This window comes from Lactuca virosa, chromosome 9 (genome assembly GCF_052849685.1).
Source record: "Lactuca virosa cultivar CGN04683 chromosome 9, Lactuca_virosa_CGN04683_v6, whole genome shotgun sequence".
Taxonomy (NCBI): Eukaryota; Viridiplantae; Streptophyta; class Magnoliopsida; order Asterales; family Asteraceae; genus Lactuca; species Lactuca virosa.
This window is the reverse complement of record NC_136434.1, coordinates 171373255-171445343: the sequence shown is the minus strand read 5'-3', so window position 1 is coordinate 171445343 and position 72089 is coordinate 171373255. Positions and strand designations below refer to the sequence as shown.

General features: G+C 35.8%; 2 protein-coding genes across 2 annotated transcripts; both read left to right on the top strand.

The window, feature by feature from the left end:
- Window positions 1-24131: 24131 nt before the first annotated feature.
- Window positions 24132-27543, top strand: LOC145137921 (purple acid phosphatase 2-like). Its single transcript, XM_079072061.1, has 8 exons — window positions 24132-24494; window positions 25018-25218; window positions 25414-25525; window positions 25609-25838; window positions 26216-26354; window positions 26445-26665; window positions 26953-27074; window positions 27168-27543. The coding sequence occupies exons 1-8, from the start codon at window positions 24315-24317 to the stop codon at window positions 27361-27363; spliced, it is 1401 nt and encodes a 466-aa protein (XP_078928187.1). The 5' UTR covers window positions 24132-24314; the 3' UTR covers window positions 27364-27543.
- A 26429-nt stretch (window positions 27544-53972) lies between these two features.
- LOC145135661 (uncharacterized) lies at window positions 53973-58231 on the top strand. The gene is made up of 12 exons (XM_079069915.1): window positions 53973-54400; window positions 54689-54798; window positions 55079-55148; window positions 55224-55365; window positions 55455-55592; window positions 55705-55844; window positions 56203-56250; window positions 56576-56686; window positions 56784-56965; window positions 57131-57252; window positions 57359-57435; window positions 57834-58231. Exons 1-12 carry the CDS (start codon window positions 54200-54202, stop codon window positions 57951-57953), a joined length of 1461 nt encoding a protein of 486 aa, XP_078926041.1. The 5' UTR covers window positions 53973-54199; the 3' UTR covers window positions 57954-58231.
- The last annotated feature ends 13858 nt before the right edge of the window (window positions 58232-72089 follow it).

Here is a 72089-nt window from a genome sequence, read left to right as displayed (position 1 = left end):
TAACTATATTTGGTATATACTTGACCCGACCCGGCATGGTCCATTTGGGTTGCACTTCACCCGAACAATTTACGGATAATCTTTTGAGAATAGTATAAGTTATGATTTATTAATATATTATAAGTTCTAATATATTAATATAAAATCATATTATTTAATTAGTGTTGATCTATAATTAATTTAGAATTAATTTAGAGATCAAAAGAATGACTAATTAAATATGGGCTCTTGTATTTATATAGTGTGGGCTAATGCTTATTTGGAATGGGCTAGGCTTGCATGGAAAGTCCATGGATACTCCATGGAGCTTTAACCCATGGATCTCATGGAAATGAAAAGAAATGGGTATTAGGGTTTACATGAATGTAACCCTAATCCACCACACTATATAAAGGAGGCTTTGGTTCTTGAAATTGCACTAGTTGATGTGTGTAAACTAAGAGGGCCGATTTCAAGAAGGTTGTGACTATTCTCTCAAGTTTCCAAGTTTGTGGTGATTTGTGACTTCCATTTGAGGCATCCACATTATTGGTGCTAGGCTCTCAAACTCCAAGCAATCAACTACTACTACAAGGTAAGTAATTCTACTAGTTTTATTTGATTCAAGTACCCCATGCCATGCTAGTTAGGATAAGAACCTTGGAAAAATAATTATTTGCATGTATCTTAGTCAAACATAGATCCAAGGTTTCTAGGGTTGCATGTACACCATAGGAGTGTTAGAATGCTCTAAACCCTTCAGTGGTATCAGAGCCTAGGCTTGTTTACTTGATACTTGATGCAAATAGCTTGAAAATCGAATTTTTTGTTCACTGCACGTATGAACTCGCCGAGTCCAAGGGGAGACTCGACGAGTCCATGAAGAAATGCATGCTACTCGTCGAGTCTGTTCATGCACTCGACGAGTAGAGGCTGCAGTGTCCAGATTTTCGAGTTTTGCTGCTGGAAATGGACTAGAAACATTACCCTAAACTGTTTTGGTGTTATAAAACTTGTTTTAGATGGTGTAATGTTTATGCTAATCCATTTACAATGGCTATTATCAAAAATTACAAGTTTTATATAAGTTATTTATGATTCTTGAAATTATTGATAATCATGTTCTTGAACTTATGAGATTATATGATCATAGGAATTATTTGTAACCTCCTTGGTAGTTTAATTCTTGATCACTATGTGTTTTAATGGAGTCCATAACTTGTCCTCGGTTATGGAAAACCAAAGGTCACACTTTAATTAAAAACCATTATAAGAACACATGAGTTATAAAAATGAAGAGTCTTCATTTTAATACTCAATTAACTCATAAGTTATGAGAAATGTAAAGTTTTGAAAGTTTACAAAACTTGCCCTCAAGTTTTGGAACAAGTAAAGTCATATTAAAACTTTAGTTCCAACCCTTAGAATTTTAATTATTAAAATTCAACCCTTATACTTTATAATATTATAAGTTAATAATATGTGTGTGTATATATATATATATATATATATATATATATATATATATATATATATGTATGTATGTATAAGAACAAAGTCTTCTTACCATTAGTAGGCCTCATTCACGAAGCTGGTCAATAAGGGGGTATAAGGTTGTTGCCTATAAAATGACAACTTAATGGGTGTCCATTCTCACCCACCGCTTCCTTGATTGGTGGAGGGTCGTTAGCCGAAAAGGTAGGACAAGGACTATAATTCTCATTAAAGTATGATGAATATACTAAAGTAACTAAACCCTTATTAAATTCCCAATCTTAGTTACTTTAGGAAAATGTGAATAAGGTGCTAATCCATGAAATTACACTTTGCACTTTGATTAAGTCGTTAGTGGAGCGTGTGTGGTTAACCGGCACACTAACCTGGACTTATCAAGGTAGGCAAAGGGTGACTTAATGTTTATCATAGTATCGATGGAGCGTGTGTGGTTAACCGGCACATCGATTGAGGGGTAGTACATTAAGGGTACCAAGTAATTTGCATGGTTACTTCACACCTTGTTTTGTGATCCTCGGCATCCCAGTCACAAAACTTGAAGGGCACACTCGAGATTGAAACATGCCATTGAAAAGTTCAATGAATCTCAAAGAATCTAGGAGTTTCTAAACCAATTAAAACCTTATTTCGTTTTTCATGGTGGAAATTGGTGAATCGTCATTCACCTACCTTCAAATATCTTATAACTTAGATTACGACATCCCTCTTCTAAGTTATAAAATATTGTGTTGGGTCCTAGCCTTAATATTACATTTGGGTGTATTATTAAGGACTATCTTTACATCTAATCTAATCTATTCTTTCTTCTTTTCAGATGTCTTCCAATAACAATGCTTCTGGCTCAAACCCTACTGGCTCCTTCTCTCTCATGAATCTTTGTGGGAGAGTCATCTTTGATGGATCCAACTTTGTGGATTGGATCAGAAACATCAGGATGGTCACTCGTTATGAGGACAAAGAATATGTCCTTGATAAGGAGCTAAAGGAGATTGATGAGTCAACTGCTACTCCAGAGGAGATTGCTGCATTTCAGGCACATGAAAGGGATGCTACTAAGGTAGCATGCATCATGATGGCCACTATGACAGCTGAGCTCCAAAAGTCCTATGAGGACCACTACCCTTTTGAGATGTACATAGATTTGATGGACCGCTACCATCAAAGTGCTCGTCAAGAAAGGTATGAAATTATCTCCTCCATGATAACTACCCGAATGAAGGATGGTGAGACCATCACGGCCCACATGCAGAAAATGCAAAGGTTTGTGGATCGTTTGAAGAAACTAAATGTTGACTTTCCTGAGGAGATGGCAATAGATATCATTTTGCACTCCTTACCTTCATGTTATGATCAATTTAGAATGACATACCACATGAACAAGGAAGAAGTTACACTTAGTAAACTTCAAGGGCTTTTAAAGACTGCAGAAAGTAGTCTTAAAGGCAAGTCGGGTGTTCCTACTCCTCCTACTCCAACTGTGGCCAATGTCTTGGCAATCGGGCATGGCAAAGCGAAGAAGAGAAAGAACCCTTCTAAGGGTACCAAGGGTAAGACCCTTGAAGGCTCCTCTTCAAGCAAAACCAAGAAAGGTTTTGTCACTCCTTCTGCTAACCCTAATGAGGCTGAATACTTCTATTGCCCTGAAAAGTCGCACTGGAAGCGAAACTGCCCAAAGTACCAGCAAGATGTGAAGGATGGGAAAGTAAAACCCAACCATACAGGTATATACACTATATTGTCTAATAACTCTCCTCATTCTAAGTCTTGGGTCCTTGATACAGGTTGTGGAATTCACACATGTTCTGATTTGCAGGGACTAAAAAGAAGTGAGAATGTGGAGCATGGAAAGATAAACTTGATCATGGGGAACAGGAAAGCTTCACCTGTCACCAAGATAGGAGTTTATTCCTTATTGCTAAATAGTGGGTTTACATTAGATTTGAATAAATGTTATTATTCTCCAGAAATGGCAAGAAATGTTATTTCCTTTCATGCATTGTATAAACAAGGTTTTACCTTTTATTTTGATAATAATAATGGTGGTTGATATTTGTATTTTTATATATATTTTTATGCATTATATCTTAATATTTTGGCCTTTATTATTCTCTTTTAGAACTAAAAAGTACTTATAATGCTTTGAATTATGATTTGCAGCTATTCGTTGTCGTTAGAGCGGAAAAGAAAAGACTGAAGTGGAAATCGGGCTTAGAAGCTAAAAGAAATGAAAAAATTGCTGGAGGAGCCATTTACGCCCCGCGTAATGAACTTGTACGCCAAGTGTAATGGCTAAATTAGATTTACGCCCAGCGTAGTTATTGGTTACGCCCAGCGTACTGGGTGTTTATCCAGACTTCCCAATCGCGATACAACTCTTGCTACGCCCAGCGTAAACCAAGTTACGCCCATCGTACGTAAGTCGGTCCCAAGGGTTATAAAAGTCGATTATCAGCTAACCAGAAGGGGGGATTCGACTTCCAACTTAATTTAGTCGATAATTAACTTCTGTTAAGCCGTTTTGAGGGTCTAGAAGGCGGCCGGAAGGCCGTTAAGCTAACAGGAGCGGAGATCGGAAGGATTGGAGAGCGGATACATGTTGGTAATCATATGGGTTGTTAACGTGACCATGTTTAGCATTCCATTGTGTTACTATTATGTGTTTAGTTTCTGATTTAGGTGTAAAAACCTTTTACTTTGCGTTTATGATTGAATGAAGCTTTGATTATTAGACTAATTGCTATATTGAATTGTTTATTTATGTTTAATTTATCTTGCCAAGCTTGTTAAAAGATCTTTACGTGTTAATGATAATTATTTGCTGTTAATTATTAAGTAAATTGAGTTGTATGAACATCTGCTTGATTGCTTGTCTCTTATGATTTTGATGACCATCGAGATTATAAGCCTAGGAATAACGAATGTGAAACTAGGATTAACTTGATAATAAGTAAGTTAATGTGTAAGCCTTGTTTGATGACCATCAACAAGAGGTTAATTGAACGACCAATTTGATTAACTATATTTACAAGTCTTGCTTGATACGAACTGAACACTAGGAAGCATGTTAGTTTAACCAACTGATCACTGTTTGAATTGACTTGTTTGCTAAAGGATTAGTTATAGTGAACGCGAATCTAATCATCTTAGGAATCGGTGAACATGAATAAATGAATTTGTGTATGCAATTGTCTATGTTTTTAAGGTGTAATTTATCTAAACCAAAGTACCTGAAGAGATTTGCTTTCCTGTTAGTTTATCGAGAGTTGTTAATTAATTATTCGTTTGAGAATAATTAAATTACTTCTTTATTCTTTTCATGTGACCTGTAACCTATAATCAAATATTTTAAATTAATTCACCACCGTTCCCTGTGATCGACACCCGACTTACCTAAGCTATACTGTAATCTAACTAGGTACACTGCCTATAAGTGCATAGTTAGTCTAAGTTTGTTAGGTTATAAATATTAAAATTAGTGGGTACTTTTGTGCACATCAAGTTTTTGGCGCCGTTGCCGGGGAACGGCGTTTAATTAATTTAATTTATTTGATTATTCGTTTTTTTTTTTTTTTTTAGTTAGTTTTTATTTTTAGTTTTATTTTCGTTGATATCATTTCACTTGTCGGGAAGGTTTTTGTTGTTATTTGCAGGAATTTGTGATCATACACATTGATTGATTTTACCTTTTGCATGGGTTTCGAGATTGCAAGCGATTAGGGAATTCTTGACCTGCTTAGCCTACTACTTTGGTGATTTGTCCAACTCAATCCACGAGGCGTAGTATAGCAAGGCGTATTGTGGTGGTTAAGTGGAAGACCGAGCTCTTGCTAATCTTGACTAGTTAGGTCAACTCTTGTTCTACTTTTAGTTAATGGTGCAAAGAAAACAAAGGAAATAGCCTAACAGGTCCCGAAAGTTATTGTTTTCACAAACCATTTCTTGCATGCAAGGGATTTTAATCAACCATTGTTGTTTGATCTCGACAAAGACAAATGATCACGATATCCCATTTATTTTTTTTATGATAACGTGTCACTTGTCGGAAGATTGTGGCTGTTGTTGCAGAAATTAAAATATTAAGAGTCTCCAATTGAATTAGATGGAATAAAGAGGAAATTAAAATAGGCAAAAAGGAAAATATTGCAGTAAAATTTCGCCCAACGTAAATTGAGTTACGCCAAGCGTACTCAAATGATGATCGCGACTGGGTATTTCTTGAATTTGGTATTACGCCCAGCGTACTTGTGTAATACGCTTAGCGTAAGGGCGCAGAACAGGTACGCCCCGCGTACCACTTAATTACGCCCAGCGTAAGTCGGCGTCAGGTAATCTTTTAAACCCTTTGACTTTTTGTTCTTCCCTCTTTCAACTTCTTTCACTCCTACGCTGTGACGGCCGTGTTCTTCACAAAGGCTTCGAATTTTCTTCTTTTCTTGTAGAAATCAAGACAAAGGTATGTTATTCGGTTACCCTATTGTTTTAATTTATGCTTAATTTCTAGAAATAGGTTAGATTGAACTTTATAGAAATCTAGGGTTTATACACTTCTTAATTTGAAGCCGATTTCACATGACTATATGTTTGATTATGGCTTAAATAGATCGATTCGGACCAATAGACTAAACCCTTGGACTTAATTCGGCCTTAATCCCGTGCAATAACCATCGATTCAAGCACAGGACGTACGCCTAGCGTTCGCTGGACATACGCCCTGTGTATAACCCCATATTTTGACTACCCCTACGTACTTCCCCTGCGTATACTTGTTGAATACTGATATGGCTAAACCTAGGAGGTACAGGGAACATATTCGAGTTCCTGGACGTACGCCCAGCGTACAGCCCAGACCAGCACCCTTATTTTTTCATTTAAATCTGTTAATGCTATGGGTATTTTGTTTTGGTTTTGTGTTGTTTGTATTTTTGCAGATTATGGCCCGTAGAATTCAAAGAACCAACCCACCCGAGGACGTGACCGATCACCAGTTCTTGCAATTCCCGCAAACTCTAAACAATGAAACCCGAGCCAAATATGTGAGAAATCTGAGTCTTCTGCTTACTAAGGAGATTGACATAGCACCTTCATTTGATTGGGAATTGGCGGCCCAGACTGGACTTGATGCGCTGATCCAGAATTTTTTGCAATACACCCACTCGGACGCGAGTGGCGTGCCTTTGTTCGTATGTCAGGGTTGGGCAAGATTGTTCAGGATCCAGGAGCCTGTGTATCGGGAATTTTTGCTGGAATTTTATGCTACAGTTTCCTATGACCCTAGGAAGACACCCGATGATAGGACAACCTTTTCTTTTAGATTGGGTGGTGTGAGTCGGGAGTGCAGTGTGATTGAGCTTGCCACTCGAGTTGGGATATATACAGTAGACGAGACGAGGAATGTCCACTTCCCGGCATTCCTTGCTGATTGCCTCACGGACCGGCCAGATGACTACAATGAAAACACTTTCTGGGCAGAGATTACTGGGGGAGTGTACACACCATCTACTGCACGGGGGAGGATGATTCGGTCTACCACATATAGAATGCTCCACCGTCTGATTTCCATGTCTCTCACGCACCATAAGAATAGTGAGAGAGTGCCTTCTACAGACTTGTATTTCTTATGGGTGCTTGTTACTCCAGGGAAGCACCTAAACCTTCCAATTGCTTTAGCTGCTTATTTGGGTAGGAGGGCCAGGGGACTTCGGGAGGATAGCCCGATTTGCGGGGGGCATTTTATCACACGATTAGCTCGATCCTATCAGTTGTTGACGCGCGAGATTACGAGATCGATGGTGTTTCATGATATAAGGCCGATGAGCCTTCAGTTGTTGGAGTCGATGCGTGTATTTGAGCGGGGCGAGGATGGTGTCTTACGGGTACAACCAGATGACGTGGCCGACGAGGAGGGTGCAGTCGAGCCACAGCCGCGACGAGCCCAGCGGCGTAGACCTGTTCCTCGAGGAGCGCAGCAAGGACCTGAACCAGAGATTGATATACGTTACCTGGCCCAACGCGTGGACGAGGGATTTCAACGCATTGACGAGGGATTTCAGAGTCTGGGTGAGCGTGTTGCACACGTAGAGAGACGGCAGCAGTGGTATGGGGATGCGCTGACCGCATTTTTTGCCCACCAGGGATTTCAGTACCCGGTTCCTTTTCCTCCGCCATTCCAGTCACGCTCTGATGGAGCCGGTACATCTGGGACACAGCAGCATGATGACGGAGATGATGAGTGATTTAGTTATCCTTTTTTTTTTTGTGTTATTTTTAGTTTAGTATTAGTATTTTTATTTGGTATGTAATTAGTTTAATTTAGGTTGTTTTACTTTTGTTTTCCATGTTGATGCTCCTTGGTTGTTTAGATCTTTGCAGAATTTTCGCCCTTAGAAAGCTGGCAGTAAGTTCAGCAGCTAGGTCCGACTGTTGCTAGAGAGAGTCGTGTGAGAGTTCGAAGATTATGGTCAAGACCCACGATTTTACATAAGTGTGGGAAGTATCATCCCGGCTGCCACGATATGGTTGACACTTTCCTATGTCGTGGGGGAGTTTTCATCGCAAGAAGAGGCTGCCATTCTTGATATGACAATGTGACCAACGATTTTCACATTGTGGCCATGTTTAGATTTCACATCTCTCGACGAGATGACGTGGTTGACACTTTCCCACGTCATGGTTACTACATTGCATTTATTTGCAATCTTTGCACCACATCTTAGAAGTCGGCGTTCTTGAAAATTCAAAAGTAGCAGTTCCAGTTTCCAGTCTTTCAGCAATGTTTGGAGCAACTTGTAGCAGCCCCATTCGATCTTGCCACAACTACCCAGGGGAGTCTGTTCCTTTTTCTCCCTTTTTATGTGCTTAATTCGTTTTAGCATACAATGAGGGCATTGTATGAAATAAGTGTGGGGTAGGGGGTCGAAAAAGGAATTTAAATTGGAAAATTAAAAATTGCTAGATTAGGTAAATTTGAAAATTTAAACACTTGAAATAATAGTTTAATTTAGAAAAATCTAGTGATAATTTAAAATTTTTGCTAATATTGTATGAGATGATCCGATGAGAACTCAAATGTTTAGTTGAGCCAATAAAGGTATAGTGCATTTGTGGCCTCCCTTATTTTAGTGAAATCATGGAACAAAAACATAACCCCGCTTGGTTTGAGGGATGCAATATGTTTAGCAGCCTAAACCTGAAATGTATCCAGGAAAATTATTATCATTAACCAATAAAGGTTGAGGTTGAGCGCCTCTGCTTAAGCATGTAGGTTTTGAGTGAAAAAAGCGAGGTACATGTAATAAAAAAAAAGAGAGAGAGAATTGCAAGAAAAGTTTGAAGAATTTTGGAGCAAATAAAGTGAAGATCAAAAGATCAAAATTCCAAGAAATTCAAAAAGTTGAAGATACTAAGAAATCAAATTAAATAAGGTGGTGAATTCAAAGAAATCAAAGATCAAATTATCAAGAAAGTGAAGAATTCCAAAAGAGCTCCATAGTGGTATCATAAATTGTAATTCTAGATTATGTATGCTTAGGTTGCTCAACTAAAAATACCTTGAGGTTAGGAGGTTTTCTGCGGATGGATTCGGAGGGTTGCATAAAATGAGCATTGTTCGGAAAAAGTGGGCAAGTGTTTATGAAGATTGTGAGTATTTAAAGTATGGGGGGGTACTTTAGGAAAATTTTAGACACAAATGCATGCGTTGAGGTCTTGACATAATGGCTGAGTTTTAAATGGATTGTTTAGTACGATATTGGTAAAATAAAAGTAAAATTTGCTTGGGGGCAAGCAAAGGCTAAGTGTGGGGTATTTTGATATGTGTATTTTTATATATATTTTTATGCATTATATCTTAATATTTTGGCCTTTATTATTCTCTTTTAGAACTAAAAAGTACTTATAATGCTTTGAATTATGATTTGCAGCTATTCGTTATCGTTAGAGCGGAAAAGAAAAGACTGAAGTGGAAATCGGGCTTAGAAGCTAAAAGAAATGAAAAAAATGCTGGAGGAGCCATTTACGCCCCGCGAAATGAACTTGTACGCCAAGTGTAATGGCTAAATTAGATTTACGCCCAGCGTAGTTATTGGTTATGCCCAGCGTACTGGGTGTTTATCCAGACTTCCCAATCGCGATACAACTCTTGCTACGCCCAGCGTAAACCAAGTTACGCCCAGCGTACGTAAGTCGGTCCCAAGGGTTATAAAAGTCGATTATCAGCTAACCAGAAGGGGGGATTCGACTTCCAACTTAATTTAGTCGATAATTAACTTCTGTTAAGCCGTTTTGAGGGTCTAGAAGGCGGCCGGAAGGCCGTTAAGCTAACAGGAGCGGAGATCGGAAGGATTGGAGAGCGGATACATGTTGGTAATCATATGGGTTGTTAACGTGACCATGTTTAGCATTCCATTGTGTTACTATTATGTGTTTAGTTTCTGATTTAGGTGTAAAAACCTTTTACTTTGCGTTTATGATTGAATGAAGCTTTGATTATTAGACTAATTGCTATATTGAATTGTTTATTTATGTTTAATTTATCTTGCCAAGCTTGTTAAAAGATCTTTACGTGTTAATGATAATTATTTGCTGTTAATTATTAAGTAAATTGAGTTGTATGAACATCTGCTTGATTGCTTGTCTCTTATGATTTTGATGACCATCGAGATTATAAGCCTAGGAATAACGAATGTGAAACTAGGATTAACTTGATAATAAGTAAGTTAATGTGTAAGCCTTGTTTGATGACCATCAACAAGAGGTTAATTGAACGACCAATTTGATTAACTATATTTACAAGTCTTGCTTGATACGAACTGAACACTAGGAAGCATGTTAGTTTAACCAACTGATCACTGTTTGAATTGACTTGTTTGCTAAAGGATTAGTTATAGTGAACGCGAATCTAATCATCTTAGGAATCGGTGAACATGAATAAATGAATTTGTGTATGCAATTGTCTATGTTTTTAAGGTGTAATTTATCTAAACCAAAGTACCTGAAGAGATTTGCTTTCCTGTTAGTTTATCGAGAGTTGTTAATTAATTATTCGTTTGAGAATAATTAAATCACTTCTTTATTCTTTTCATGTGACCTGTAACCTATAATCAAATATTTTAAATTAATTCACCACCGTTCCCTGTGATCGACACCCGACTTACCTAAGCTATACTGTAATCTGACTAGGTACACTGCCTATAAGTGCATAGTTAGTCTAAGTTTGTTAGGTTATAAATATTAAAATTAGTGGGTACTTTTGTGCACATCAGTGGTATTGATGCTTTATTTAATAATGTTCTTTATTTTAAAGCATTACCTTGTGATGGTGTGTATGAAACTGTATCTGTTGTAGATAACCTAGGAAATAATGTATTGTGTATTGACTCTTCCACTAGCTTAGATAAAGCATCTTTATGACATTGTCGTCTTGGACATGTAAGCAAGAAACGCATAGGCCAACTCCAAAAGGATGGAGTCTTGGAGTCATTTGACCTAAAGTCGGATGATAGTTGTGAATTTTGTTTGCTTGGTAAAATGACAAAGTCACCTTTTAATGGCACTTGTGCTAGGGGTGAAGGTTTGTTGGACCTCATACACACGGATGTGTGTGGACCCTTCAGAACCGCCACAAGAGATGCTAATCGCTTCTATGTGACTTTTACTGATGATTTTAGTAGATATGGATATGTCTACTTAATCAAGCATAAGTCAGAAACCTTTGAAAAATTCAAAGAGTTTAAACAAGAAGTGGAGAATCAGTTGGGTAGGAACATTAAGATGCTTCGATCCGATCGAGGTGATGAGTATCTTAGTACTGAGTTCCTTGACTATCTTAAGGAATGTGGGATTGTCTCCCAATTGACACCTCCTAGGACACCACAGTTGAATGGTGTAGCTGAGAGGCACAATCGGACCTTGTTGGACATGGTTCGTTCCATGATGAGTCGAGCTTCGCTACCAATCTCATTTTGGGGGTATGCCTTAGAGACTGCCGCCCATATCCTTAACCTAGTCCCTACAAAGAAGGTTGCCAAAACACCTCACGAGATATGGACTGGAAAAGTTCCCAATCTAGACCACATCAAGATTTGGGGTTGTGAGGCTTTCGTGAGACGCGAGACTCACGATAAGCTCGAACCTCGAAGTGAGAGGTGTATTTTCATCGGCTACCCACAGAAATCCTTTGGTTACATCTTCTACAGACCCAGTGATAATGTGGTCTTTGTAGCAAGAAGAGGAGTCTTTCGAGAGAGAGAATTCATAACCCAAGGAGACAGTGGGAGGCAAATTGACCTTGAGAAAATTCAAGAGTCAAGTGGTGAAGGAACCTCAACCCCTAGCCCTCAACCTGAGGAGGAAACTCCTGTTGAGCCAATTGACAAGTCTGAACCTCTGAGGCGTTCCACAAGGGTTAGGAATGCACCTGAGCATTATTATGGCTTCCATATTACTGCAGAAGGTGAGACACTTATCATTGATGAGACATTGGTAAGTCTGGATGAACCTAACAGCTATGCGGAAGCCATGGCAGGCCCCAAGTTTTCCAAATGGAAAGAGGCAATGGACAGCGAGATACAGTCCATGTATGACAATCAAGTTTGGAACTTGGTTGACAATGTACCAGGTCGTAAGACAGTTGGGTGCAAATGAATTTTCAAGAAGAAAACCGACATGGATGGTAATATACACACTTACAAGGCACGACTGGTTGCAAAGGGTTATTCTCAAACTCTGGGAGTTGATTATGATGAGTCCTTTTCACCAGTGGCCAAGATTAAGTCTATTAGGGTTCTGTTAGCCATTGCTGCATTTCATGACTATGAAATATGGCAAATGGATGTCAAAACCGCTTTCCTTAATGGAAAGTTGGTTGAAGATGTTTACATGGTTCAGCCAGAGGGTTTTGTCAGTACAGAGTATCCTAATAGAGTGTGTAAGCTTGATAAATCCATTTATGGATTGAAACAAGCACCTCGCAGATGGAATCTTTGTTTCGATGAGAAAGTCAAAGAGTTTGGATTTTCGAGATGCGAAGATGAATCTTGTGTATATGTCAAGGCTAGTGGGAGTATAGTCAGCTTTTTGGTATTGTATGTGGATGACATACTACTCATAGGAAATGACATCCCAACCTTGCAGGAAGTAAAGTCTTGGCTTGGGAAGTGTTTCGCTATGAAGGACCTTGGAGAAGCTGCCTATATCCTAGGGATAAGGATTTTGAGAAACAGGAGTAAAAGACTAATTGGACTTAGTCAAAGCACCTATGTGGACAAAGTATTGAAAAGGTTCAACATGCATAATTCCAAGAAAGGTGAGTTACCTATCCAGTGTAATGCCAGACTGAGTAAAACTCAGAGTCCGAGTACAGAGGCTGAGATAGCTGAGATGAGTCGAGTACCATATGCTTCCGCTGTAGGCTCGATCATGTATGTTATGACTTGTACTCGTCCTGATGTTGCCTTTGCTTTGAGCATGGTCAGCAGATATCAGGGGAATCCTGGCAAGGCTCACTGGACATCGGTAAAGAATATTCTCAAGTACCTGCGAAGGACTAAGGACAGGGTCCTTACCCTTGGTGGGAGTGATGACTTGAAAGTAGCAGGGTATAGTGATGCTAGCTTTCAGACTGACAGGGATAATTTCCGCTCTCAGTCGGGCTGGGTCTTTACCCTAAATGGAGGGGCAATTACTTGGAAAAGTTCCAAGCAAGATACAGTGGCTGATTCCACTTGTGACTCAGAGTATATAGCAGCAAGCGAGCCAGCAAAGGAGGCTATATGGTTAAAGAACTTCATCGGAGACCTTGGAGTTGTACCAGCTATAAAGGAGCCAATGGAGATTTTCTGTGACAGCAATAGTGCGGTTGCCTTAGCCAAGGAACCAAGAGATCATGGGAGATCCAGACACATTGACAGAAAATATCACTTCATCAGACATCGAATAGAAGAAGGAATCCTCATGGAAAAGAGGGTATCATCGGATGAGAACCCAGCAGATCCCCTCACGAAGGGACTGACTCGGGTTAAGCATCTCCAGCATGCTCGGAGCATAGGGCTGAAGGATGATATTAGTTTTAGTAGTTAGATAATTTTGAAATTTGTAAAGTGTAATTGACATTTGATGATAAATAAAAGCTGTTATTTATGGGTAAAGTGTTGCTATCTCTTGTCAATCGTTTACTATTATTTCTTTTTGCATGTTTTGACTTCCAGAATAATTATGTTATGGTATATATCATATTATTCAAACTCTCCATAGTCGATCATATGTTGGAAGTAGATATGAATCAAGACTGTCATGGGTTGGCTTGTAGAGGTCTAAGATGTTAGACAAAGCGGGGCTACGACACTCATGAGTGCTCATAAGTTCTGAGTATTGGATTCAACCTACGCTCACTGGTATCACTTCATGGAATTTATCTCGAGTGATCGTGAGATGGTAATATCATATAAGTCTTCAAACCTAGAGATATGATTTGTTGCCTATGAGTTGGTTATGCATTGATTGCACGAAAACGCATTGGTAACTCGATGTTATAAACTGTGCCTTTGTGTGTAATTCAACAAGTAGTAGAGCAAACATATGAGTCAAAGTTTATCTGTTCCTTCTAGGATTAGAAGCGATATCTGGGCCCCTCGATGATTTTGTTTTGACCTATGTATCGGGCCCGGTCAGAACTAAATTGATGTGTTCAGTTAAGTTCTATGTCAAACAAATCAGAAATCGGGAAACAAATGTTGGACAATAAGCAAGACCATGTTCCATGTATTTGTCTGGCTGATATCTAGAACAGAGGATTATATGATCACTTATCTAAAATGGCGCTTCATAGTTCAACAGAGTTTTAAGAGCTACGATTGTTGATCGGTTCCTGAAGTCATACTTGCAACTATAGTTATTAGACTTATCCAAGTGCGAGACTGTTGAAGATAGTGTCTAAGTCCATAACTATATTTGGTATGTACTTGACCCGACCCGGCATGGTCCATTTGGGTTGCACTTCACCCGAACAATTTACGGATAATCTTTTGAGAATAGTATAAGTTATGATTTATTAATATATTATAAGTTCTAATATATTAATATAAAATCATATTATTTAATTAGTGTTGATCTATAATTAATTTAGAATTAATTTAGAGATCAAAAGAATGACTAATTAAATATGGGCTCTTGTATTTATATAGTGTGGGCTAATGCTTATTTGGAATGGGCTAGGCTTGCATGGAAAGTCCATGGATACTCCATGGAGCTTTAACCCATGGATCTCATGGAAATGAAAAAGACATGGGTATTAGGGTTTACATGGATGTAACCCTAATCCACCACACTATATAAAGGAGGCTTTGGTTCTTGAAATTGCACTAGTTGATGTGTGTAAACTAAGAGGGCCGATTTCAAGAAGGTTGTGACTATTCTCTCAAGTTTCCAAGTTTGTGGTGATTTGTGACTTCCATTTGAGGCATCCACATTATTGGTGCTAGGCTCTCAAACTCCAAGCAATCAACTACTACTACAAGGTAAGTAATTCTACTAGTTTTATTTGATTCAAGTACCCCATGCCATGCTAGTTAGGATAAGAACCTTGGAAAAATAATTATTTGCATGTATCTTATTCAAAAATAGATCCAAGGTTTCTAGGGTTACATGTACACCATAGGAGTGTTAGAATGCTCTAAACCCTTCAGCATATGCAATCACGTGTCCCCTCTACATCAACATCGCTCCCATCCCTGATATAGATGCATCACAGTAAACCACGAAATCCTCCACTCCCTTGGGAAGGGCTAACACCGGGGCTTCGCACAATCTCTAGCGAAGAGTCTCAAATGAGGCCTGCTGCTTGGGCCCCCAAGTAAAGGTAACACCCTTCCGGGTCAATCTGGTGAGAGGAACACCAATCTTGGAGAAGTCTCTGATAAATCTCCGATAGTAACCGGCCAAACCCATAAAACTCCTGATCTCGGATGGGGATCTCGGCACCTCCCATCTCATAACTGCCTCAATCTTGGCCAGGTCGACCAATATCCCATTCTAATTAACGACATGTCCCAGGAAATGGACCTCTCGTAACCAAAAATCGCACTTGGAGAATTTGGCCTAAAGCCTCTCCGAACTCAATACTCCAAGAATCTCTCTAAGATGCTCCTCGTGCTGCTCTCTGGACCTCGAGTACACTAGAATATTGTCGATGAACACGATCACCGATCGATCCAACATGGGCATGCACACCCGGTTCATGAGGTCCATGAACGCTACCGGTGCATTGGTGAGCCTGAAAGGCATCACCACAAACTCATAATGCCGATAACGAGTTCTAAAGGCCGTCTTCTAGATATCCTCCTCGCAAACTCTCATTTGATGATATCCATATCTCAAATCAATCTTGGAAAACCAAGACGCCCCCTGCAACTGATCGAACAAATCGTCGATCCTCGGAAGTGGATAACGATTCTTGACCGTCAGCTTGTTCAACTTCCGGTAATCAATACACATCCGGTGTGAACCGTCCTTTTTCTTGACAAAAAGGATCGGTGCTCCCCACGGTGAACTACTCGATATGATGAAACCTTTCCCTAGCAGCTCCTGGAACAGTAAGGATAACTCCTGCATCTCTGGTGACACAAGGCGGTAAGGTGCCTTGGCAATAGGTGCCGCGCCCGAACTCTACTTGCCTCTCGGGAGGCACACCCGACAAATCTTCGGGAAAAACATCTGGGAATTCACACACTATCGGGACCTCGGAGATAGAACTTGGTCACTCTGTAGCAACCCGCGTATCCATCACATACGCCAAAAAGCCCATACAACCCTGTTGTAGACTCTGTCGCGCTCTGGCAGCAGAGCATAAAGCTGATCTAGATCTAGTACCCTCACCATAAACCGTAAGCACTCCCCCATTAGGGTCTCATATGGTCACTATCTGTCGCTCACAGTCGATCACAATTCCAAACCGACTCAACCAGTCCATGCCCACTATGACATAGACATCACCCATGGCTATCGGCACCATATCTATTGGGAAATCAACACCAAAAATCTCCAGTACACATCCTCGGAATACATCAGTAGCGAAAACCGCATGCTCGTCGGCTATAGAAACCCTCAGAGGTCGACTCAACACCTCACGTCGGATACTAATGTGATGACTAAAAGCTAAAGATACGAAGGATCGACTCGCACCCGATTCAAATAACACCAAATCAGGTACATAACTCACAAGAAAAGTATCTATATACAGCACAGAATAATCACAACAAATCTCAAAATAATATAAATAAGGAAATACGTACCAACCACGACATCAAGTGTCGCGGACCTCCTCCGTTGTCAGCTTAAAAGCTCTCCCACAAGCCTTCGACGCCTCGACCTTTGCTGGTCGACTGTCAGTAAATCGCAAAGCAGTAGAAGCAGAACCCTGGGCTGATCCATGAATGAGCTGAGGGCACTCGGCCTTCCGATGGCCGGTCTGGTCGCATTGAAAGCAAACTGCAAACCCCTTGGGGCAATCCCTCGCCAGGTGCCCCTCCTTGCCACATTTGTAACAAATCCCTGCCTGACACGGTCCCTCATGACTCTTTCCGCACTTGCCACAAGTGCGGCCCTTCTGGCCCCCAACCCTCGTATCAGCGGGCTTTGCCCACTTCGTCGTCGGTTGCGACTGCACTTGTCTCCGATCTCTCCCCTGAGACTCCCCCTCCTCCCTAGCCTGTAACTATAGCTCAATCTCCCTGCACCTGGCATTGGTCTGAAGCTCAGCCAATGTCCGGTATGACGAGTTCGCCACGAACTCTCGTATATCCCTCCTCAGTATACTCAAATATTGGCTCACACGTGCCTGCTCGGTAGACACGTGCTCAGGGTAAAACAGTGCCCTCTCATGGAACATCCTCGAAATCTCGGTCACAGTCTTTGTCTTCTGCTTGAGAGACAGAAACTCCTGGGCTAACTGTTCCCTCTCCACCTAGGGAACATATCCATCTCAAAACAGCTGTGTAAACCTCTCCCATGTCACTGCAGCATGCTTTGCGGGAGTAAAGCTGGCAGTCACAAACTTCCACTAGTCCTTCGCTCCTAAGCGAATTTGGTTCAGTGCAAACCGAACTCTCAAGTGCTCAGGGCATGAACACGTGTAAAAACATCCCTCAATGTCGGAGATCCATCTCATAGTAGTAATCGGATCCTGTGTCCCATTAAACTCTGGTGGCTTCGTGTTGCTGAACTCCCGGAACAACAATGAGTCACCTCCCTATGGTCTCAAAGCAGCTAGGGCTGCGGTGGCTGCGGCAGCAGCAGCCTTAGTAATAGCAACATAGTGCTCATCGAAGGTCTCAATCAACGTGGTCTTAATAGACCCAAACATCTCTGGTATCACCTCTCGGATAGCTGCGCCCACCTCAGCATGGATGATCCTGCGGATCTCCTCGTCACCCACCATAATGTCTCTGAAACACAACACAAAAATAAATCAGAAACAAATTCGAGCATACTCACACTCGATTTCCCGCCCCTACACTGTAACACCCGGTTTTGAAAGTGTTCGATTGTGTCTTCGGAGGCCAAGTGTATAAGCGTAATCTGACGATTCGGTCTTTTATGTGTCTCGGGTTTTATTCGAAAGGTTTTAAGGCTTGGGGTGTAGCTAGGAGCGTAGGGTTTCATGCCACCTTTTCGTAGATATAAAGTTCGTCGGAAACAGACTTAGAACGAAGAAGTTATAGTACTTTGAGGGTATTGACATTATTGGTCCTTAGTGGAGAAAAGTGGCAAGGAAGGTGGCCAGCACAAGAGTACACCCAGCGTAAGCTGGGGTACGCCCATCGTAGAGGGAATGAGGAGTCCCGGGTGTTGGAGACGTACGCCCAACGTACGCTCAGAGTCCCTAAACCCTAATTTTTAGGGTTGGCTCACTATTTAAAGCACCTTAAGTCTGAGGGGGTGCGCCTCCCTTTCATTCTCAGAGCCTTAAACCCTAATTTCGAGTGGTAGCTTCATCCAAGAGTGTTGTGAGCTTGGTGGGTGCATTTTGGGTGGTTTGTGGTGCATTTAAAGAAGTTGGAACTTGTTGCAAAGATGAGAGTCAAGGAGGAGCTTGTGGATCTGGCATTTGGGACTCATTCTCAGTTTGATGAAGGTATAAAGCTTTGATCTTGATCTTTCATCTCTTAGATCTACCATTGTGAGTTTTAGTTCATTTTGGTCCCAAGGATGGAACTTTATGGTTGAAATCCGATTCTTAGGCTTTGAGTTGCCACTCTCAGTAATAGATGAGTCCCTAAGGCAGAAAGTTGCCATCTTGGAGGTCTTTATGGGTTCATGCATGAGTTAAGACCATTTCCATGGAAGCAGTTTATCATTTTTTGAGTTTGAGCTTGTGTGGGTCATGCAAAGCCATCAAGTAAGCAACTTTATGGTTTTAGACGTTGAAGAGGACTTGGATCTGTAATTATAGCTTCTGGAGTAGAGTATTAAGCACTTAATGGAAAAGTGGCTTAACAGAGGAGTATGATGGGCGTACATGCAGGTACGCACATCGTACACCACTTTCAGCCAGTACACTTAGCGTACAAGGGAGTACGCCCCGCGTACTCATCAGTTATGGGCTTGGAGTGTTTCGGGCCTCGGGTTGGGCCAGGCAGTGGACTTTGGGCCTTTAGGCCTTAGTTGACCATCAGAAGTCAGATGTTTTGGGCCAGGAATATGTTTGGGCTTAAGGTAAGGCCCATTAGAGGGGTTGGGCCCAATTTGGCAAATTGGGCCATTAGTGGGCCACTATTGGGCTTGGAAAGCCTACCTAGTGTTGGGCTTTTGTTTTGGGATTGGGCCTAAGTTTGGATCGTACTGGTCCAGGGGTAGAATGGTCATTTTACCCCCATGCATGGATTAAGGATTATGGTATGGGACCCAATTGCTAATTGGTTATATTGATTGGTAGTGGCAGCTCGGGAAGCTGGCAGGCCAGCAACTAAGGAATTCATGCGGGAAGCTTCTGCAGTGCGAGGTGAGTCTTCTCACCATACCAATGGGTCTAAAGCACCAAGGCCGACCCATCTTATGATAGTTGGTATACTTGTTGTGTAGAGATGTGTGGGATATTTATGCAGTGATACATGGTAGAGATAGCCTTTGTGGCTAACGGTAGAGATAGCCTTTGGGGCTAACGGTAGAGATAGCCTTTGCGGCTAACGGTAGAGATAGCCTTTGCGGCTAACAGTAGAGATAGCCTTTGTGGCTAATGGTAGAGATAACTTGATAGCTAATTGATATGTGATATGTGGTAGAGATAGCTTTTATAGCTAATATGATATGTGATTTGTGGATTGTGTGTAGAGTATGCTCTGGGGGACTCACTAAGCTTTGTGCTTACGGTTTACAGTTTTTGTTTTAGGTTTCATCGGATGGAAAAGAAGGGCTCGGAAGGATTGCAACGCACACACCTATGACTTCCGCAATGAATGATTTTGGGATGAACTCTGATAGATGTTATACTTAATGATGATTTGAAATGTTTGAAATAAATGGTATCAGTGTTTCATTATATTAAATATGAAAATTTTTACCCTTGATTTTTTGGTCGTTACATACACGCTCCTTAGTATCCTAAGGATTCTTACTTGGGTTGCATACAGATTCGGTGCTTTCAGTAGTACGGGCCCAATACTACCTTCCACACCAATCTGTAGTCATCCCAAGTCCTCCTCCTAGGATCCTAATTCACAGTACTTTATCCCTCATGAATATCAACTACTCTCTCGGTAGATTCCTCTATGCTTATCTAGGTATCTCTCCTATATCACTCATCTCTCTCTAAAAGATTCCTGTTATGTCTCTCCTACTCAGTTCACACAGAGCAAATAACAGATAAGATCACTCAGTAGCATACCCTAGGCTAAGGCATCATGAATCAGGCAACTCTAGCCCTAAATATGAAATACCTAGCCTATCCTCTAGCATGCATCCCTAACATATCATAAATATCTCATAACACAAATAAATAAGGGTATTTTGGGAAATCACCGTTCGGGCTCTAGCTGATTGTACACACTACTCCAACTCGTTTTCTCTTAAAACTCTTGCTCGTTTTTTTTAAAAATCATTTATTTTGAAAAATTTATTCAAATCCTCAGTTTGAGTCCAGACATACCCGAAGGTATATCTGAATCCCTCAAACCAAGGCTCTGATACCAACTTGTAACACCGTAAATTTTCAAACAAATTTTTCATTTTTAAAAACACATAATTCTCATTATCACATTCCAAAACCACAAGTATCAAATTTCCAAAACACAAATGTCAGTGATCGTTTGATAAAATCCAGGATCCACAAAACATAGACTTCAGCTCAAGTGTGTGTACAATCAAGCTGGCGCCTTCCCGCGATCCTGAGAAGTACCTGAAACACATATCATATAACACGGTAAGCACGAAGCTTAGTGTGTTCCCCAAAATACCACACATATCTCATTAGCCTCTCATGGCTATAACTCAAATAAGACCCTCCAGTCAATGTGTCTCATTGGGACCCTCCAGTCCCACAACTCGAGTGGACCCTCCGGTCCTAACTAGGTAAGATCAGAGTAATACACAACATAAATCACAAAGAAATAATTCAGGATATCACAGTACTCAATATAAGCACATAAGACCCTCCGGTCACACAAAGATTACCACTCTAGGTAAGTATAGTGAGAAGACTCACCTCACAAGAAATCGGATAACCTCGAACTCAAATCACCGGTCTAGCCTCTGCCTAACACATACGATAATTATTTCTAATTAATAACGGCTCTCAAAGAAACTAGACTAAACCCTACTACAAACTCACAGAAGGATAAAAGACCATTTTACCCTTCCATGGCCTTAATAGTTCACAAATTGACCAAACCCTAAAAGTCAACGGCAGCGCGTACGCTGCGTGTACAAGCCCTCTACGTTGGGCGTACTCCTTCGCCATGCATGCATCGGGGTTTCTCGACCCTACGCTGCGGGTACTGGGATTACGCTTAGCGTACGCCCCAGTTTTTCTCTTCCTACTCATTTGGTCTTAATCCGTTAAGACCTTAGCTCAAATCTCAGATCTGGACTCCCTAAAGGCTCATACTCCATAAAGTCTGTGACTTTAAGCCTTTGCATGGCTGAAAAAGTCACATACACCAAAACTCTCACTCTCTATTCTCAAGAATGCTCATATCTCATGCATGGGGTGGTTTTGACGTCCAAGACTCCATTTTTATGAATCCACTCTATTAAAATCACTTAAAGGGACATATATTAGGCTTTGGAGTTCAACAATCTCATAAAGCTTTAAGCTTGGGACCAAAAACCCTAAAATGGACCATATTATGCATAAATCAAAAAGGATGAGAAAGCTTTGAGCTTTATACCTTCAAATGATGCTCTAACCACAGAAAAGCTTAGATCCAAAGCCTGGACTCCAACTCTATTCTCTTCATTGCTCCTTCTTCACTCAAAGGACACCACAAGAACACTTAGAAGCTCACAAATGGACACTCAAGCTCAAGGGACGAAAATTAGGGTTTTGAGAGGGTTGAGGTCTGGAAATGGTGGCCAGAAATGAGGCCATCATGTTCTTTAAATATGGACACACCCCACAATTAGGGTTTCCATTATGTGCCTAGTACGCCCAGCGTACCCTCTGGCACGCCCAGTGTACTAGGTGGCCTTCGCGTCCAAATCATGAACATGAGTACGCTGAGCGTACACTCGCATACGCCTCGCGTACTCACTTACCACCTTTTCTCGGTTGAAGGGCCAAACTTGACATCTATAATAAAGCAAGGGTTTAATGAGATATACCTGTCTCGGGATGTTACACCTTATATTTTGTATGCATGGCTTATGTAATATGTGTAGCTCTATAGCTAATATGATATGTATTATGTGGATTATGTGTGGGGTATGCTTTGGGGGACTCACTAAGCATTAGCGTACAGTTTGTGGATTTGTTTCAGGTATATCTGAGCCCAAAGGCAAGGGCAAGGCTTGATGGCGCGGCGTGCACTCTCACTCGGGCATTTTATGGGACACTCTGATATTTTGAAATAAAGTTGTATTTGATATGGTTTTGAAAATAATTGTAACTGGTTTTTGTGGATGATGGAAATGTGATTTGGATAATTAAAAATGAAAATTTTCTTTTGAAAAGTTGGGTCGTTACAAGTTTCAATACATAGATTAATTTCAGTTGGTTACCAATATAAAAGTTACTAGAAGTCTTAGTTCGATCTCCTAACGTTTCACCAATTTATGAACTATTATGAAATGGTCTTGCACAAGTAAGACACTTAATTGATTATTAATATTATTGGGCTATGAATGACAAATCTAAGATTAATTATCTATGATCTAGACAAATAACCATAACACAAATTATTATATAATTATGCTCTCTAGCACAGTTAAAGCAACTATCTTTATTACCTACTCTAGGATTTGGTCAATCACTAGCTCCAGAAATTTAGAATTCATAAACAACAAGGTAAACAAGTTTATTACAATTAAAGTGATCATCTAACTACACTAAACTTGAAATCTAAGCAACAAAGATTGAAACTTTTAACATACTAGGTATTCATCTATCAAACACAAGTTAAACCAACTTTAATAAATCTACGAAAAGAGAAACTAACACATAATATTAGGGTTCATCATCACTAAACTAAAGTATATGGTTTTATCTCATGATTACAGAAGAAAAACACACAAAATCTGATTTAACTAGATAAGACATGGTAAAAACTAGCAAACTGAATGATTTATGTGAAAATCTTGCTCCAATCTCTTAATCTCTTAATCTATAATCTTCTTCTGCCTTCCAAGGGTTCTTAGAATGTATTTTTTTTATTTCGCTTTTCAATCGCAGCTATTTGTTCCCGCTCTTCTGATTTTGATTAAAAGATCGATATTTATACTTTCCAAAATTCAACTCTCACGTCATGACAATAAGAGTATCATGTCGTGAGAAACATAATAATCCCCGTATACACCAAGGAATCTATGCAAGTCTGTAGATGATTCTTTTGTTGACACGTGGTCACGTCGTGACTAAGAGATGGTCACGTCGTGAAAAGGGTTTAATGCAAGGATCGAGAAGATTCTTTATGCCACGCCGTGGGAATCAAATGTCCACAAGGTGGGAACTTCCATTTTCTTGATTTATTCTTCCTTCTTCTCCTAATTTCAGCTCCATTTCTCCAAGTATCCAACTTTCTTCAATTTCAATCATTTTTCTTGAGAATGTCATTTTTGGCTGCAAAATAGAATTCAAACATTATAAATACCAAATATCTTTGCATTTCACCAAAATATAGCTCAAATGTATTAAAATAGTATATATATATATATATATATATATATATATATATATATATATATATATATATATATATATATATATATATATATATATATATGGAGTATGGACAAAATCATTAAAAACTTCAAAAGAAATACCAAAATTTCAATATGATTCCTTTAGGAACCAAAATAAAAAAATGTACTAACTGATGGATCAAAGTTGTAAAACTTAAATTGATTTGCTTTTAAACGTGTTTCAAGATTATACACTGTCTAGATTTAAAAAAAAAAATACAAAATTCTAAGTGTCTGATCCTCCTTAAAGTTAGCTAGTTAGTACCTATCGAGATCCCGGCTTAATAGAAAAAATCGGGGGTTTTAGTTGCAATCTAGAACTCGTTGACAAATAATGGAATATCTTGTTTGCATATTCCTATTCGTTTTCTAATTCTCACTCTATAAATATATATCTTGGTTAATCTCTAAAGAAAGAGTGTGGTGCGTAGGGTAAAATGGGTGTCTACCGGTGCTCTGTTTTTGCATATGTTCTTGGTGTTTTGGTGTTCGCATGTACTCTGTATGTTGATGGTGGATCAACCAGCAGTTTTGTAAGAAAAGTTGAAAAAACTATTGATATGCCTCTCGATGCCGATGTCTTCATCACGCCTCCTGGCTATAATGCGCCTCAACAGGTCTGGTTTTTATATCATATTTTCTTTCTTCTTCTTTCTCATTTGCCATCTTCATAGGTTTCACCGTTTTAGAATCTGGTTTTTTTTTCTTTATTTTTTTTTGTAAAAGATTTCTGTGATTAATATCGATGGGTTTTTATCAATTTTCAAAACCCATTTTGTAAAAACAATATTTCTTTGTTATTTTGTATTGATTTAAGGAATCCATTTGTAATTTTCTCAGATTTTGCGATACATCTTGATAACCCTTTCTGCAAATTTTCTTTTATTTTTAATTTTTGAAATAAGTCTTGATGGGTTTTAGACTTTTAATAATCCACATGCAGTTTTCATTGATGGGTTTTGTTCTTTTGTGGTTTCTATTAATTTTGGGTTTGAAAAATTAGGAGCCAACTCGGCCGGCATGAATCTTGTGAACCGGTTGAATAATTATGTATACCCAAAAAAAAAAAAAAAAAAAACTATCTTTATAATTATCTTTTTCTTGCTTTTTTTTTAATATAATTTTTTTTTGTCTTTTTAGGTTCATATTACACAAGGCGATCATGTTGGAAAAGCGATGCTTGTAACATGGGTGACAATGGATGAACCCGGTTCAAATACTGTTATCTATTGGCCTCAAAACAGCAAAAAAAAGAGAAAAGCCGAAGGCATGCTTACTAAATACTCATTCTTCAATTACACTTCTGGTTTCATCCACCATTGCAATCTCACTCATTTGAGGGTAATTTTTTCAACAAAATTCTAAACTTTTATAATGATTTTTATGGCAAATATCACAAAAAAAAACATTATATTTTTAGTTTTATTTGAATAATTAATTATTATTATATTATTAAATAAAAGACTGAAAATATAATAGTAAAAACTTTGAAATCCAGTCAAAATTTGACCAACTGTTTTCGGATGAATATGGCAGCATGATACGAAATACTTCTACTCTGTTGGGCTAGACCACACAAAACGGACTTTCTGGTTCACCACTCCACCCGAAGTTGGACCCGATGTTCCTTACACTTTCGGCCTAATTGGTATTGTGTTTCTTTACAGAATTTCTACGATGAAACTTGAAAAAGATGGAATTTGATTCGTGTTTTTGTGTTATAATTTGCAGGGGATTTGGGGCAGAGTTATGATTCGAACATTACACTTACGCATTATGAGATGAATCCAACGAAAGGTGAAACTGTGTTGTTTGTCGGAGACCTTTCGTACGCTGATAACTATCCGAATCACGATAACCGGAGATGGGATTCGTGGGGAAGGTTTACGGAGAGAAGTACGGCGTATCAACCGTGGATTTGGACTGCCGGAAATCATGAAATCGATTTTGTTCCTGAAATCGTAAGTTTTTTTCCCCCTTTATGTGAAAGATCGCGTTATTAATTTATGAAATTGATGTTGATTAAATTGTGCATTTGAAATTAAAAAAAAAAAAAAATTTAACTAGTTTGGTGTAATATTATCCACTACCTTCTTTCTCATCTCAATTTGACTTCTAAGGTCATTAAAAGATTTTCAAAATTCGAAATTGAGATTTGATTTTATCCCAAATTCCAAACAAAATTCTGTCCTATGAGTATTATTTCAGTACATTGCACTTATTTGTCAAATTATTTCCAAAATTGTACACAAGACAAATTCATTTGACTCCAAAAGTCAAAGTCCACATTGTTGACCTTTTTAAAATCTCAATTCCATGTTTGATAAATATTTTGTAGGGAGAGGATGAACCTTTCAAGCCTTACACTCACCGGTATCCTGTCCCTTATAAATCATCACAAAGCACCGCTCCTTTTTGGTACTCCATCAAGAGAGCTTCATCTTACATCATTATTTTGGCTTCATATTCCGCATATGGTAACACCCCAAAATTCCATATTTACTTTCATCAATTATATTAAATCATAAAAATGCAATATATTTGAAATTCAACATATTTTGATGTAGGTAAATACACCCCTCAATACAAATGGCTCGAACAAGAACTACCAAAAGTCAACCGAACCGAGACTCCATGGTTGATTGTTGTAATGCACTCTCCATGGTATAATAGCTACAATTATCACTACATGGAAGGTGAAACCATGAGGGTTATGTATGAACCATGGTTTATTAAATATAAAGTTGATGTTGTGTTTGCGGGCCATGTTCATGCCTATGAACGCTCGGTAAGTCATCTTTTATATCTGTATTATAGCATCATACTTTCATTTCTTTGTATTACAACATTGTACTTATTAAAACATTCTACTTTGAAAAATCTACCCAATTATTAACAAGACGTTATGTTTTAATTCGGTAGATTTTTTGAAGTACAATGGTAATGTAACATGAAAAAAAAAGTAGGGTGTTATAATAAAAAAAATCAATGAAAATATGTTGCTCTTTTTTGCATATAATAAACAAATAGATGACATTGCTATATATAATAACATTTGTTTTTGCATTTGTGTAGGAACGTATATCGAACGTTGCTTACAACATTGTCAATGGTATCTGCAAACCTATAAAAGACCAATCCGCCCCCGTGTACATAACCATTGGAGATGGAGGAAACCTCGAGGGTTTAGCAACCAAGTAATGTTTTTCTAAAGTTTATATAATACATATAAATATTTGATACTTTTATTAAAAAAATATAACTTATGATTTTATTTTATTGTGATGTAGCATGACTGAGCCACAACCAGATTATTCAGCATTTAGGGAAGCTAGTTTTGGGCATGCTACTTTTGACATCAAGAACAGAACGCATGCATACTATGCTTGGCATAGGAATCAAGATGGATATTCAGTGACGGCTGATACGATGTGGTTTTTCAACAGATATTGGAATGCGAAAGATGAATCGATAACTAGTGCTTAAATGCCAAAAAGATTTTTTGTTTATGCAAAAACAAAACTCTATTTATTATGCATTCGTAGGTGAGATTTAGATTTTTTTTTTTCTTTTTGTTGGTAATTTAGATCGTGTTCTTTTTTTATATGTGTGAAAAAAATAATGAAAACATTGATTAGGTTTTCAAGTTTCATTTTATTTGAGCAATTGTGGTAGGTGGACTAAAAAGTTTTCGTTGTTTACTTTAAGAAATGTATACTCTAATATCTATATTTGACAACTAGCTTTTACAAACTTATATTTTAGCATTTAAAAAAAAAATGAATTAAAGAAAAAGGTCCGTTCGAAAGTATGAATTTAAAACTTTTATTTTAAACAAAAAAGTTTAGGAATTTTGGGTTTTATGTTTTATGTAAATATTTCGTTGTTTTTGTTGAAAGTATAGAGTTTAGTTTTTTTTTTTTTTTTTTTTTTTTATCTACATAAACTTTTGATAATAGAAGACTTCTTTTTAGAGAGAAAAGTAGGTTATTTTTTTATTCTATGAAAACGTTTATTAACAATTGATTTAATTTCGAGCCATTTTAATTTTTTTGAGATACAATATTGTCGAAGTGATAATTATGTCGGTTAATTTTACAGAAAATTACAAAATTAGTCCTAGAGGTTTGTTGTTTTCTTTGGCTTTTGTCAGGATAATCTAAAAGTTGTAAATTTTGTCTTTTGAGTAGTGTGTGGATTTGATTCCCATCAAACTTGAAATGACTATAATCCATAATATATATTTTTCAATTCTTAATTAATTGTAATGTTTTATTACTAATAAAAGAGAAACAGTCCCACATACATAATAAATTAAATTCCACAAACTTTATTTACTAGTATTTACACCATCAAATTCAAATTTCAAGCTTTAACGTTGTACTCTGAGCATGAATTCCATCACAACATGTTTAATGGAGGTCTTTTCCAAGTTTCTCATTCTTCCTGCATTCTTCTTCTTCTTCATCAGCATGTAAATCATCATCAATTGTAATTGCAACTAACTTCATGCCATTTGGACCTTGCAAAACATTCTCAGTCACCTTCAAATGCTCATCGAGATGCACAATTTCACCTTTTTCAGCCATCTTGCTGCATTTAGACTTTTTTAGGATGTAACATAAAGCAAATAAGGGGAGTGCTAAGAAGAAAACACAGCCAAACGACACAAAAACAACGAATATGACTGTCATTGTTGAATTTCTCAATTTCTTTGATGAGATTGATTAAAATTTGTGGGTTTTTGAGAAGAGTTTGATGTGAAAAAAAGAAGATTGAAGGTTGATTATTTGTAGTAGAGAAGGGTGTGGGTATTGTTTTGGAAGAGCACATGACTTCAAAGTTTCAAGAAACTTGACTTGACTCTAATATTAAGCAAGTTGGTTTGTTGTATTGTAAAACACTTCTGAAGATCTGGATGTGGATTCACTTATTTTTTTTTATTATTTATTGTCACCATGGACATTACAAGGATAATGTTCTAATTATAGCATCCATAAGACATAGCTTAATAGAATATAGAATGGTTTAAAAAGTATGTTCTATTGAGAGGCTAATATATCAAGATAACCAAATTTTTAACTCATATTACAAAATATCAAGGCTAATATATCAAGATTACCACATTTTCAACTCATACTACAAAGTATCCATTGCACACAAGATTAAAGAATCCGTGATCTCAATAATTGTTTCAACTCATATTACAAAATATCCATTGCACACAAGATTAAAGAATCCGTGATTTCAATAAATGTTTCCACTCATATTACAAAATATCCATGCACACAAGATTAAAGCATTCGTGATCTCAATTGATAGTCCCACTTTATAAATAAAATAACTTGAGCTCATTAGAACAATCATACGGTTTCACACATTCCATTTAAGACTCTAAAAAATTTCAATATTCCAATAAGGTGTTCGAGTTTAACAACAAAATAACATCACTAACAACTAAGTGTTCACTTCTTCACTCAAATTTTACCAACTTGTGAACCGTCATGTTAAAATATGCAATCCACGAAGATAAAATTGTTTTGCGAAGTGCTGTTTTCCATATTATCTCATCACATTCTTTTAATTTTCACGGTTACATCACGAAGTAAGTTTGTGTTCCTACTTTTCTTAATTAGACTTTACTTTATATTTTCCTAATTATACATCACAAAGTTTAATCGAACTAGTATTTTGTATTTATCTTTGATTTTTACACTACAAGAAATACACTCATTACCTGCGACACCTTTAGCGGCGACACTTTCGAGTGTCGCTGCTAAAGGTGTCCAGTAACACTGGTAACCACGATCATTGTGAGTGTTTTTGGACGAACCCCAACCGTTGATTAATGTCGTCGATCTAATGGTTGGAAATCAATTGATCATCGCAAAAAGGCAATAGCAGCGACGAGTGTCGATGTGTACATTTTCCCCTGATTAATTCAGTTGTTACCACTAATACTTGTGTGTCGCTGCTAAAGGTGTTTGCAGTAGTGAGGGAGCGTGAAGACTTCCAAGAAATGGGATTAGAACCCAAATCGATAATATATGTAGTGGTTGAAGGGCTATTATAACGATTTCCTCACAAATATGAGTCACTAAAGGCATTTATTCTAAATGTAGCAACTTTATAAAGAAAAAGACCATTATGGATTATACTCATTAAATAACATATAACACATTTGAGTGAAGTCCAATATAATTCGGTTGGGGAATGTATTAACTAGGAGATGTGGTTTACTACAAGTGAGACATCATGGCGCACCAAGGAGAGATAATGGAGACTTCCAACAATTTTTTTGTAAGGATTGTATCAATAGGATTAGATCCATCTTTAAGAAGTAACGAAGTCATATAACACATTAGCTTTGGTCATAGAGAAAGTGTCTAGGAGATCATTGATGTGATGATGTTGAGAGAGAAAAAGACCAGAAGTGGTGTGAATAACTTCAATACCCAAAATTGATGCAACTCCACAAGATCCTTCAATGAAAACAAACGACCATTCGACCAAGTTGGAGTATGAAAGAGTTTAGGAACTAGTTGTCATTTCAGGTAATGACAATGTCATCGACATAGATAAGAAAATAGACAAACTCCACTTTTGTTGTAAATAAAGAATGAAGAACCAGCCATGGAGTTTGTAAACCCACAACGAAGAAGGAAGCTTTTAAGTTATTGATAACATGTTTTAGGACATGAAGTGCTTTCTTTAACTTATAGTAATGATTATGTAACATCTTAAAAATAACTATACTTGAGTTAATTGATTTATGGCCTAAAAAAATTTGTAACATTTTTAAGAGACATAATTGGGCTTTGTCATGAAATAAAGAAAACACTATTGGGCTTTCGTGATAAAGAAACTAGTTTATATATTTTCTAGTTTATAAAACGAAAATAAACATATATTTTGTTAATTGTAGTTTTTATTATATATAAAAAAAGATTTATGATATGTTTGTATTTGTAATAAAAACCATTATCTAAAAAAAATGGGGTTTATGTCAAATTAATTAATACATATGTATCAATCAAAATATGATATAAAATATAATAATGAAAAAAAAAAGGACGTGCATTGTATGTGAGGTGGTATGAACTTGGTCTACAAGTAAAATAACAACGTTGATCAAAGAAAAGCTTTCCATACATTTACATTGGTGTAAAAAATTATGAAGGTTACGTGTTAATATTAAGGTTATGTGTCAATAATCAAGGACCGACTAACGTTTTTCTAATGTACGGTATCATTATCATGATTCACAAATTTATCTATAATTATCGACATTTCCATAAATTTTTATTTATTCATTTCTGTTAGTATATTCGTATATTTATGTATATTGTTGTAAGCCCATTATTATGGGCCATAGTCTTTTGTATTTTGTATACTCTTTATATTTTGGTTTATTGGGCATTATTCTAGAAATGAAAATTATGTTTCATAATATGGTATCAAAGCCTGTATCTTATTTCTCTCTAAAAATCCTTGCTGTCTGCTTCTTTTTCCGGCGCTTTCTTCCCAATTTTTTTCTTCTTCCACCTTTCTCTTCTAATGGCTACCGACAAACCTTACGGGATCACCAACATCCGTTCGTCTGTCTCGTTGATCCTTGGACAACCTCAACTATAACGCATGGAGAGAACTATTCTCCACTCACTATGCCGGTTATGGAGTCTCCAAGCACTTGACGTCTCCGGTCAAAACCCCCACCATCGTGACAGATGTCGAATGTTCTCGCATGGACAACATTGTTAAATCTTGGATTTATGGCACGTTGTCTCAAAACCTTCTCAATACGATCCTCAAACCGAATGCTTACGCTCACAATGTTTGAACTACTCTCGAGCAGTTGTTCCGTGATAATAAAGACTCCAAGGCATTCCAACTCGATAGTGAACTTCGTACTATCACCTTGGGAGACTCCTCTGCCACCGCCTATTGCACTCGAATCAAAACTCTAGCCGACTTGTTGGAGAATCTTGATGCCAAAGTTCCAGACATGAACCTGGTCATGTATACGGTAAACGGATTGTCTTCAAAGTTTGATTATGTCGCAACTTTTATACGCTACAAAACCCCGACACCCACGTTTATTGAAACTCACTCCATGTTACTTGTTGAGGAGCAAACAATGAAGTCGTTTCATCCAGTTCCATCATCTCACTCGGATCACTCCTCCTCACCAACTCTACTTTTTCACCGACTCTCGAGGAAACTCCGGTAACAATCGTGGTGGCCATTCTAGTTGTGGTGGAGGAAACAAGCAACAATATCGACCACCTGTTGATAACTGTAGTGGTGAAGTCCGACATCACCCAGCCTCCGATCCTTGGGCTCCTCTTGTAGGCTACACTTGGGCTTTAGTCCCTTCTGGATCTGCATCCTACCCTAACGAAATGCTACCTACTCCTCAGTCAGCCCAACACATCAATTCTACCCAACAATAGCAACAGTGGAGATTAATCTCCTAGTCGGCCCAACATCATCAGGCCCATATGACTGTTTAGCCCAACTCACAGCCACATGCCCAATCTTGGTCTGATTCTTCTTCCAACGCTCCTGTCGATCAAGCTACATAAATACCTCAGTTTTTTAGTGTCATGAGCATGAGTGATCCGGCTAATGGTGGTTGGTTCATGGACATGGGTGCCACAACGCATATCCATGCAAACGAAGGTATATTAAATTCTTCTACTTCAAAATGCAATACATGTTTTGTCATAGTTCGTAACAGATCATCTATAAATGTTACTAAGACCGGGTCCTCTAGTATTTGCACTATTGATCCATACCGTACTCTTCATGTAACATCCCAATTTTCAAGGCCAAAAATTTTGTTTTTAAATTAAGTCACTTATAAATAGTTTACTGAAAAACATCATCGATATCATATCAACTCATAATCTCATAAGTCAAATGTCATAAAACATGTCGTGGAGTAATAATAATGTCAGAGTACAATCCCATGGATCTCAAAATGCGGAAATCATATGTGTGTGTGACGCGCTGATACCGTGACAGCTTCTTCCCCTTCGCTGAAGAGGTACCTGAAAACAAAACTGAAAATTGTAATCATGAAGCTTAGTGAGTTCCCCCATCATACCACATACCATATCGCAAACATACTGTCAGATAATCTTGGGGTGCCCGCCCTACCCAGTCGGGCAATTCTGGGGTGCCCGACCTACCCATGTCAAGCAATTCTGGGGTGCTTGACCTACCCTGCCAGGCAATTCTGGGGTGCCTGACCTACCCATGTCAAGCAATTCTGGGGTGCTTGACCTACCCTCCGGTTTATCTCAACCGGCTACGGGGACTATTTCACCCCTACCACTACCACATAACAACATAACAAAACATACTGTCAGGCATATCTGGGGTGCCCGACCTACCCTTCTGTGACATCCCCATTTTCACGGCCAGAAAAGACCGATTTGTTTATGCTTTATTTTGAAAATTAGAGTATCTTTTAAAGAAATGTGTTGCGGAATTTGTTCCCAGAAAAACATGATAAATACGTTATCAAATCATTTCCGAAGAAATGTATTCTATTCATTTTAAAACATTGAGATGTCATCGTCAATACAGAAACATAAGCATAAACAGAACTTACATTCATTATCACTAGTGATTTATATCTCCTTAATCTCTCAGTGTAACGAAACTTCATATCGACACCTGTGATTCAAATAAACTGAGTGGGTCAGGTTGGGAAACCTGGTGAGTACATAGGGTTTTCAACCCACGATAATATACTTATTATGTTTAAACATCAAACAATCAACCCAATTACCCATCCCCATTATCTTCTTTACTCTTAAGGATCTACCCTAAGTATCAGCTATTCCTCGTTCATTTATTCCTAAGGATTATCCTAAGGAATCGGCACGAAATCCATCGTTGCCAGCGTTTTCTCAACGGGCACTAAATCCATAGTTGCCAAGGTTTGCTCATCAGGCACTAAATCCATAGCTGCCAGGGTTATCTCGTTTATCGACAGTATCGTTTCCGAGAATCCACTCGCAATACATGTCAATGGGTTTTTATCTCGTTTATTGACGGTATCGTTTCCGAGAATCCACTCGCAATACATGTCAATGGGTTTTTAGAGTACAGCTGGTGAATACACAGTTCAAATAACACCTACAGGTTACGAGCCTGCTAGTGTTCCACTGGACTGTCTAGAATAATCCGTGGTTGTCATCCATACTCTGCTAGATGACGGGGCCAACACTTGGGTAAAAGGCTTCTCTCATGGTTCACCTCTCACCCTTATCTCATGGTCTATATCACCTCTCATCATTTTGTTTTTGTCACACAGCAACTATTTCATCTACCCATATTTTACCCAACACATTTTGTAGATATAAAATACATATACAGTTTAAATCATTTAAAACATGTATAAAAATCTTTCACCCAGCACAGACGGCAAGTATACAGACAATATGCACACATAACATGTAATTTATATTAAATACTTCATATCTATGTGTAAGATGAAAGTAACTATGCACTCACTTGGTAAGGTGGTGACTCGGTCCTCGGACATCACTTCGTTATCTCAAAACAATTTTCCCTTGACAAAACCTAGTATCAATACCACTAGGGTTTAGTCTAATGTTAACCGCGACTAATTAATAGTCTAGCTATTATTACTATTATATAAGCGTTAAGAAACACTCTTATATAACTCATAATAGTATCCCAAATAATTATTTTAAGGTCCTAATAATGTTACTATATTAAAACATAAGTTATACTAAAGATAGGGTAGTCGTAGCTCACTTACAGCGGGTTTTTCTCAAAACCAGGCTCCGTTGAAGCAGAGTTTCTGAGCCGAAGGCTCTTCTTTTCGGAGCCGTCAGGCGCTCCGGGGCTTCCGCCTTGTGCTAGGGAGTTACCCTAGGCTTTGGGGGGTTAGGGAGGCTTAGAGAGAGTTTCTAGAGAGAGAAAGTAGAAGTGGGAGGTGTGAGGAGAAGGTTTCACCCGGCACCCTTATTTATAGGCTGGGAAACAGCCCAACTCGTCGAGTAGGAGGACCTACTCGTCGAGTCCATGCCACATGTCACCCTCTGGTGGCTAGCCTTGGGGAGGAAGCAACGGCCAGGATTTTGCCACGTTACCCGATTTCGCACAACAGCCTCCCGACTTAGAAAAATCATAACTCTCGCATACGAGCTCCATTTTCGACGTTCTTTATATCCACGCGTAGGTAAAAACAATATATACAACTTTCATTTAGACTCCGTCGGCTATTTCTTGACCGATCTTAAATTTAACAGTGAGGAGATTAGACTGTTAAATGACCGCGAAGAATTCGTAACTCCTTCATTCGGACTCCGTTTTCGTCTGTCTTTTTATCGTTGAGTTCCTATTAATGAGATCTTAAACTCTCATTTAGGTTGCGTAGGCCAAAAACCGCTCGAACTAAAATTCGAGTTTCGGGTCGTGCACTGATATGCCAAATCTTAGAAAATTCATAACTTCCTCATACGAAGTCAGATTTGGGCGTTCTTTTTTTGTATGTTCTCGGTTTAACGTATACTACAACTTTTGTTTAGATCACTACGGCTAAAAAGTCATCTATCGTAAATTCACTATTTACGTCTCCTGGTGTCGTGTCGGTTTTGCCGAAAAACTTCGACGGGCCATAACTTCTTCGTTATAACTCGGATTTCGGCGTTCTTTATATGTACGGAACCCTTGAGAAATATTCTACAACTCAGTTAAGATTATTTATTCTAAATAATCTTTTGTTGAAAAGTCGTTTTCGACCCCTATTATCTCTAAATTGACTAGCCCGGATCTATGGGCGTTACACCTTCGGTACTTACGATCGTACTCGGGGACTATTCCCCCTACTACCTACTATCACATAACATCATATCATGGTAACACATAAACATATCAGGTAGTAGAAAACCCAGATGATTATCTCAAAGACAATCATCTACCAAACAACTCTAATAGTGGGCCGGCATTGTGGCCTTAGACCCACTTCTACTGGAAGGTAACTCACCTTAATGTCGTGTAGTAACTGAACTGTCCTCGATGTCGGGATCAACTCCCTCAACTCCTACACATAACAACCTTCCTTAATTTACCATTACATACTCTTAACCCTTAGAAGGGTTACTCAGGTCAAAGCCAAAGTCAAGGTCAACACCTTGGTCAAAGTCAACTCTGGGTCAAAGTCAACATCTGGTTAACTCAACTCGCCGAGCCCCCTAATCCTCAAAACACTAAAACCTCGACCCTACTCGTCGAGTCTTGCACGCACTCGCCGAGTCCTCCTTCATACAAAGTCGGGACTTTCTACAACTGACTCGCCGAGTTCATCCTTGAACTCGTCGAGTCCTTCTTCATGCAAGAAGACACATTTAGTCCTGGACTCGCCGAGTTCCTTATGAACTCGTCGAGTTCGTCTTCATGCAGTTGGGACTTGTCTTGAACTCGTCGAGTTTTGTTCTTGAACTCGCCGAGTTCCATGATTTCCAGGTCCACAATGAGCCCCACTGGCTGAGTGTTCTTATAACTTAACACATTTTCCATTATCAGGAGGGGTTTGGGGGAAATTGCGACCCGACTCGCCGAGTCGTATGAGCGACTCGCCGAGTCCCTCCATGTCCAAAACTATTCAGTCGATTCCAGTTGGTCTTAATGCATCCAAAATATAGACCTGACCTCCTAGGGTCCATATTACACGTAAAGTTACAAACTTTACGTCCATGCATGGGCCTTCAAGCCCAAAAGGTCCAAAAATGGAGTCTACAAGATGCATGGGGCTCCTATGGCAATAAAGTTGGCACCATTATGCCATGGGAACCCTTAATGGTTCCAGATCTGAAGTCATACCCCCTTAGAACCACAAAATCCCGAATATGGCTCTACTAAAGCTTAGAAAAAGGTAGAAATGACCCTAACTAGAGATCTAAGAGATAGATGGTCAAGGTTGAAGCTTTTTACCTTGAATTAGTTGGAAATGAAGCAAAACCTCTGGATCTACTTGCTTCTTCTGGAACCCCCAAGCTTCCACTTCCTTCTTCAAGCTTCAAACAACCAAAAACACACAAAAATGGCTCATGAACACTCCAAATGCTTTAGGGTTTTGAGTTAGGGCTTTTCTGGACTAAGAGAGATGATGGAGTCTGGATTGGGACAAGATAAGGCGTTTAAATAGGGTGCAAACCCTAAATATTAGGGTTTCATCCAGACATACCTACTCGTCGAGTCGGGTTCTCGATTCGTCGAGTAGGTTACTTAAAACCCGCGTCCAAAGTCTAGTCTACTCGACGAGTTGGGCCTCCAACTCGCCGAGTCCCGGTGTAAAACATGTAATTATTTAAATTTAAATTACGTACCGGGAACCGGGTGTTACACTTCATCTCAATAATATTTTAATTACCCCTGATATCATCAAAAATCTAGTCTATGTTTGTAAATTCACTAGAGATAACAACTGTTTTATTGAGTTTGATGCTTTTGGTGTTTCTATGAAGGACTTCAAGACTCATAAAGTTCTTCTCCGATGTGATAGCTCGGGTGATTTATACCCAATTACTGCTCATTCTCCTCAAGTTTTTGCAGCTCTTGATTTTTCTGTTTGGCATCAACGTTTAGGTCACCCCGGTGACAATGTTTTTATACAAGTAGTTTCCAATAATTTTATCAAGTGTAATAAAACCAAGTTGTCTCATCTTTGTCCCGCTTGTCAAGCGGGCTCCGACTTCCTTTCAGTGTTTCAGATTCTAATGTTTCTTTTCCTTTTGATATTATTCATTCTGATGTTTGGACATCTCCTTTGATGAGTCATAGTGGTTTAAAATATTATGTTATTTTTTTGGACCATTTTTTGCACTATGTTTGTGTGTATCCATTGAAGCGTAAATCTGATGTTTTTGCCAAGTTTGTCCATTTTCGTGCTTATGTTCGAAATCAGTTCAATCGTGACATTAAGGCCTTTCAATGTGATAATGAGAGAGAATTTGACGACCATGATTTTCATGATCTTTGTGACAACCATGATTTTCATGATCTTTGTGACAATAATGGTATTTCCTCTCAACAAAATGGAAAATCCGAGCGCATGTTGCGAACTATCAACAATACTATCCTTACATTACTTTTTCATTCCCAACTTCCTCCCATGTTTTAGGTGGAAGCCCTCCACATGGCATGTCACTTATATAACTTTCTTCCTTATACTGCAATTCAAAATGATTCGGCTCACTTCAAACTTTTTAAAAAACACCCAACATACTCCCATCTTAAAATATTTGGATGTCTTTGTTATACCATCTAAATTTAACCCACAAACTTGCTCCTCGCACAACTCCGTGCATCTTTCTTGGTTATCCCTCTCATCTTTGAGGCTATCGATGCTTCGATCTCTCCACCCAAAAGATCATTATCTCTCGTCTTGTAGTTTTCGATGAAACCATCTTTCCGTATGGCTCATTTACTCCAAATAATCCCCCGTCATATGATTTTCTTGATGAATTCATGGACTCCTCTCCTATAACCAATGTTTTAAAAACCGGTTTGAACCGGCCGGTCGAACCGGTTGGACCGGGAACCGGGGGAGGGAGCGGTTCAACTATCACCGGTTTTACGTCGATTTTTGAACTGGATTGAACCGGCTGGTTTTTAGAAAATACCTGGTTGAACCGGTCAAAATAAATCGGTTGAACCGGTTAAACCGAATAAAACACATGGAAAAAAATCATTTGCATAATAAACTTTTGTGATTTCTTTCAAATCTATTTAGTTTTCTCTAAATAAAAACATATAGTAAATGTTATAAAGTTTTTTTAATATGTTTGTATTCATCTAAAACTATATTTTATTTCGGTATTATACTTTATTTTCTTTCTGATGTATATAGATTAATGTAAAATACTAAAATTTATGGTTATGTATTATTTTAATATATTTGGATTGATCTACAACTTATTTTTATGTGTATTTTTAATGTTTGAACTTGTAAACATCAAATTCATGATTTATATATGTATGTAGGTATGTATAAGAAAATTGGAAAAAAGATGAAAGTTATAGAAACCGGTTGACCCGACGGTTGAACCGGGAACCGGGAACCGGTCACCAAATTGGTTCAATTAAAAAACCAATTTTTAAAACATTGCCTATAGCACACCATTTTCGCACCTCCTCATCGTTGACTTACTCCTCATGTCGATAGTCCTGTCACTTCATCGATTGGGAAGAAAGCGTCAGAAAAAGAAGTAGACGACGAGGGTTTTTAGAGAGAGAAAGAAGATACAGACTCGATACCATATTATGGAACATAATCTTCATTCCTTGAATAATGCCCAATACACCAAAATATAAAGAGTATACAAAATACAAAAGGCTATGGCCCATAATAATGGGCTTACAACAATATACATAAATATAGGAATATACTAAATATACGAATATACTAACAATTTCCACTTTAATCAATAAGTAAATTTAAAAAGAATGAAAAAAAATATTTTTGGAAGATAGCAGTTTCAGACAATGTTTTAAAAACCGGTTTGAACCGGCCGGTTGAACCGGTTGGACCGGGAACCGGGAGAGTGAGCGGTTCAACTATCACCGGTTTTACATTGATTTCTGAACCGGATTGAACCGGCCGGTTTTTAGAAAAAACTGGTTGAACCGGTCAAAATAAACCGGTTCAACCGGTTAAACCGAAAAAAAACACATGAAAAAGAACCATTTACATAATAAACTTTGGTGATTTTTTTCAAATCTATTTAGTTTTCTCTAAATAAAAACATATGGTAAATGTTATAAATTCATTTGATTTGTTTGTATTCATCAAAAATTATATTTCGTTTCGGTATTATACTTTATTTTCTTTTTGATGTATATGGATTGATATAAAACACTAAGACTTATGGTTATGTGTTATTTTAATGTATTTTGATTCATCTACAACTTATTTTTATGTGTATTTTTAATGTTTGAACTTGTAAACATCAAATTCATAATTTCTATATGTATGTATGTGTAGGAAAATAGAAAAAAAAAACATGAAAAATATAGAAACCGGTTCACCTGACGGTCGAACCGGTTGAACCGGGAACCGGTCATCATACCGGTTCAACTAAAAAACCGGTTTTTAAAACATTAGTTTCAGAAAAAAGAGGTATTATATATACATACACACATATATATATATATATATATATATATATATATATATATATATATATGGGGATAGGGAATATACATTAAATCTCACCTAAGCTTAGGTACTAAACCTCTAAACTATGTCGTTTTAACATGCTAAATATGCTCGGTTTGGGTTCACTTGGTAAATATATCATCCTCAATAACATTTCTTTCTTTCATTATCGTTTTACCATCTTTGTTTTCTTTCCTCAATTATCATTTATTACTTCACCCAAGTGAACATTACTAAACCCTAAACCTAAACCCTAAACCCTAAATTTAAACCCTAAACCCTAAACCATAAACCCTAAACCCTAACCCTAAACCCTAAACCCAAATTCTAAACCCTAAACCTAAACCCTAAACCCTAAAGCTAAACCCTAAACCCTAAACCTAAACCCTAACCCTAAATCTAAACCCTAAACCCTAAACCCTAAACCTAAACCTAAACCCTAAACCCTATTGTGTCGATCTTGAATTTACATCTTGAAGTATTAACCGTGAATCCATTAACCGTAATCTTTATATAGTAAAACAATGTATTTTCAAGAGGTTTAGTACCTAAGCTTAGGTGGGGCTGTAATGTATATTCCCTTTTCCCTATATATATATATATATATATATATATATATATATATATATATATATATATATATATATATATGTTAAGAAGTTTTCCCAATTAGTTTTTTTTAATTGTTACATTGATGAACTTAAAAAATGTTAGACCGTTATTATATAACTAAAATATTATTAATTATGTTATAATTTGCGTTTACTCTGTTGATAACTATTTTTATATCAGACCCAGGTGTTTTAGTAGAAAATAGTTCATATACATTATTATATGCATACAATATTATTAGTTATATTATAGCTTATGCTTATTCAGGTGATAAACCCAAAGTTACGAGGCAAATAGAAATGAGTATTCAAGCTAACGGGTTACGGAGTAAGTCGTTTAGCAGTTGTAGTATGTAACTTGGTGAGTCTGGTAACAAATGGTTACCGAGTTCAATTAATATGTCAAATAAGCGACCATTGTGGTAGTCGTTGTAAAGAACTTGGTATATTACCCGAATATGTTTGTACAAGCTTGTAGGTTGGAAAGTAGCAGGGTGTGAGACCAAGTTAATAGTTAGATTTCATTAACTAATCAGGTGAGTACATGCAGATTTTCTACATAACAATGATTATATGAAAAGTGTTGATGTGAAACATTTATATGAAAATAAATAGTAACAAGCAGGTCCTTTTGAAAATAAAAATATTTTTTGGAACGTGAAACTAAAGGTTCCTAATATTTTATGTTTATTTTAGAAGGGGGAACACTGGTGATTGAAATAATTTGAAAAGACAGCATGCCAAGAGTCAAATGATGTGAAATAGTTTTAAAAAAGGAAAGACTTTACTAGTTATTTTAAATATGGATTTGGTGTGTTATATGTTTTTGGATATGAGCAATTACTTGTGATGAGTATATATGTTTGGGATTTGGTTACTCTTGTTGAGTTTTCACGATTTTGGGATTTAAGTAATTGATTTGGATTTAGTTACTCGTGATGAATTTTCATGTGTTGTGAAATGAATGCATTCATAAATTTTCATGTGTTGTGAAATGAATGCAATCAATAAGTAAATTTAAAAGGAATGAAAAAAAATATTTTTGGATTGTCAGTATATCGGGTGACGGGCTATAGTGTCATAGCCCCGGGACGGGCAATGGATCACATAGATAATGTTTTAGGGGTATAGATTCCCCATATATGCAACAGTTATGTTTTTGGGGTATAGATTTCATGTATGCACAATTTACCTACATAATTCATGTTTTGAGGTAATATGTCCTCGTATGCATGAGTTATGATTTGAGGTAATGAAAACTTGTATGTGTGAGTTATATATTTTTGAGGAAATAGATTTCCCATATGTGTAGTTTATTGCAAAGTTTATATTATGACTTGTTTGTGTTTACAAAGTTGCCAGTGTATTTCAAATATGATTTTGAAAGCATGTTTTGAACTGTAATATTGAGTTAAAAACCTATATAGCTCACGAGTCTATTGACTTACGTAGTATTTTTAAATGGATATGTATTCCGGTATGAAAATTAAAGCTTAGAGAGTAGAGACACGCTCCTAAGAAAACTTATGGAAGACTTAGCAAACTCTTCAGGTATATAATCATTTCTTTTTTACTATGGTTGTTGATATTATTACCGTAATAACTAACAACTGTGAACTGTAATGAATAAATGAAATGTTTTTATAAAACCATATTTTTCTGTGATTTAATTATCATAAAGCTTGTATAACCATTGTATATTTTTAATATGAAAATTTTTGGGTGTTACAAATTATGTAGCATGGGATGAGTGAACATCGAGGTTGAATATTGTAAAGATCATTGATACCTTGTAGGAAAGCATTCTTGATATCTAAATGTTGAAAATGTCAACCATACGCAAAACCAATATTAAGCACTACATGAATAATACCAAGCGAAATATATTTGGGATAAAAATGTTATAACATTATAAAATCCATGATTAAATACATGTATTAAAAATAAAAAATACAAATAAGTAAATACGTGATTATTATTTGTTTTATGGATTATTCAGTTGCCATTCTAGTAATAAAAAAGTAAAAAACCATCCGAAATCAGAAAGAATAATTTGGTATTTATTGAAACCAACCCAAAACTTCTAATATTTTAACCATATAAAACATACACAAATTATTTAAAATGCTTATTAATTTATTCTGATTTGATACTGAATACATTAAAATATTTAGATTGCAAAAATATATATGCTTATTCTGTAATAGGTACTTTTGATAAATTGTTTTTTTAACCTATTAGAAACTCTTTATTAAGAGTGGAAACTAAATTACAATTTTACTTTTAATTTAAAGAAACAGAAGTCAATAATAGATAAAATGTCGAACATTAAAAGACAATTTATCAGATAAGATGATAAACATACGAATAAACAACTAGATTATGATGATAAACATACGAATAAACGTTATTTTAAATAAACAACTAGATTATGACCCGCGTAAAACGCGAGGAACATATAAAAATGTACATATAAAGGTATAAAAAGTTTGCACTATAAAAAAATAAAGTAACAGAAACAAACTTAGCATTATTGGTGACATTGAAATGTCTGGAAAAAAAAAACAATGAAACACTTGAATATCTATAATCGTTGAAGGATCTCTTTGTAGACATAACTTTTTGTTTTATTAGTTGGATGACCTTCCTTGTCATATATGAGTAACTTCAATCCTTTTTCACTTGTTGTCACACCCCCGAACCAGACGGCGGAAACGTCCGAGGGCTCGCGTGACTTAAATTGAATATCATCACAATGATTATACATGAAACACAACATAAACTTCACCATGCATTAATACATAACGATTGACATTGTTCACATCTAGTACATTGTTTAAATATTACATAACCATAGCATCAATTGTTCGAGTGTTTTCAAAACATAACATCCTAACATACTTGATATTACCCTTCAGCTTACCTGTTACCTGAGAATACAAATTATTTTGAAAACGTCAACATATGAAATGTTGGTGAGTTCATAAGCAGGGTTGTGATAAAAATGATTTGTGTGGTTTATAAAACCCAGAAAATCCGATATTTTCTGAAAAGACAATTGTTTACCAAAGTGTGAAGATCCATAAGTTGGTGCATGAATGATTTCAAAACGTGTATAATTGGGAAGTTTTGCATTATAGTTATTGAAAATACAATCGAGTGGTGTTGATTTCCTCGAAAAACCCGATGTTTTCCGATAACATAATATAATTGTTTCAAATTGTTATACCGCCACACAAGTGATTTTGATTACTTTTCCTTGATTACTCGGATAATATTGGATTTATTTAATTCCGTGAGTCGTTATAACCATGCATAATAATGACTAGTTCGTCTGTCTTGGCATCCTAAAGAACGCCGCAATTGATCTTAAGATTTTGTCACCCTAGACTGGTCGAGTCTAACTGTAGCGAACAACTGAGGTGTGGGGGAGTCACCCCCGTATAGATCTATACACAAACTCTCGCTCTCCTTCCAGGAGACTTTGATTATAACTACAGACTACAAACGACCCTTAGAGGTGTCGCCCGTTATTACTCACTTAATCCAAACGTAATTGATTACTATTGATTAACGACCTGTATTTGTTTACTTGAATTGAAGGTAAGCCTAACAAACGAGGAGAAGATGATTACAAGGTCCTGCTAATTACGTGTGTTATTTAAGGCTGTTGGTTATACGAAGGACGCGTTGGCCCATTTCGCATTTGATTTATTTGGACCTTACTAGCAATGCTAATGGGCCACTGAGGCCCAATAGCACTTGAAAGCCATTGAGGGTCCCTTAAACATGTAATTGGGTCACAGGAGGCCCAATAAACGTTTATTTTCATCGTTGGGCTCAAAAGTTATATTAACGGGTCACGAAGGCCCAATAAGCATGATTTGAGACTTTCAAGCCCAAGGATTTGAATATTTACTTGTTTTAGGTATAGTATAATTGTTGGAAAGTTTGATTGAACGATTGTTAATTTCGTATCGGCATGAGGCCGGTTGGTTGTTTATAACGATATTTGGAATTTTACGTATATTCATCTTTCTATTTTCATGAGTTGTAGTTTGGTATTTTTGACTCAAATATCTTAATAATAAAATAATTGGTTCAAAATATTGGTTTGACCCTTTTCAGCCCTTCTTTAATAAAAATGACAATTTTAGTCCCTTATTTTAAAAAAAGACATTTTAGGCCCTTAAACCATTTTCTTTACATTTTTGACCCATAGACTTGTTTAAGTGATGTTTTTAGTTCAAAATTTACTCTTTGGTAGTTTCAGCCCCTCCAGTAAAGAGTTTTTCAGTTAAAGTCCACACTTTTCGCAACTTTTACTATTTTGGCCCAAAATCCAAAAAGTTTACATTTTTGATCCTTATTTGGAAAAAAAATCATTTTAACCCCTGAATTGGTTTTGTTTACCCTTTTACCCTTGTTTTGAGAAGTTTATCATTTCAATCCCTTGAAAATTATATTTTTCGCAATTTTTGGCTCAATGGGCCGAAAAGCCCAAAAATTGGCCCATTAAGCTACAAATTACATTTCTAGCCCTTTTAAGAGTATGATATTCATAAAAACATTTATTTTTACTGTTTTGACTCTTTTAGTCCGTGAATGACAACTTTCAACTCAACTTTTAATTGTTTGACAAATTTAGCCCAAAAATGAGTTTTATGTTGCATTTTGTTTATTATGACTTAAGCTAGAAACTTTTCTTGACTTGTTTAATAAAAAGTATATTAGATCATGTTTATTTACTCTTTTGTGCCATAGATCTCGAGATTTCTTCCCTTTTTGTTACATATTTACCACATAAACACATAAAATCACACATACATACATGAAATCATACATAACATACACATACACATAGATCTACACATTTTACTTGTATTCTCCACCATAAAACTTGTGAAAATCGAAAATAGAGGGGTATGAACTCACCTTTGCTTGTTGTTTTCGATTTTGAAGGAAGAAATGAAGAAAATTTGGTCCTAGCAAGCCTTCTTGAGTGGATCTCGATCTTAGAGGTTTCTAAGATGATGATCATGAGTTTATATGAGTTAAGACCTTAAACCATTTTCTTTACATTTTTGACCCATAGACTTGTTTAAGTGATGTTTTTAGTTCAAAATTTACTCTTTGGTAGTTTCAGCCCCTCCAGTAAAGAGTTTTTCAGTTAAAGTCCACACTTTTCGCAACTTTTACTATTTTGGCCCAAAATCCAAAAAGTTTACATTTTTGATCCTTATTTGGAAAAAAAATCATTTTAACCCCTGAATTGGTTTTGTTTACCCTTTTACCCTTGTTTTGAGAAGTTTATCATTTCAATCCCATGAAAATTATATTTTTCGCAATTTTTGGCTCAATGGGCCGAAAAGCCCAAAAATTGGCCCATTAAGCTACAAATTACATTTCTAGCCCTTTTAAGAGTATGATATTCATAAAAACATTTATTTTTACTGTTTTGACTCTTTTAGTCCGTGAATGACAACTTTCAACTCAACTTTTAATTGTTTGACAAATTTAGCCCAAAAATGAGTTTTATGTTGCATTTTGTTTATTATGACTTAAGCTAGAAACTTTTCTTGACTTGTTTAATAACAAGTATATTAGATCATGTTTATTTCCTTTTTTGTGCCATAGATCTCGAGGTTTCTTCCCTTTTTGTTACATATTTACCACATAAACACATAAAATCACACATACATACATGAAATCATACATAACATACACATACACATAGATCTACACATTTTACTTGTATTCTCCACCATAAAACTTGTGAAAATCGAAAATAGAGGGGTATGAACTCACCTTTGCTTGTTGTTTTCGATTTTGAAGGAAGAAATGAAGAAAATTTGGTCCTAGCAAGCCTTCTTGAGTGGATCTCGATCTTAGAGGTTTCTAAGATGATGATCATGAGTTTATATGAGTTAAGAAGAGATTTTTGATAAAACAAAGAATCTAGATCATGGATCCAAGCATCAACTTACCTAAGATGATGATTTTTGTGGAATAACCTCCTTGAAAAGCTCTTAATCTCGAAAATTTTGAAGGAGAAGTGAAAGTGTTCTTGAGAGAATTTGGAAAGAGTTGGAATGAATTATGTGTGTGTGTGTGTGTCCTCTCGGCCGAAGATAAGAAGAGAGGGAGAGAGAGAAGTGAAATGATGGTGTGCATGGAAGTATGTGATGGTGCATGGAAGACCAAAATGTAATAAGGAGGTGGCTAACCCTCCTTATTTCACTAGTTTTCCATTTTTTTGTTATCCTCTTGGGCCGAGAAAGGGAGAAGAAAAGAATAGTTTGGGCCTTTGTGTTCTTGAGTCCATATTATGGGCCCATTTTGATGATTTTCGGCCCAATATTAATCAAAGTATGAGTTTTATGGCCCTTTAGGGCTAATTAAATTTGTTATGGCCCAATAAGAGTATCTTATTTCATTCTAGGCCCATTATGGCCCAAAATGTTAAAATAAAAGAAAGTGGGTCCAATTAGAGCCCATATAAGAGTTCTAAGCCCAAAATAGTCAAATTGGAAGTTTATTGGTCCATTAGGCCCAATAAGAAAATCCTAGTCCAAAATGGACTTGAACCGGGATTTTGAAGGTTTCCAACCTTTGTTGACTACTTGAATGTTTGTGTAGAGTATTTGATGGAATTTTGTGATCATTGAACAAGCATCATACATGTTTTCCAAGTTTTAACTACAATGTTATCTTTGTTAAGGGTTTTACAAGGTATCAAAATTCCTGGTTATGACACTTGTGACGCGAGAAACAGAAAACATATAACTGACAATTAGTGAAGACGGGTCTACGCAAGTATAATCCAAAATTTGATAATTATTGTTATTGATTTTTGTTAATGACCATAACAAAATAAACAACTATGGGGAATTGCCTCCGCTAAAAACGGAATGAGATTCTTTTATTAGACGGAGTTAACTTCCTGCAAGGCATATAAGTAGTCTTGTTGAAGAATCTAGCATATATGATTCAGACTTCAATGACATGTCTTCCAATCCTAACAATATGTAATCTAGTACCATTGCATAGTCCTTTGGTTTGATCGATATTACGATGTAACATGTTTGGAACACCTATTTTTAGTGTAAGTTTATGGTTGGAAATTCTATATGCCTTAAAACCATTCAACACAACTGAAGAGTAGATTAATTCCTCAAAAAAATCTGGTAACTCTATCTCACATAAAGAATTTGAACTCATATATGTTTTCCCTTCATCTTTCATCAATCCTAAAATGTAGTCATTAGTAGCATAGAATTCTTCATTTATAGGTACCAAAATAGCTTTATCTTGAAAATATGATGGATCATTAAGATGGTTTTCAAATGATGGATAAATGATGGATACAATTGAATGAATATGGTCACCTGTAGAGCGAACAACAACGTCTTCTGGAAATTCAACTTCAGCTTCACCATCATTAGGGCCACAAATATTACCTTCACTATTTTTAAGAATCCACTCATCAAATGCTTTTGTCTCATCCAAATCATTAGTTAGACAACCAAACTAAAGCCTCATGTTTACGGTTAAACGTAAAACTTTGCATTCACTCCATAATTCAACAGGGGAAGCTAAACAATTTACGATATACCTAAATAATCAAATGCATATCAACTCGATAACATTAATTGAAAATGTTCAAGGTTTAATGTTACAAGTTTGATGTACAATTTAGGAATTGATTTTAGATTTACTACAGTTCAAAGTTCATTGCCTGTTTTGGATGATTACTCAAATTACATTGCTAATCTCGGTGGGGGTCACTAATATGGTTGATGGTCTGATCTTGGTCGATGTGATGTGTCTTCTCAATCATGAAATCAATGTGGATAGTCCGTAGACCATGTGCTGAGTAACACCTAAGTGAAGCATTTTAACATATTTAGAACAACATAAATCCATTACCTTGCATGAGATAGTTGGGTAGGGCCAATCAACTATTACAGGAAGACCTTATTACAGTAAATTAAGAACATTAGGTTATGAATATGCAACATCGTTTTGTATATTGATCATATTCTTTCTGGTAAAAAAATCCTTCAAAGGTTTCCTGGTAATGATCATTAGAAAGTACAAAACATGTCAAATAACATTTTAGCATTATTATATAAGTTATTTCATATGCTATTTTGAGAGCATCTAAATGGTGTGTAAGCTACTAAAATGAATAAAGATTTTGAATAAATTGGGTTAGTCAAAACTGGGTAATTCTTTTTCTTGTTCGGGTTGTCATATCAGGATTTTATCCTTTTCCAAAAAGATTTCTCCACATATGTTCATCAAGGTAGGCATTCAAGAAACCTACTTGCAGTTAAAGAATTCCAAAAAAAGTTAGTTTTTTAAAGACAAAACTTCAAAAATGGTCCCTGTGGTTTCCGAAAATATCAAGTTTAGTCCCTAAGTTCAAAAAACCTCACAGATGGTCCCTGTGGTTTCAAAACTTTTAACAAATGGTCCTTTTCGCTAACTCCGTTAGCTTTTGGCCGTTAAGTGAAGGGCATTTCTGTTATTTCACTACCACAGGGACCATTTATGAAGTTTTTGCCTTATTTAAAAAAAAAGAAAAAAAATTTAATTATTTAATATTAAAGGGTCCCACCCTCTCTCTCTCTCTCTCTCTCTCTCTCTCCTGATCGGTCTTCCTTCCTTGAAATCGCAACCCTCATTCCCGATTCTCAACCCTAAGAGAACACAAATCAATAATCAACAAACCAAAACCCAAATCTATCACCAATAAATCGCTTATCCCCCTGAAATCTACTCAGAAATCTGCAAACATACGAAGGAAGACATTTCGATTGTTCGTGGTGGTTATTTCTATTTGTTAAGAAATCAATTCCACCGCCGGGAGATCCATTGTCGTTGTTGTGGTTGCCGGAATCTTTCTTGACGCCGAACGTCATCTTGTTGTTATGCATCCAGACTTTGAAAACCCCTTTATCGACCCCAATTTCGTTGCAGAATCCGATTATTAAGTCTTCGTCTCGCTTCTGCATCTTCCATCCGACTCGTTCAGCTAATTCGTGCATCTTTTCTTTCTGATCTTGAGTGAATTTTGTTCGGAATCGTTTTTTCCCATTCGTGCATCTTTTCTTTCTGATATGTCGGAGAAGACATATTAAATGGGGGCAGGGGAGGGTAGCTGTTGGTCGGAGATAACATATAAATGGTGGTGGTGATTGTTCGTGGAAGAAGAGAAAGGGAAAAGGGTGAATCGGAAAAGCTGGAGCTCGAATTGGAATAATGGGAGTCTTCTTTGTCCGATAAAGATGCAGATTAGGCTCAACTGGAGTAGGGAAAAGAAATAGAGATATTTCAATTCAATTAAAACACGAAACAGAGCTTTGAATCCTTATCTGATTTGGAATTTGAGGTTTGATTGATAACGAGATTCAAAACCCAGATGAAATCAAGCTTGTGGAAATTTGATTTGGAATTTGAATCTTGATCTGTTTAGGAAGAAGACGTACAAGAGAGAGAGAGAGAGAGGGTGGGACCCTTTAATATTAAATAATTATATTTTTTTTCTTTTTTTTTTAAATAAGGCAAAAACTTCATAAATGGTCCCTGTGGTAGTGAAATGACAGAAATGCCCTTCACTTAACGGCTAAAAGCTAACGGAGTTAGTGAAAAGGACCATTTGTTAAAACTTTTGAAACCACAGGAACCATCTGTGAGGTTTTTTGAACTTAGGGACTAAACTTGATATTTTCGGAAACCACAGGGATCATTTTTGAAGTTTTGTCATTTTTAAAAGTAATATGCTTTTAATGAATATTTTTTGCAAAGTTCAACGCTATTAATGAAATTCGCTTCCAGAACACTGTCCTACAAATGAAATTCAACGTAGGAAAACATGAAATGTTTCAGTATCATCTAAAAATAATCCAAAATAATATTTTTTTTAAAGTACAATGCCGTTAATGAACTTTTTTTTTTTTGCAAATTTTAATACTAAAAAAAATTCCCTAGAAAATTGTCATATTAATGACCTACTAATTAACATTTAAATTTATATGTTACATAAATGGTTCACTTGTGAACAAAAGTACATGTCCATATTTGAAATGTTTTTTACATAAATGGTCTATATGCGAAAGAAAATGAAAATGCACTTTCTATTAACAAAATGTTTTCAAAAAAATCCTATTAATGAGCTCTAATGTACATAAAAATAAAACTTTTCTAGATTAGCCAAAAAGAATACGAAAAAGTCTTTTTTTGAAACTATGATGCTATTAATGAATTTTTTTGCAAAGTTTAATGTTATTAATGAATATTTTTTTCTTCTAAAAAACAATCCTTTAAATGATCTTCAATATACAAAAAATGTAACTTTCCATATCAACTAAAAGTAATCCAAAAAAGTCATTTTTTTAAGAGTACGATGCTATATATGAACTTTTTTTTCAAAGTTCAATACTAAAAGCAATTTTTTCCAGAACTTATCCTAATATAAGGTTAAAAGAGCATATTGTAAAATACTTATCGATCTACATGAGTAAGAATTAAACATTTCCATCAATACCCAATAAGACATATAAATCATGCCTCATTCTGTAATGAATTTCAACTCCCACAATGTGGAATCCTCTCGGTGGCAGCATTCCAGAACTCAGACCACATTGGATAATCAATATAAAGAGAAGCTGCAATAAAAAATAATAATTGTCACCATCTTATACATATATTATAGATTATTGGAGTGTTAGATAGCGTAATAACTTGCCAAAAAAATACCAACACCTTGTAGACATCACCTGTATAACATTTAATAAAAATACAAAAAACGTTATAAAAATAAACTATACTTATGATATCTCATCTAAGGTACATATGATTATTGAAATTAATGCCAACAAAAACCTTCAATATTTAAGTGGCTCTAAATACAACTACCTTCCAGTTTTAGGACCCTTGACTTTACCCCACTCCCAAGTGAAACGGTCCCTCAAATACTCTAAAAAACATGAAAGATTAAAATATACACATAAAAAGATGAAAAGGGGAAAATGAACTTTCAAATATAACAACAATATTTTATAGACAATACTACAAACAAGCTAGAAACATGCAAATGGAGACGAAAGAACATCATAATTAGATTAACACCATATTGCAATTTAAATTATAAAGATAATCCTTCACATATCTTTGTTTAGTTATTATTATGTAATTAAAATTGGTTTATATTGCAACTTTTATACTAATATCTTCTCTTATTGCTGAGAAAACTTTGATACTCATAATGTTCCCAACCCTATTTTCAAGAGTGTATGGTGTACCCATTTATCATTGAGAAAGTAAACTCAATAAGAAGATTCAAACCAGTTAAACGAAAGAATAAGGTTGTGAAAGGTTCTTACTATGCTTCTCGGCATGCCCAGACAACGCAAGTTAACCAAAAAAAACCTGCTAATTAACCAAAATTAATCAATCCCAAACATTTTCCAATAAGATTTATCGATGTAATCTATTTACATGGTATACTAAACTTTGTCTTTTCTTTGGTATTGAGTCTAAAAGATGTTTTTTTATAATATTAAAAAAGGATATGTGAATAACTTAGTTCTGAGAGCCCAATTTGTATCTTTAAAAGATGTTTTTTACAATAAATCAAAACACATATCACCACTGAGTTTTGCTAAGTTGTAGAGTATGTGGATCACTCACTGGTATAAGACTTTAAATTCCATCTCCAAATCCAGGAAGGGATCGAATGGGTAAAACATTATAGATATTGACTCAAGTATATCTTCCATTCATGACCTGGTAAGCCACAAAAAAATCATTGACTAAATGCATATAAAAAAAATGTAAAAATAAAAAAGAAAATCGACATATACAAATTCACTACCTAGTGGACATATCTTCCAAATCGAAACAATGGATGAGAGGTAGCGGTGCTGCTGTGTCCATCCTTTTGCTCTCCAGATACCTATAACTTAAAAAATCAAAATCAACAATACAGATTATAAGAACAAAAATCGAAGCAAATTCAGAAAATGTAACTATTATGGATTTAAACTTAAATTGAAAGGTTTTATAGATTGGAACTTCATAGTTGAAACAGAATAAAAGAAAGAGTAAGTTACACGAATGGTCCCTATGGTTTATGGTAATTTACACGTTTGGTCCCTAACTTAATTTTTTAACTCGGAAGGTCCCTACTGTTTGTTTTTGTTACGCGTTTGGTCTCTGTCTTACCTAAAAAGACTATTTTACGCTTGATTTTTTAATTTATTTAAAGAAACACACCTCCAACCCCACCCCCTCACCTCACCTTACCTACCCCACCATTTTCCCTATTTAAATAATAGTCTTTTTAGGTAAGACAGGGACCAAGCGTGTAACAAAAACAAATAGTAGGGACCAAACGCGTAACAAAAAAAACAGTAGGGACCTTCCGAGTTAAAAAAATAAGTTAGGGACCAAACGCGCAAATTACCCCAAACCACAGGGACCATTCGTGTAATTTACTCTAAAAGAAACATAATCTAAAACGTACCCAAAATCGATCTAAACTACGATCAAATTAAAGTAGAATACAAAGAAATTTATCTCTATATCATTCCTCCTTCTTTCATGATGATCGAATACAAGACTGATCTACACCGATCGAAGCCCACATATATTTTATTTCTTTTTCCCCTATTTTCTTCCCCACTACAAAACTTAGGTTAGATAAATTATGTAAAGAAAAAAGGGAGAGAGGATAGAGGTACTGATAATGAGGGATGGGGCGGGGCATTTTTTCATTTTATTTTTGGTTAGATTTAATTGTCATTAATAAAATTCCTAACTTAATTCATTTTATTTTTGGTGAGATTTAATTGTCATTAATACAATTACTAATTTAATTCATTTTATTTTTGGTGAGATTTTAATTGTCGTTAATAGACTTCCTAATTTAAAACGTAATATATGTTTTATAAAATTTGTGGACAAAAATAAAGGGGTTGACAAAGATGATGTCGATCAATAATCCACATGTGGAAAATATAGGATTGAAATGCAATCAATGACCCTGATTTCTTCAATTTAGAATTAAAAGTTTATTTTTAATAATATTTTGAGATTTCGAACACCCCCTTTGCTTTATTTTAAGTTTTTAACAGTGAACATCTCTAATTAGGTTTTGTTTTCAAAACTTTAAATACAAGGACTTATATGCATTTATTTAGAATATGAGGGGCTTGAAATGTAAATATAGGGTGACACGCAGATGGCTCGGCTCACGTCAACGGAGCTCGAAGAGATGCACATGGTGTACGACCATTTTCAATTTTCACGCGAAGTCTTGAACAATTTTGTTCTTGAAAAACTCGAATTCAGATGCAGATGCACTTTGATTTGTAAATTAAAATTTAATAAACCTATAAATTCCTGATCACCGATCTACATAACCTAGAAATTTTCATCGATATTCAGAGAAAAAGTTGATTTTTTTTTGTAATGAAGGATTCTTCAGAAGTAGTTTAGAACGATGAATCAGATGATGGAAAAATGTTCTTCTGACAATGACGATCCAGAGAAAAAGCAGAAGGAAAAAGAGGATGTTACTGCAGATCCAGAATTCTTTAGCTGCATGCTTCAGCCTTGTTCCGCGAACTCCGATCCTAATTACATCGGGACCCGCCGTCTTCTACTATCTCGCAAGGCTCGATCCGGTGTTCTTCAGCGAAAGGTACTATTACACTCTGCTCAATTTTACTTTTTCTATACTGAAATGTAGTTAAAATCGAAGTTGTTTTCTCCTGATTGTAATTGATACACATTGACGGAAAATTAGTGTGTGTAAATTGCTATAGCAATTGTCGAGTGAATATGTTTTAAAAGACATAGTGCGCCTTGAAATCAAACCTCATTAGAGAATGGAGAGAAACATCCTAACTAGGACTTACAAATGGAGTTCCCAAATCGGCAAATATTATGTTTAAGCAGCAACATAAACTGTTATGATTGTGGTTTGTAGGATTGGAGATGCAATGGCAAAGGCTATGTGGGTTATCGCAATTTTATTACCAGATTGGAGAATCGAATGAAGTTGCAATCACCAAGCCACCTGAGTAGTCCTGGAACCAGGTGATTGCCATTTTTACTTGATGTTCTACTTGCTTCAGCTTCAAATTTCATAAATTCTCATTATTGGATTCACTATATGAACTTACACGCCAGAATTATTACTTGCAAACATCCATAATTACACAAGTTCTTTCAGGAATTTAATGTGGTTAGATCAATGCAGACACACAAGCTTCAAGTAGTACATTAATCATGAATGTGCAACTATATGTAGAGTGTAATGTGAATCTTGATTTGATATAATTCTGACATCAGGTTAATTTACTGGTTGATTCATCAGTGGGCATTGGGCACCATCTTCAGGTCCAGCCTCAATTACACATGACATAGACAGCTGGAGTTTTAGCAGGGTATGCTTCATTTCTTTATTTTCATACATAAACACCTTTTGATTATTATACTACATCTTTTGAATTGTTTTACAGGATCCAAGTGAAAGCCAAACAGTGAGTCGCACAAACAGTATAAGATCAAATTTAAGTGAAACTGATCATTCACGTAAAAAAACTGAACCAGCATATTCTTTTGTGGGAATGCATTGCATATTTGATGAATGCAAATCCATGGGTAATTAATTTTCCAAGATCAATCTGTCCCCATTCCCCAATCCTTGTTTTATCATCGTAACATTGATTTTTTTTATAATATTTCTCCAGTTACTGTTATAAAGTTTGGGAATATGAGCTCTGATTTACTTGCATTTGGAGCAACTGATGGAACTTTGACAGTTTGTACTGTTTCTGAATCACCTTCAGTAATGAAGAAGTTAATTGGTCACTCAAAAGATGTCACAGGTCGGAATAAATGGTATTTGCTCTTTAGTCTTTTCTTTAATGCTACTTCTTTTATTGCCAAATATCATAACATATTGATTATTGCTGTTAATTATGATCATGTTGACTTCAGATTTTGACTTCACAATGAACAATCATTACATTGCATCATCTTCACTGGATAAAACTGTGAGAGTGTGGGATATACCAAAGGGCCTTTGCATTCGAGTAATTTACGGAGTTGCCCCTCAGCTATGTATCCGATTTCACCCTGTAAGTGCACTTATACACAGACATCTATAAGTTTTACTTTAGGGTTAAATGCAAGAAATAGAATTGAAGATTACTTTGTATTTTTAGACATTGTTATAATTGGGTAGAATTTTCTATGTACAATGCTATAATAGTAAGAAATGAAAGTAGTAATTTTTTTATTAATATTGCATATTATATTAGTAATTTTTCTCCTGTAAGTGCTTATCAAAATTTGTAACTTCTACTTGTCTTTTATATAAAAGTACCCTTCTGTAAAAAATAATCAAACTAAATTTTGTAATTTAAGCTTCCCTGTAGGAATATAGTGATTTAGTGAGTATAAATTGATTATCTTTTTTTTTTTTCCCAATTGCAGGTGAATAATAACTTCCTTTCAGTTGGCAATGCAAACAGAGAAATTTCGGTAATAAAAAAATTCACTTGCTGATGTGGCTTTTTTTAATTTTACTTTTTCTCTGTTATCAATATTTCTACTTAAAAAAATCACATAAATAAACTGAAAACCTAAGTGAGGGACTAAAGTAAACATTTCAGATAGTTGGTTGTTTAAAACAACATTCATTAATCATTTAATCATTTAATCATTTAATCATTTAGTATATACATGTATAAGTTGTCTCATCATCAATTCTTTTCTTTTTGTGAAATTCTATTTTGCTTTGTACATTTTAAAGTCACATTTTTTTTTTTTTTTTTTTTTTTTTTTTTAAATATAATTCTTGTGTCAGGTATTCAATTTTAGCACAGGAAGATTAACAGATAAAATAGTTGTGGACAGCAAGGTTACTGCCATGGATTATGACAATACTGGGCAATTTATTTTTTGTGGGGATGCACACGTGAGCATGTCAAACTAAATTTTCCATTTTTGTAAACTCTAATTAATCTAAAAATTAAAACCCTTACAAATTGTTGATTTTTGATTTTATTTTTCAGGGGTATCTATATACAGTAACTGTTAACTCCCATCAAGGTACCTTATCTAGGTCCCATCGTGCTAGAAATAGTAGCAAGAGTAAATCTGAAATCACTACTATCCAATATAGAACTTTCTCTCTCATGACACGTGGCCCTGTTTTGCTCTCTTTTTCAAGAGATGGAACTTTGTCTTTCTTCAGGTATTTATATTTATATTTATATTTATTTCACCCACTGTCCACTATCCACTATGTCTACTGTCTACTGGTGTCAATGAGACAAAAGTTGCAAAAAGACGTAAATGCCCTTCTCATCATCATCTTGAAAAAAAGTTGTAGAAAGTAAATTGTTTGTTGTTGTTGCAGTGTTTCTTTGGAATTACAAGGGTATTTGACATTACTATGCTCACTAAAACTGGCTCAACGAATTCATAGCATCCGTGCTTCTTTTTGCCCTTTGCTTTCTCTTGAAAAAGGAGAATTTATAGGTTTGTTTGTAAATTGTAATTAATTATCATTCTTAATTTTAACCCAAAAATCATATGCTCAAATATTTACTGAGATAAAGATGCATTTTAAATTTTGATTGTGAAGTTGCTGGAAGTGAAGATGCGTCTGTTTACTTCTATGACTTAACTCGACCAAAGCATGCATGCGTTAACAAGTTACAGGTTTTTTTTTTCATTGATCCTGTAAAATTACCAATTTGCCCTTTTAAGGATTTAACAGATTTACGCTAACAGTGTAGTTTTGGGGATCAAAACCCTGTCATAAGGACGATTTTTGCAAAAAGATTCCTTTGCAGTTAACTTTTGTACTTATATATATATATATATATATATATATATATATATATATATATATAGTCTAGGGACTATTATTGTCATGTATGCATTTGTGTTACAGGTATATATGTTTTCTCCTTTACATTACTGTGAAGGAAAAACATATAAACCAAACATAAATGCAAATATGACGATAATAGTCCCTTGACTATATATAACTACAAATTATTTCTTTAATAATGTTAAAAGATTCATTTTTTTTTTTTTTTTTATTATGATTACAGGGACATGGATGTCCAGTTATCGGGGTTGCCTGGAATCATGGTGAGAATTTTTTGGCCTCCTCGGACTACAGTGGCACTGTCATTGTGTGGAAGAGAGCAAAGACAGATGACAAAAAGTAGACATATGTCTGAGTAAAGTTACAAAAATACCCTCAATTTAAAGCTTACACATACGAAGAAACTTCTTTACTACTTCAACACACTTGTTATCTCCAGATTGGTCTAAACTTTGTAAACCTTGTAAAATGTTGTATGTGAAGAAATATATAATATAATATATGTTGATGTAATTCTAAATAATTTGTGGCTTTGTAGAATCATGATGTCATTAGGACATCAAGTTATATCAAACTGACTTCCTGGTTGATGAAAGGAGATGCTGATGGGTGTTTCTGTCATTTTTTTTTTATATTTCTAAAGAGTAGTTGATTTGTAAAATCATGATGTTAGTTAAAAGGATGAAACTGGTTTTTATAATTATCGCATCTCCTAGGTTTTCATAAGTAATTACAATTTAGGGTTGAATACAAGAAATAGCAACATACTTTCAGTGATTTATAGTTTTTTTTGAAAGTAGAGTGATATAATTCATTAAATTTTTCAATGTATAATGTCTTGATAAGATAAAAAAATGAGAGAAATAAAAATGTCATACAAATACAAAGTGATTTTTGATGATATATTATTGGGTAGATTTTTCATTTTTTTGCATTAAACCCAAATATATATGATCTTCATTCCGTTTCAAAGAGGCAAACCAAACTTGAATAATAAATGCTTGTGGTAGTTTGCAAAAATCTTACCAAAATGTGACTGAAATGACGATTATACCCTTCTTAAAAACCGAATAGATGGATATTTGTAACAAAATGTGGGGGTTGCACTTTTAACAAAAATTAGTCACATAAAAATGGCAAATCCAAATCAAGTTATTTGTTTATTTATTTTTCGAAATGAGCACATTAAATGCGAATTACCAAATGTGGTCTTTATTTTTCGAATGAACATTTATGATTTTACCAATTCAACTTAAAAATGATTGCTATGAAAGCCATTAAATATTTGTTTAATATTTTATTTTGTGATGTGCCAAATATTATTAAAATATTATAAGCCATGAAATTTAAATATTAGATGATGGGGATGGTAACATATGTTGATTGCAACATAGTTGTTTTGATGGAGACACAAATTCTAGGAGAATTTTGGGGAATTGGGGTTCAATTAATCCAAGTGTCACAATGGAAACTCAACTTGCTTTTAATTTAATTATGTATAAAGTAATAAAGTATCACTTTAGATTAAAGATAATATTACAATTAACTAAATATTTGTTTTTAAAATGACTGAATTTAATAAATATGGAGATTTGGTAATTTAATGACATCAAGTTTACTCACCAAATAAGATTTAAATAATAATAATAATAATAATAATAATAATAATACAAGTTAGGTTATAGCCTGTGGAAACCACGTTTCACAAATTAAACGAATATTGATAGTTACAAAATGGCCTTGTGATTTTAGTGAATTGTCATTACCCACAATACAAACACAAAAATGCGATTGTCATTTTGTATTTCATCACCGATTCATATAAATAACTCAATATTTGACTTGTGATACTCAACTTACAAAATGGCTCTGTGATTTTAGTGAATTGTCATTATCCAAAATGGTCATATGATTTTATTGAATTGTTAATATTTGACTTGTGATACTTAAGTTACAAAATTCGTTAATTATTTTAGTGAATTGTCATTACAAAAATTAAACGAATATTGATAGTTCAACATCATAATAATTAATCAATTATTTTGAAACAGTTTTAATTTACATATTTATATGATTCGTCTTAACATCAATATCGCATGACTTCTATTGAACACCATAAGTCCTAAATCTATATAATTGCACTAGTAAGGTGCACTTTGACAGCTACAAGCATTGTAACAGTTGGAGCAACATTCAAAGACTGGCTTTGACATGTCATCTAACCAAATATCTAAACATGGGAAAAAAGACGTGGCATAGAAGCTCTACTACATCATAACCAATTGCAAAATGCACATAAGAAATTAAGAATAATAAAAAAATATCCACAAGAAGTTAACTAATGTATATTGAAGAAACTTAGCATAACGCGAGAAGTTAATTTTAGCCATGGATGAAGGAAAAATTAGAAAAAAAGTCGATTATATAGAAACACCTTTTTGTTTCCTCAGTAGCCTTCGTCATATCTCCAAAATGAGACTTCAAAAAAAAAAAAAACATCAGATACGCAAATGGAGAGGTTCAGTGATGGTAAACGTCATCATGATGACATCGGTGAGTGGTGGTGTGGCTGAAATTAGGGGTTTCTTAGTGAAATTGATTAGCCATGCTTTGACCTTAAATCGAATCAAAAGAAAATCTTTGATCTGAAATCCAATCATGTGAGTTTAAATCTATTATATATAGTCCTAGCTTCGTTGTAGATGGATTTGTAGTTCAGTTACTCCAGCATACAGTGCGATTTCATGTACATATGATGTAGAGAAAACGCGTAGGTAAACCAATTCAAATTTGGACGAGATTTCCTCTTGATTTATTGCAATTGTTGAAGATTACATGTATCTTATAATTTTTGCATGCAAAAGACAGCCATAGGGCATTTACTTTTATGTAACGTATTAGTTTTTTATGTAACTTATACCTAAAAGTAATTAATGGTTTTTAAAAAGGAAAAAAGCAAGTCATGTATTAGAATGACACTTGCCAAAATAATAAATAGGGTTATATTAGACTGATATGTGTATTCAAAAAATATTCTTTTATTATAATAGGAAGATTATAAGCAACACAGTATTCAACTTGTGATTGGAATTTAAGAATAAAATTATGGTGTTTATTTATGACTCATGGGCTTGATGGTAATTTGAAAATAATTGATTAATAAAAATAATTAGAACTATGTAATTGCTTTTTGTATGAAAATGTTTTGATATGTTTTTTTTATTTTGTCTACGTGTGACGATAGGATAACCAGTTGTTTAAATGAGTTAATAAATTTATTTCATTAATCATGTATGGTTGATTGTTTAGGGTTTATTTAAACATATATTGATTTTTTTTCTCTATTAAGTTCTCATAATCATGGTTGTCAAAATCGCGATCCTGATCGTAGGATCGTACGATCCTAGGTATGAAAAACGATCCGGATCGTAAAAGGATCGTATTTGGGGTAGGATCGCAGGTAGGATCATAGGATCGAGATCCGATCCTACCTTACCTTGATTTTTTTTTTTTTTTTTTTTTTTTTTTTTTTTTTGCAAATGAATTTTTTTTACCACTTTATGTCTTTTAACTTTTATCAATTTACTATTTATCATTTAGTATTGTGACTTATGACTAATATTTTGAAGTTTTTATAACTTTTGAACGAAAAATTGAATGTTTGAAATATTTTTCATGATTAAAAATAATAAATTAACATTATATTTTATTTTGTGGGATCTTAGGATCCTGATCTCGATCTTGCAAACCCAAAAACGATCCTAGGTAGGATCCCGATCTTGAGTCTTGACAACCTTGCTCATAATGTCTCCGAGGATCGTATAATCGTTCGCTCTATAAAATCTTTTGTTTAATACAGTCGACAACGATTAATCTTTCACTTACCACTTATTTCGGACAAAACATGTATTGAAATAGAACTTTTTAGGCTTTTAGCTACACATAATTTATTCATAAAGTTTAAAACGGGACCCAAAAAGTTTTCAAAGTTTATTATGTATCTTATATTATAATTTTTTTGTAAAAGAATTTTTTGTAAAAAAGTTTGTTAAAGTATCTCACTTTTTAATATGAAAGTGCAAGTGTATATAAACTAAGAGACAAAATTTTTGTTCTCTAAATCAATAATCATTTTAAAGGGTTTTTTTTTTTAAATATATCTTTATATTTCGCAAAAATATGCTAGCTTCATTTTCTTATTCTATTACAGGTTTACTGTTGGTGGTTAGTGGCATATATATTTTGTTAGTTAGTTAGTTGTTCACGTCTAATGTTATTTGATGTATATATTAGATAGTTCTTTTGTACTCTGCTTCTTAATCGACGAATGTTATTCTTTCAAACCTTTCTCATTTCTTTCAAAGCTTAATCCACAACATGGTATAAGTGTATTGTTGATCCGTTCTTCATCACATTTCATTCATCTTCTTCACAAAATTGCCATTATGTCTTCGATTCAAATGATTCCACAACTCTCAATGTTTCTAGCCCTTATTTCATTGGATCTTCTGATAATTCAAGTTTTTGTCCTTGTTTCCAACGTCTTCAGTAGCGTTGGATTTACTTCCTGGAAAAGATCGATGACGATTTCTTTAGCTGCTAAATTGATGGGACAATCATATTGCTATCTATCATATCTTCCGATTATTACTTGCTATTACGCTAATTCCACTGTGAAAAGTTGGATCTTGAATTCTTTAACCAAGAACGTTGTTGATAGTCTTTTGTTCCTTGAAACAACACATGAATTTTAGACATAGTTAAATCAGAGATACGAGCAAGCTCACGGTGCCTTAATCTATCAAATACAACAATAATTGTGTTCTCTATCTCAAGGATCATATATTTTTCTTCATATTTTACCAAATTAACTCGAATTTCAGACTAGTTACTAGTTACACATGGTTCAAGGTTTTCCTTCGTGTTCTTGTGTTGCTGCATCATGAGTCAACAAGCATCTTGAAGACAACGCCTAATTAAACTCTTAATGGGACTAGACAATTCCTATAATATCATTTGAGGCCAAATCCTCATGATGAAACTATTTTCGAGCATTGCTAATGTTTATTTCTTGATTCTTCAAAGAGAAAGACAATGAGGTATTAACAAACCTTGTAACATCAACATTGATGCTATTCCCATGCATGCTTCTGTTAAAGCTTTCTATTTTTTTAAGAAAACTTTGACAAACGTACAATCATTCTTATCGTCTTAATGGATTTCCTGGAAATTCCAAATTCACCAAATCAAAAAAGAATGATTTCAAATCCATTGTTCAAAATGCAACAACTATATCTACTCCTAGCATCTTTCATGAACAATATCAACATCTCCTACAACTTCTCCATAACAACATCAATTCATTTGTTCCTTCAAGCCAAGTTAATTCTTCTATCATTGATGGATCTATGAACGCTAAAGGTAACACTTTCTCATTTAAACATTTTGCATCAAATGTTTACAACTCTTCATCATTTTTACAACACTTCTTATGGATCATCAAGTCAGGAGCAATTGATCATATGTGTTCTAATAAATCTCTCTCTCTCTCTCTCTCTCTCTCTCTCTCTGTTCCTTATTATCTGAATTTCAACAACTTCGTTTCTGTCACATCCCGAAAATGCAAGCCAAAAATTTCGTTTTGAAAACATTACTAAAACCATAAGATCCAAATATTATATAAGAAAACCAGAAGTCGTGTGTCTCAAAATGTCATAAAATATGTCTTATAACAAAACTGATGTCAAGATCATATCAAAATATCAGAGTCTAACTCCCAGGCTAAAACTGTGGTGTGTGCCATGCCATCATCCCGAGCCCTTCCCCTTGCTAGCTGAAGTACTTGAAACCAAAACTGAAACTGTAAGCGCGAAGCTTAGTGAACTCCCCCAAATTACCACATACCATACAATATCATATAAAGCACATACTGGGCCTTGCCCACTGCATCAGACCGAAGTCCGGAACTGACTAGGGCCTTGCTCCCTGCATCGGACCGAAGTCCGGAACTGAATAGGGCCTTGCCCTCTGCATCAGACCGAAGTCCGGGACTAACTAGGGCCTTGCCCGCTGCATCGGACCGAAGTCCGGAACTAACTAGGGCCTTGCCCTCTGCATCGGATCGAAGTCCGGAACTAACTAGGGCCTTGCCCACTGCATCGGACCGAAGTCCGGAACTGACTGAACATAGCATATCATAATCATAACATATAATAATAATAACACATTTACTGCATACTGCATCGGACCGCAGTCCGGAACACATAACACATAGACATGCCTGAATCACAAAGACATCAAGCATACTGAAATACTTCTCGGGACCACCCCAGTATCGGACCGCAATCCGGATTTACTGCTATCTAAATGGGTCGGCATTGTGGCCGTAGACCCGTTCCTACTGGAAGGAAACTCACCTCGTGAAGCTGATTGCTGAAAAACTGAGCGGGAAACGTCTGACAGCTGCTCCGGCAACTCTCCGGCTATAATTTCCACAAAGGCACTTAGTCAGAACTGATAACTAATCTTAGAGTAAAGCGACTATTTTACTCCTGGTCAAAGTCAACTTCCAGTTGACCTGACTCGCCGAGTTGGGCCGCCAACTCGCCGAGTCCTTATCTTCTCTTCTGCTCCCTACCCGATTCTACTCGCCGAGTTTAACAAAGACTCGACGAGTTCTCCTTCTTTAATAACATCGAGTCAATCTTCATCCGACTCGCCGAGTTGTATGAACAACTCGTCGAGTCCACCTCCATCATATGAACATGTCTAGTCTACGACTCGCCGAGTTGTATGAACAACTCGTCGAGTCTGTTCTTGTGGGTAAGAAGGTTGCCTTGGACTCGCCGAGTGTGTTCTTACGCTCGTCGATTCCCATGGCTTCCAGGTTATGGCTATGTCTTAATACGTCGAGTCATTCCTCTGAACTTGACTAAGTCCCTGCTTTCACTCAACTGGGCTCCTTCGAACCACAACAGATTGGGGACTTCAAGCCCCGGACTCGCCGAGCTCCAAGAACAACTCGACGAGTCGTCTAATGTCCAAGTCTATAACTCGATTTCTGATGTACAACTCTCATCCAAAAGATAGATCTGGGATTGAAGTGGTGTTAATTATGATGGCATGTGCGGAATTAAGAATAATTTAGTGAATCATCAAGTAAAATCAAGAACATGAACACAAGATCTAAATAATTCTTTTAAGCTCTCATTAGTTTCATAGAAAGAGTACAAAATGGGTTTTGCAAATATTCTCTCTCTAAACTAATCTCTCAAAATGTTCATTAGATAAAATGAGTGTCACTCACTTTCTTATCAAGGAAAGACAACTCATTATGCACAATCAAAGGAGTAAGCCCTCATAACATCCAAGAGTGACTTTGCACCCTTACATTCTCCCCCTCAAAGTTAGGATTGGATGTTCGACTTCAATCTCCAACGAGCACGCGCGATCAAGACCAAACTCCCCCTCGAAGTAAACACCGGTCTTCAAATCCGCAAATGAAATATTCGCTTCGAATACCCATCATTCTCCCCCTTTTTATAATCAAAAAATGATTATAAAACCCATTAAGGGTGAGAAGCGCTTGAGGAATGAACTTTACAAAACTCCCCCTTGATGTGTGCCAAAAATGAAACACCAAAAATCTTGCACGAAAAAACAATAACGAAAAAGCCACAAAAAAATTCTCGATTTATGAAAATTTTTGACTTTTTGGGTAAAAGTTGCAAGATTTTTCAAAAACCGGGTAGAAATTGTCACTTTCTGAAACTTGCAGGGACCCATTGCGCCAAAAACAGCCAAATATGTGAAACTCTACCCCATTTGCGAAACTGGGCATAAAGTGTAAATTCGCATAAACTGCAGGGACCAGAAATGAAAATTCTTCAATTACTCAGCTTTATGAAGCTATTTTCGAAAGTGGGTATAAACAGCCAAACTTTCAAAACTTCAGGTACCCTTTTCGAAAATTCTGCCTTATCTCTGCCAAACTTGCGAAAACTAGCCAAATGTCGAAATTGGACCATTTGTGCCACTTCATTAAAAGTGCAGGGACCAAAATCGAAACTGTTTGTTTTCTTCCCCATTCTAACGAAATTAGCAATTCTAACGAAATTAGCAGTCAGCCAAACAACCAAAGACCTTCGTTAATAACCAACCTTTCGTTAGTCACACGATTCTCATAACCTTCGAAAATCCAATCTCCAAATATTCGACTATCGACTTCCGTTCATTCGCACAAAAGCCTTTGAAACTCATTAACAATCCAAGGCTTCGTTACTTCAGTTCATTCGCCAAAGCTTCGTTATCAAGCTATTAACCTCCAATACAGGCTTCGTTTTTAATAACTTGATACAAAATTTAACGAACAAATATCTGATTTCATTATTCTCAGTTCGTTCCCAAACCTTCAAACAACCTGGAGACAATCGATTTTTGACACTAGTATACAACCTTCGATGTCTACATATCAATGCTCTACATCAAGTTTTTGATTCCAATCAATATCAAACCCAAAATCCAACAGGTGACCATCGACCCCAAGTTTGCAAGTATGTATCGATTTCAGTTTCACTTCGTCTCCATTCAAACAACCGATCAACGAAATCAAAATCGACTCCATTCCTTCTCAGACCTTAGATTCTCAATCTCAAAGAATTCGTTAATAAAGGCCATTGATTCCAAAATCTTCGATATCACAGGAACTCTTCACGATTCCAAACATTCGTTATCAATTGACTTCCCAATAACGAACCAGTAAACTTCAATTTCAAGGACGTTGACTTTCATCTAAGTCTAAAATCAAACCATCTGTTCATCATCGATGTTTCACAAAAGCCAATTTTCCCAGATTCGTTTTCAATTCATCAAACACAACCATATACCCATTCGATTTATCAACCACCAATCGACTAACTCCAACCTTAGGTTAGACTCATCTACATCGATACTTTCTGAACCAAAATCAAAAATCGAAATCAACTGCTGACCCCAAATCGAGTTCGTTTTTCAATACCATAAACCATTTCGATGTAACCTGAACTCGATTTCAACTTATAAACAACACAATTTCGAATCAACATTCACTGAACGAAAACCAAACAATCAATTTTGACTTTCTTGAATTGACTATTCATTAACCCATCGAAAACAATTCGTTCTTCTGCAAGACTCAATTTACAAATCAAAACTCGATTTGAATTAGAAAATAAGATTCAAAGATTCAGTCGAACAAAACTAAGATTGATTCAAAGAGGATTCGATCGAAACTCAAGAGATGAATAGATGAAATACACGAACAATACAAATGAATTATAAACAATCGGAGACCGATCAAGCTCATGAATGTTGGGCTCAATTTGGAATGAACAGTGCCGAAAAAACAACTTTGGGCTTGAACTTGGATTGATGAATAGTAATTGATTTAATAACTGGGCTAACCAATCATATGAACAGATTTAATGTTTGGGCTCAAGATTTAATCGAAACAAAATTAATGTTTGTTTTGGGCTTGATCTAAAAAAAACAATTGGATCAATCAATGGGGTTGAAACGGATTAGATCCAATGAGACAAATCGATCAAAAATGAAAAACGAAAAATACGAATCGAAATCATGGATGTTTTGGAATCCATTTGAGAATTTGAGTTACCTTTTTGAGGAATCGAGTTCCGTTTTCAACGAACGAATCAAATTTAGAAGATCTTGGTTCTTTTGTTGGAACGAGAAAATCTCCAATTTGAACATTGTACCACCCACTATGCGAGATGTACAACTCGTTCTTCGTGTTCTTCATGTTCTTCATCAAACCAAGAACATCTTCAAAAGAATCACCAACACTTTTGGGTTTTGACTTCAAATTCAATGCAACCTTTGGAGATTGTTGCTTTGGAACCCAAATTTGTTTCACGGATTTCGGCTTCACAACATTTAACGATTTTTGTGAGTAAACCCTGTTAGGGTCGAAGTATGTTGTAATATGTCGAAGTTTATTTTACCCTTCGTATGTTTTGTAAAGTTTATTTACTAAGGTGTATTTTATACGAAACTTAATTGTCAATGCCTTAGTATTTTTTGTATGCTTTCACTGTTCCTATAAATATAGAACTTTACTAGAGTTATATAAGAGTCCTTCATAGAACCTGTCTATTTTCTCTGTAAAAGTTGGAAGCATAAATGAGCAGAAACCTGATCTTATTTACATCATTTGTTCAATCTGAATTTGTTTAACTCTGATTTCGATTAATACTTGATTCCACGATTCTTCAATTGGTATCAGAGCAGGAATCATGATCTGAGATCTAATTTTCATTCTGTTTCAAAAGGTTTTTGAATCAAAATTTTGATTCAAAAAGTTCTGCATCTTTTGACGTGAAAAAGCTTTCTAGATCTTGAGTTGTGATTCGATTCTGCAACAGATTTGTTGAATCGAGTATTCTACTTTGTTTTTCTGTTCAATTTAGCAATTTGCTCTCAAATTCTCTTTGATTTCTCATAAATTCTCAAAAATTTTATTCCGTACATCAATGGCGAACTTCAATCTCAACTCGATGACTTCATACTCTCATCTGCTAGGATCTTCAACTAAGATTCCTATGCTCATACCTGAATACTATGATCAGTGGTCTGATCGTATGCAGGATTACTTGAATGGAATCAATGAAGAGCTTTGGACTTGCATCTCTGGGAATGTTACTCTTCCAACGAACCTTCAACCAATTGGATCTTCATCTAGTACTACGAGTGTGGAAAATCAAAATGATCGTATGAAGAAACTTGAAAAACGATGCATAAGGGAGTTGCGTGGTGCATTGCCTCCAGTGGTGTATACCTATGTCAGAAGTTGTACAACTGCAAAGGAAATCTGGAATAATCTCAAAGAAAAGTTTCAGGGCAGCGAGAAGACGAAAATCAATTCAGTTAAGCAATGTTTGATTGAATTGAAGGATTTCAAGCAAAAAGATGGTGAAACGATTGAAAGTTACTATGATAGGCTGAATGAGGTGATATACAAATGCAATCATTATGGAATCACAAGGTCTGCCATGGAATTCAATCTCACTTTTGTTATGGGACTCCGTAAAGAATGGAGAAGTGTTAGCATGATGGTGAAAAATCAACAGAGTTTCGACACATCTTCTTTGAATGATTTGTATAATCAACTGAAAACTCACGAAAGTGAAGTAAATGAAATGGAAGAAGAGTCGAAGCTCAGTCTGGGAGGTCCATTAGCACTTGTCTCAAAAGTGACTGAAAAGGAAACTGTCGAAAAAGATGATTCTGATGATGAAGAGGGGTTCATAATGAATTCGGATGACGAGGCAATTGCTTTTTACTCTAACAATAGGGTCAAAAAGTTTTTCAAGAAACCGTTTAATTCGAAGGTGAAGCAAGGAGAAGGAAAAGGAAGTTTCGTGAACAAAGGTGCAGGGGATGAGAAGAAGAAGTATGAGAAGAATGATGTGAAGGGTGCTGAGGAGAAGAAAGAGAAGAAATTGAAAGGAGATTCTGGTATGGATTGTCACTATTGTAATGGAGCCAATCATTTAGCAAATGATTGCATGCTTCGAAAGAAAGATGAGAAGAAGAATAAAGTGAAGGATGAGGCATATTATGTGGAGAGGTTGGAAGAGGTACGTACAAAGGAGAAAAATCTCTCTTTGGTGGCTCAAGGTGAACAGGAGAATGATGGCACATATCAAATCTGGTCTTCGGGCTTGGATGATGAGGAAATGCGTAATCCTACGCATGGGGCAATGTATGCGAAGCTGGAGGAAGATTCAGACGAAGAGGTCAAGGGCCGTTGCTTTGTGTCAAAATCTGCTGATAAGTCTCCAATGACAACAAAGGTACGTAACATTCTTCAATCTTTCAATATTCCTTTGAGTGCATATGATTCTGAAATTATTGCTTTTGATGATACTGTTGCTTATTCGATAATTTGGTTGTTTCTGCTAGCAATGAAGCTAAGAAATTAAGCAATCAGTTGTTAGAGACACAGAAGAAGTTAGATTCGAAAGTGGTCAAGATAGAATGTTTAGAATTGCAAATAACAAACATTATGTGTGATCGTGATTCGTTATCTAGTGATGTAAAACTTTTGTTAGCTCAACGAAATATCTACTGCAATTCTGCTAAACGTCTATATGTGAAATTAACTGCATTGCATCATTCGTGTGATATTAGCAAGGAACAACATAGGAAATTATTACCTTTTCTAGCATACAAAAGAGCGAAGGTAGATAATATTTCGTATGATTGTGAGAAAAATATTGCTGAGTTTGACAAAATTCCTGATGATAGATATGCTTATGGAATTGTCAAAATTGATGAATGTCTTGATACAAATGAATTGGTTAACATTGTGAATGATACTTTGACAAAGTCAGAACAAATCAAAATTTTGAAAAAGATTGAGAATTCGACATCTGATTCTCACTCTAATTTTGCCGATATTGAAGATAACTCTGACAATATTAGCGAAATTAGTGATATTGAGGATGTTGATTGTTCTCAGTTGTCTGTCATTAATGTTGCATCAAAATCTAAAGGAAAAGAAAAACTTAAGGATTTGGAAGTTAAGATTGACACTGACAAACCTTCAACTTCAAAAGATTGTGATTCTGAGTTTGTGGATATCCGAGATAGTCAAACGGATAGCAGTGATGATGAAAATGATGATGACGAATCGGACAAAAAGGTCTCTACAAACAAAGATTCGATAGAAAAAGAAATTCCTCGTGTTGTTGTTGATCAAGTATTTGGAGACACTGAAAATTTCGACAAAGTGTTTTCTGAAAAAGGAGCCCATTATTTGGAAACAAATCAAGTGGTGTATCATAATTTCAAGTGTACTGATGATGTTGTCTTTCCAAACCAAGTGTTTGTTACAACTGGAAATGTTGAAAACATTAAACCAGAATTCACCAAAATGGTCAAAGATGATAACAAGAAGACAACGAATGAAGGATTCTTTTCAAATCAAAGCACAGTCGAAAATACCTTAACAAATAATTCGTATGTTTTTCAAAGACAAAAACCACAACGCAAATGGGTTGAAAAATCGAAAATTGTGAAAGAAGTTACAAAAGAAGTTGTTGTGGAAAAAGAAACTATTGTCAAATTGAATTCCAAAGAATTTAAAGAACAAATTGACAAGTTTTCAAAAGAAAATGCTATTTCAAAAAGACAAGCTCGAAAGAATTTTTTTTTGCAAACCATGGAATTTCGAAAACAACAAAATGGGTTGAATTTGAAAACAACTGAAAACAAAAAGACTAAATCTGTTGAAAACAAGTCTTCTCATTCAAAAATTTATTCAGATCTTAAGCAAAATCCCGTTCAAACAAATAAATCTAAATCTGAATTTAAACCAAAAACAAAGTTTTCGAAAGTTTCAAACTCATCATTTTCAAGAGATAACAAAAATACATGAAAGACTGTTCAAAATCAATCATCACATCAACGATTTTCTTCTAATCAACAAACAAGGTTTTTCTCAAAAACAAAAATCTCCAAATCGATTTTCTCAAAATCGAAGTGTTGACAACAATGATGGAAGTCGATACGCTATGACATTTCGACCTAAATCAAATGTTGATTTCTTTCCACAAAAACCGAATTTTCCAAATCCTACAGGAAAACAAAATTTAAAAGTTTCGTACACAAAAGGGTTGTCTCGTGACAAAAACATCGATCATTGGTTGGAAGGAAAAGGTCGAAAATATCAATCAAGGAAATATTCTCAACAACAAATTCACGAAGCTTATGAGAATTATGTGAATTCTTCGTCAACTGAAAGCTCGTCATCAAAAGATTCGAATGTTGCAGTTAAAACTTGGCAACCGGTTTCGAAAGACAAGCTTGATCATACTCAATTTAGAAAGACGAAGGCATGTGTCCGTGACAATCCCAAACTAACAAAAACTTATGTTTCTGTTTCTTTAAATAATGATGTGGACTTAATTGATAGTTTCAAAACTAAAGTTTGTGATTGGGTTAAAAGATCTTCATTCCATTATGTTTTCAAAACTAATTTCCAAGGACCCAAACAACCTTGGGTACCTAAATTCTTTCATTGATCGCAGGTACTATGTGACGAGCAATATGATGAGAAATGGTATATTGATAGTGGTTGCTCACGTCACATGACTGGACGAAAGGAAAACCTGAGAGATTTTCGGAGCTTGGAGAATGCAGGAGTTGTGAAGTTTGGCAATAATCACAAATGCCAAGTGAAAGGCTATGGAAAAGTCACGAATGGAAAATTCACTGTTAATCGCGTTGCTTATGTCGAAGGTCTTCAACATAACTTGATAAGTGTTTCCCAACTTGTTGTGGGCACTGACAATCAAGTGGTGTTTAACGAAGAAGGTAGCATCATTTCAAATGCTGAAACTAACGAAGTCTTACTCAAATCAAAACGACATGGTGACATGTTTACTCTTGATATCAAACCAATCATTGGCAAACCCTCAGT

Bases quoted from the DNA above. Each gene is read 5' to 3' on its own strand.
- LOC145137921 (XM_079072061.1), top strand. From the start codon at position 24,315: ATGGGTGTCTACCGGTGCTCTGTTTTTGCATATGTTCTTGGTGTTTTG. The intron at 26,666-26,952 runs GTAAGTCATCTT...GCATTTGTGTAG, and splicing joins TTCATGCCTATGAACGCTCG to GAACGTATATCGAACGTTGC. The intron at 27,075-27,167 runs GTAATGTTTTTC...ATTGTGATGTAG, and splicing joins CTCGAGGGTTTAGCAACCAA to CATGACTGAGCCACAACCAG.
- LOC145135661 (XM_079069915.1), top strand. From the start codon at position 54,200: ATGAATCAGATGATGGAAAAATGTTCTTCTGACAATGACGATCCAGAG. The intron at 55,845-56,202 runs GTAAGTGCACTT...TCCCAATTGCAG, and splicing joins TATGTATCCGATTTCACCCT to GTGAATAATAACTTCCTTTC. The intron at 56,251-56,575 runs GTAATAAAAAAA...TTCTTGTGTCAG, and splicing joins ATGCAAACAGAGAAATTTCG to GTATTCAATTTTAGCACAGG.